Source organism: Lactuca virosa, chromosome 4 (assembly GCF_052849685.1).
Source record: "Lactuca virosa cultivar CGN04683 chromosome 4, Lactuca_virosa_CGN04683_v6, whole genome shotgun sequence".
NCBI lineage: Eukaryota > Viridiplantae > Streptophyta > Magnoliopsida > Asterales > Asteraceae > Lactuca > Lactuca virosa.
In genome coordinates, this window is record NC_136429.1 from 528999023 (window position 1) to 529071111 (window position 72089).

Here is a 72089-nt window from a genome sequence, read left to right on the forward strand (position 1 = left end):
TGGTTTCGGTCTATTTCGCTTCTCTCCCCCCCCCCCCCACATTCGGTCCTGACCTTACAAGCGAACCTCCCCTCGGACCGAACCTGCTCTCGGTTGTTCAGCCCCATGGACCGTGCCTCGCCTCCTGGCTTCGGCTGCTCGCAGTTTCTTCCCGGTTTTTGACCCAATCTTCGTTTTAAGCCCGTTTTTCGTGATTTTAACACGGGATTTTCACCCCAAACTCGTATTTTAACATAAGAAACCCTAAATAATCATATTTTAATTATATTTTGGGGAAAATCTTTGTCCAAGAATAAAATCTATTAAGTTAGATTTTGTGATAGAGTGTTGACTTTATCCAGAGTATGACACAAGCACCCCCCCCATACCTTCATAGGACAACCCTCAGTCACTATTCCTCCCTACCTAGTGTACTAATTGTCCTTTGACACTCCTCCTCCAGCTGCATAGCCTCATCAAAAGCTGGAAACACCCAAATCACTCACCACTTTACTCATTCACTCTCACCAAAAAAGTAAACACCTCCCTCACTCTCTCTCACTTTCCCTCTCTAGAACTCGAGATTTCAAGGTTTCCCTTGAGCTTTTCACTTCAGTATTGGTAAGTAAATTCATCCTACATTTGAATACTCTACATTATTTCACTCAAATCATGAATCTCTTATACAAATATCATCATATTTGTGCTTAGGATCTTCAAATCTTCAAGTGTCTCCCAAGTGTTCTTGACTTGGAAACTCCTTATTCTCATCATCCATCTTAAGAGATCACTCAAGGTGAGTTCATACCCCCACATTTTCATGTTTTTCTTCAAGTTTTAGGGGGAGAATACAAGTTAAAATGCCAAAAACTCAACTAAACTCAAACAACAGCTTTCATCAGAAAAGTTGAGTCCTATTCACAGACTGTTTTGACCATCTTAAACTTAATATCTTTCAAAACTGTTTAATATGCAAGTAGTTCAGGTTCATACCTTTAAAATGACTATTTGCACACATCCATACGATTTTTATACAATTTATTGTGATTTTTCCAAAACGGCCTATCATTTCATAAACGAATTCAGACCAGTCTGTGAATATGGACATTCTCACACAAGTTAAAGACTTCCAAAAATCATAATAAAATTTATGAACAAACTATACACGTTTTCTAAACTCTCAGAGTTTACGGATTTAGTTTTTGACTTCGTGTGATTTTTCTATGACTTTTCTAAAACAGTGTAGGAAAGTTAAAATCAAGTTAACAGTTTGCAATAGTCATAACACTTTGTAACATGTTGAGCAAAGTGTAACCTTTGATGACTTTGTATATTACATGTGTTTATCTGTTGTGATATGTTATATAGCATAAATTACTCTATAAATTATAAGGGTCCTTTGTAATTAGAATTAATGGAAGATGAAATATACAAGTATAATTATGCATTGGTTATAATATTACATACACAAGAAGGGTCTTACCATAATACAAACGAGTTTTCAACTACTACATGATAAACTATGATAAGTATAGTTTAATAACTTCATATCACTGTTTTGATACGCAAAAGGGAAATTCCACTTTCATCACAGAAAAAGGTTTTTACTCAAACACGACACGTAAACTCGTTAACGTAAGTTGTGAGACAATTCTTCATTGTACTCTTAGAGTGCGGGTTAAAAGTTCCTGTAAGTTATAACCAGAATCTCTTGTAGGGAGAGCGTGATAATTGTGTATAGATCTATATTGGGATTGACACCCCACACCTTGCTGCTAGCTACAGCGGGACCTGCAGGTCTACGGGTGACAAAAGTCATAACAAATTCTAACGCCTGAAAAACGTTGTAGCAGGGCATCCAGTTGTAGTATGGTTATAGCGACTCACATAGGGAGTTAACAACATTTAAAGTTTACGGGAAATTCTATTTTAAAATGGGTTTTATTCATTTAAAACTACATTCCTTGTTATAATTACAAAACACTCTCATTTCAATCGGTCTTGGGATTTAAGACTACATAACATTTTATAAGGTAAATATTGGATTTTTCTTGCATATACAATACATATTTAAGTAAGGATTTCTCAATCACAAAAATCAAAACTTATGAACTCACCAACTTAATTGTTGACACTCTTTCAAAACTACTTGTATTCTCAGGGAACCAGTGAAACAGGTAACCAACTGCTTTTGAGGATGGGACGCAAGACGTCTATTTAAACATTTTTGTCATCATGATGTAATTGATTTAGAAACATGTAACTCATACTATGGTGTAACTTTTTCAATTATATTTATGATGGATGTATTTACTATGAGCACTATTACACTCGTTGTTGTGATACTATACATGAAGTCCGCCACCCCCGGACGTTTCCGCCATCCTTGGTTTGGGGGTGTGACATGTGTATTGTTTGATTAAATAAGAAACCTATGTTAGCATGAAAAACCTTGATTATCACTAGTATGTATAGTACGTTCGGAAAGTTCTGAAAATTGTAATATGTATAGTAGTTCTATTACTTTATAATAAAACTAATTAAAGTTATTATCATTCATACATTAATCATTCTTAGTACCAAATTTATGAGTTGTTATAACCATACTTGACCATTGAATTGCCTGAACGACGTTCTTCAGGCGTCAGAATCGAAATGACTTTGTCACCCAGGCCTGCCGGCCTAATTGTAGCTAGCAGTTATGGTGCGGGGTTGTCAACCTCGTATAGATCTATACACAAACTCATGTTCTCCCTCCAGCAGACTCTGGTTATAATCTCAGGGCTTTTGTTAGTACTTAAATAAGTACGCGAAGAATGCTCACTCATAAAATGCTATACTAACGATTACATGTATAATAAAATGAATCCATTGAATTTAACTTGTTGTCTACATATCTCATAAACTACACATTATATAGTTATGATGTCTCGTTGCATTGAATCTATGTTTTGTGCATTGATATGTTAATCGTTCCATAAACTATACCTATTATAGTTTATATGTTCATTCATGCATTCAATTCATGTTTTACATTGTAAGTTCTGTGATTATGTTGAAAACTCCCCTTATGCTCAGCATAGTACAAAAGGGATAAAATATCTATATGTTTTCTGAAAGTATAGAAAACTGTATGATTGTATCAATTGCATCCGTTTAAAGTTTATTGAAATCCTTTTGTATAAGTTTCACAAAATCAATTATGTTTGGCTTGTATTCCCCCCTGAAAACGTTAAAAAATAGTAAAGACATAGGGGGTGAACTCACCTTAGGTGGGTAATTCGATTGAAGGTTCGCGTAAGGATGAGAAGTTCCACGAATGACTTCCCGAGACACAAACGAGTCCTAACGAAATATAATGGCATATATATAGGCATGTAATTAGTGTTTTAAATAACTAACATGCAAGGAAACACCCTTAGGGACTAGGAAACACTTGCTAGGAAGTGTTACAATCACATGTGATTGACTGAAAGGGGTTCACGGCCATACAAGAGAGTGTACGGCCAGGGTTCATGGCTAATGTGTGTGTATGGCCCATGAGTGTACGACCAATGAGTGTACGGCCGTACACCCATGGAAGAAACATGCAAAAATGGTGATTTGATCCATGGGGAAGCTAGTGGGTCTAATGTTCAACATGAAGGTGGGCAAAATACTTGATTTAGACCCTTTTTGGGTGTGTACGGCCAACCTATGAAGGGTTTACGGTCGTACACCCTTCAAGATCATGAAGGTGATGCCAAAATGTGAAGAATCGAGGCTTATATCCAAGGGTCTTTCAAGTATAACAAGTTTAAGGTTGGAATACTTACGTTTTTTGAACCTTGGGGTGTTCACGGTCGATGATAGTTGAGAGAGAATGGGAGTGATCACGGTTGGGAGGGGGAGAAAATGAGAAAGGAATGAGCACCATATATATATATATATATATATATATATATATATATATATATATATATATATATATATATATATATATATATATATATAAGGTGGTGTATGGCCGTAGACCCTGTGTACGACCGTACACACCTTGTGAGTGGTTTTCCGTACTTAGCCAATCTTTCCATCCTCGAGTAAACACATTCTAACGCCCATTCGTACATTACACTAAGGTTATAAGCTCTTAAAAGGGTCCTTTAATATGGCTAAAAGGTGGTCGCAACAAGTTGGACCTTGGATTAAATTGATTAACTTTACAATGCTAAATTTTTGGGTTGTCACATATTCTCAGGGAACCAGTAGACAGGTACATCCCCGAGATTTTGAGAAAACGGAGCAGTATAGAGTCATGTCTTCTATCTTTTGTTATATAACTTTTGATGTCATATATACAATGACTGAATACATATTTAAAACTCATACTTTATTAATGCAATGGTTGTTGTACTTTGATTACTATAATGCATGTTTTGTGATACTTAACATGAATTCATCCACCCACGGACGTTTCCGCCGCTCCGGTTTGGGGGTGTGACATCGTAGCATTCACCAAATTGAGGTAGACCATCATTGGGGTTGTCGTGAGTATAAAGGAGGATCAACTCGTGTCGTGGGCAAGGCGGACAGTGGGGTCGGAGAGCATATCTCTGTTATAGGAATAATACCATTGGGGACCGAGACGGGTTGGGCTTGTATAAATCTCGTTGGGTGAGACCTGTGGGCCAGGCCCGTATGATTATGGCAATGCAGGTGAGACCTGGTAGAGACCGGTTATGTCAAAGAATTAGATTATGGTTTTGGTAGGATAATTATTTGGCCAGGGAGTGGCATAGAGTGGTGCATGAATAGCCGTATATGTTGGACTCTCAGGAACCTGGTGGTTGGACCATGTGCGAGACTGGTAGTCTCAACGGTGGTTTAGGGATTTTATATCCCAGTTTAGGGAATGGTTGTCGTGAATCAGAAGAGTTTGGGTGAAACACAAGTGTAAATCCTTGGATCTCGGGTTATGGGTTATGTACCGAGTTTGCTCTTGGTTGAGATTCACGTTGGGAATCGTTAATGTATAAGTGCAAAATCTGAAGTTATGGATTTAGGAATCTGTATGTCGGGTTATCAGTTGGAAGGTTCAGGGTCAAAAGGATGTTTCAGTTCTGATGGTAGAGGAGACCCTTGTGATTGTGTTTCAGAATGGTTCTACCAGTGCGAAGGTCAGTCAAGTTATGGGGCTTCAGAATTATAGAAATAGTGTTTTGGATTAACAATCATGGGTTCAGTGATTTGTTCAACACTAGAAGGTTTTGTTCGAAACGTTGGTTCTCAGGAGGGTGGTAAGAAGTGATTTTGAGGGCGAAATCTAATTTAAGTGGGGGGAAGTTGTAACCCCCTGTTCCGAATCTTTCCTATGTAGGGGTGGTGACCCGAAGACCGAGTATCATCAGGCTTAGGGCTTTTAAGGAAAAGAGATTTAGACCCATTTGGGTGTGGTCAACACAAATGGAAGTACGCCCAGCGTACTAGAGGAGTACGCCCCGCGTACGCCCTCTGTTGGGCTTTTGACATTTTGGGCTTCGGAGTTGGGACACTCTTGGGCCAATTTGGCATGAGCCTTGCTGGACTTTCTGAACAATAATGTTTTGGGCCAGTTTTGGTAATGGATTTTAGATTAAGGCCCAATTAGGTAGTGGGGCCCAATTTGGAAAATTGGGCCATTAATGGGCTTATGTATATGGACTTTTAGATAGTGATTTTGATATTGGACCTTGGCCCAAATTAGGGAAAAAGGCGAAATGGACTATGTGGATTCTTAGTCAAGATTAGTATTCCCATTTATTGACTTAATATTCATAATTGGATAGTTTGGGATTTTTTGGGAGTCAGCGATTCGGGAGTTCGGTTCATCAGTTGAGATCGTCATTTGCGAAGTGAGTTTTCCTCACTATACTCAAGGGTCTAAGGCACCAAGGCCGACCCTTTTGGACTGCTATCCTGATATGTTACATGCTCAAGTATTGTTATGATCCGTTAGATCAATATCCTGGTAGATATGATGTTATATGTCGTTATGATTCGTTAGATCAGTATCTTGGTAGATAGGATGTTATATGTTGCTATGATCTGTTAGATCGGTTTGTATGCCTATGGACTGTTATGTGTTTAGTTGATATATGTGCACATGTTTGATTGGTGGTTGAGGCTTATCTGCTTTGTGCGAAAGCCAATAGACCTGGGCATTCCAACCTGATGGTTGTGGGTCGTGAGTATTCCATCCCGATGATGATTGGACTCGTAGTATGTGGGCATTCCAACCTGTTGGTTGTGGGCCTGGGGTATTCTATCCAGAGGATGATTGGACCCATAATATGTTGGCATTCCAACCGGATGGTTGAGGGCCTAGGGTATTCCAACCCGATGGTTGACTGGACCAATAGTATGCTGTTTGTGATTATATGAGTATTGTTGTGTGCATGGGTATTTTGGGGGAACTCACTAAGCTTTGGGCTTACAGTTTCAGTTTTGGTTTCAGGTACATCAGATGATCGCGGAAAGGCAAATGCATGATTGTACAGCTCCTCATATGTGTGTTATGTTTCTGGGATACTATGATATTATACCATTTTGAAAACAAACTTTGTAATGTTTAATGGTTTGAAATGTTTTTAAAAAGTTTAAATTTGGCATGATTTTTATGGGTGTTACAGTGTTTGGGCCTTATTTGAAGAGCTTGGACTTAGGGATTCTAGGCCCATGATTGGGTTTGTGTCATAATTCTAATTAGGGTAATTTGTATATTATAGTGTGAGATTCCGGATTGGTAGCCGAGCAGTTATTATTTATCAGCAGACTGAGGTGAGTCTCTTCCTGGTATTATGGGTCGAAGGCACCAAGTCCGGCCCATTATCTGACTATGTAGTATGCTAGTTGATGTGTGATACATGTTGTGTTCGGGTTGAAACATACCCTACGGCGGGGCCCAATATGACATGACGGGTTGAAATATACCCCAGTGCGGGGCCCACTGTGACATGTTCGGGTTGAATTACACCCTAGGACGAGGCCCCGGGGCGGGGCCCATACTTGCTTTTTGGGTTGGAATGAACCCCAGGGCTGGGGCCCATTTGTATGATTGGTATGTGGTAATTTGGGAAAACCCACTAAGCTTTTGCTTATAGTTTGTGTTGTGGTTTCAGGTACTTCCGATTCTAAAGGGAAGGGTCCGACTTGATGGCACAACATTCACTCTCCAACATTTTCCACATTTATTGATATTGATACTATGATATTTTGAAAAAATATGATGTAATGGATTTTTGGAAACAAATTATGATTGTAATTCCTATTTTTAGAAATGAGTTTTTTTTATCTAGTTTTAGGTTGTTACATAAACCAATTATAATTTAATCTTTATCTTTTAATTAACTATTAATTAAATTAATTTAAATCATATGATGATTAAATAATTATTTACTATTAAACTATTAATCAGATAATTCAAATTTAATCATAATTCAGTCCCTACTAGATTTTGAAAATTAAGGGTATTGGGTTATCCACTTTTTAATTATTTTCGAAATTAAGGGATGAGACTAGGGTTTCAAGAACCCTAGCCTAAGTCGAAAATTCCAATCCTTATGGTTTAAAATCTATAAACCCTAATTTTATCTATTCAACTATTATACATATGTCACACCCCCGGACCAGACGGCGGAAACGTCCGGAGGCGGGTGACTTCATTGTGCAGTATCATAACAATTGAATATAAATGAAACAGAGCAATCCAAACATCATACATTGAGATAACAAACTTACATTGTTTACATATTGTATTTGTTCTTCGAATTACACAAAAGAGACATAAGCAAAAAAATCCAAGCTACAACTAAAAGTCTTGCATCCGCGTCCCTTGTTACCTGCTTACTAGATCCCTGAGAATACAAGTCGTTTTGAAAAGCGTCAACTAAAAAGTTGGTGAGTTCATAAGCGGTTTTGTATATAAAATCGTTTACACTTGTTTATAATCGTTCTTATTGTACTTTCAGAAAATCCGATATTTTCTATGAAATCGTTTGAAGTCTTGCCTTGAAAATCATGGTTATATGTGTGCATGTCATTACTTTTATTCATCCTCATAAGGAGTGATTTGAAAATTAGTGGGATTTGTAAAAGCTAGTTGTGTCTGAGAATAGTTCGTTTGAATAGTAACAATCAACCGTTTCATGAAAAATCCCTTATTTTCAAAAAGGAACTATGGTTGAAAATCTTGTTCTTCTTATCGAGTAAAATTGAGTGTGTGCGTTCTAGTTTATCGTTATCGAAATCGTAGAAAAATTGTTTTCCCCAGAAAATCCTATATTTTCTGCTATAAAATATTCGTAAGTTCTAGTTTATCATTATCGAAATCGTAGAAAATCGTTTTCCCCAGAAAATCCTATATTTTCTGCTATAAAACAATCATAAGTTCTAGTTTCCAACTATGTATATGTGTGGGTTAGTTTATCGTTAGCAAAATCGTTTCAAACGTTTTCCATAGAGTCCTACGCTTTTTAATTTGTAAAAATAGCGGTATTACGACTCTATACTTGTAGGATAAAGAATCAACATGGCTATTGTGGACATTCTACGCGATGAAGAAGGACAATCAACACAACAAATGCGGACCATCACCTATCACGTGTAGGACAGTCAACACAATGTGCCAAAGTTTATTTATGAGGTTTTCCTTACATAAATTTCCAATTAATATAACATATTCTAGTGAGTCGTTATAACCATACTAATCTGACGAAGTGCCTGTTTTGGCGTTTCTCAGGCGCCCTCGGTTTGGATAAAGACATTTGTCACCCTAGACTGGCCTGTCTAGCTGTAGCGAACAACGAAGGTGCGGGGTGTCAACCCCGTATAGATCTATACACAAATTCCCGCTCTCCCTCTAGGAGACTCTGGCTATAACTGTTGGGTTTTGAGCAAACTAACACTCCTAAGGTGTTCATGCAACCCTAGAAACCTTGGATCTATGTTTGTCTAAAATACATGCAAAATAATTTTCCAAGGTTCATAACCTATCTAGCATACATGGGGTACTTTTAAACATAAAAGATACTAGAAGAATTACATACCTTTGTTAGTGAGTTGATTCCTTGGGAGTTTGAGAGCCAAGCACCAATAATGTGAATGCCTCAAATGGAAATCACAAATCACCACAAACTTGGAAAACTTATGAGAGAGCACTCTAATACTCTAGAAATCGGCCACACCTTATGCACACACATATATATTCTTCTCAAGCACCATAAGCCTCTTTATATAGTGTAGATGATTAGGGTTATGAACCATGCAAACCCTAATAACCCATGTTTTTTCCTATTCCAAGGATCCATGGGTTAAAAGCTCCGTGGATCATCCATGGACTCCCATTCAAGCTTAGCCCATTTCCTTATGAGTGTTAGCCCACACAATATAAGTACAATACCCATTATTTAATTAGTCACCTTATGATCACTAAATTAATTCATAATTAATTTAAGATCAATACTAATTAAATAATACAATTTCATATTAATATATTATAACTTATAATATATTAGTAGGCCGCAAATATACTCTTCTCATAATGTTATCCATATAAATAGTTCGGGTGAAGTGCAACCCAAATGGACCATGCCAGGTCGGGTCAAGTATATACCAAATAAGTTATGGACTTAGACACCTTATCCAACAGTCTCCCACTTGGATAAGTCTGATAACTGTATTTGCCTATATAGCTTCAGGAACCAACCGACAATCGTAGCTCTCGAAAACTCTGTTGAACTATGAAGCGCCATTTTAGATAATGATCACATAATCCTCTGCTCTCATGATATCAGCCGGACAAATACATGGAACAATGTCTTACTTATTGTCCATCAGTTTGTTTCCCGATTTCCGATTTGTTTGACAAAGAACTTAATTGAACACATCAATTTAGTTCTGACCAGGCCCAGTACATAGGTCAAAACAAAATCATCGAGGGGCCCAGATATCGCTTCTATTTCTAGAAGGAACAGATAAACTTCGACTCATATGCTTGTTCTACTACTTATTGAATTGCACACAAAGGCACGTTTTTTAACATCAAGTTACTGATGCGTTTACGTGCAATCAATGCACAACCAACTCATAGGTAACAACTCATATCTCTAGGTTTAAAGACTTACATGATATTACCGTCTCACGATCACTCGAGATAAATTCCATGAAGTGAAACAAGTGAGCGTGGGTTTATTCCAATACTCATAACTTATGAGTACTCATGAATGTTGTAGCAACCATTGCTATGGCTAAACACCTTTAGTCATCTACAATCCCAATTCATGACAGTCTTGATTCATACCTACTTCCGACATATGACCGACTGTGGAGAGTTTGAATAAACTTATTATTTTGGAAGTCAAAACATGCAAAGCTGAAACAATAGTAAATAATTGACAATGATAGCAACACCTTACTCATAAATAAATCACAACTTTTATTCATCATCAAACGTCGATTACATTTTACAAGTTTCAGTAATAACTATCTAATCTGTAAAACTAATATCGTCCCTCAGCCCGATGCGTCTCGCATGCTGCAAATGCTTCACCCTCGTCAGTCCCTTCGTAAGGGGATCCGCAGGGTTCTCATCTGACGATACCCTCTTTGCCACGAGGAGTCCCTCTTCTATCTTGTGTCTTATGAAGTGATATTTTCTTGTCAGTGTGTCGGGATCTGCCATGATCTCTTGGTTCCTTGGCTAAGGCAACCGCACTATTGCTGTCATAGAAAATCTCCATAGGCTCCTTAATAGCTGGTACAACTCCAAGGTCTCCGATGAAGTTCCTCAGCCATATCGCCTCCTTTGCCGCTTCACTCGCTGCTATGTACTCTGATTCACAAGTCGAATCAGCTACAGTCTCCTGTTTGGAACTCTTCCAAGTGATTGCCCCTCCATTTAAGGTAAAGACCCAGCCCGACTGAGAGCGGAAGTTATCCCTATCAGTCTGAAAGCTAGCATCACTATACCCTACTACTCTCAAGTCATCACTCCCACCAAGGGTAAGGATCCAATCCTTAGTCCTCCGCAGGTACTTGAGAATATTCTTTACCGCAGTCCAATGAGCCTTGCCTGGGTTCCCCTGATATCTGCTGACCATGATCAAAGCGAAGGCCACATCAGGACGGGTACAAGTCATAGCATACATGATCGAACCAACAGCGGAAGCATAAGGTAATCGACTCATCTCAGCTATCTCATCTTCTGTACTCGGGCTCTGAGCCTTGCTCAGTTTGGCATTGCTTTGGATCGGTAATTCTCCTTTCTTGGAATTCTGCATGTTGAACCTTTTCAACACCTTATCCAAGTAGATACTCTGACTAAGTCCAATTAGTCTTTTACTCCTTTCTCTTAATATCCTTATCCCTAGGATATAGGCAGCTTCTCTAAGGTCCTTCATAGCAAAGCACTTCCCAAGCCAGGACTTAACCTCCTGCAAGGTTGGGATGTCATTTCCTATGAGTAGTATGTCGTCCACATACAGTACCAAAAAGCTAACTATACTCCCACTAGCTCTGACATACACGCAGGACTCATCTTCACTTCTTGAGAAACCAAACTCTTTGACCTTCTCATCGAAACAAAGATTCCAACTTCGAGATGCTTGTTTCAATCCATAAATGGATTTCTCAAGCTTGCACACTCTATTGGGGTACTCTGCACTGACAAAACCCTCTGGCTGATTCATGTAAACATTCTCAGCCAACTTTCCGTTAAGGAAAGCGGTTTTGACATCCATTTGCCATATTTCATAATCATGAAATGCAGCAATGGCTAGCATAACCCTAATAGACTTAATCTTTGCTACTGGTGAAAAGGTTTCATCATAATCAATACCCTGAGTCTGAGTAAAACCCTTCGCAACCAGTCGAGCCTTATAAGTGTGCACCTTCCCATCCATGTCGGTCTTCTTCTTGAAGATCCATTTGCACCCGACTGTCTTACGGCCTGGTACATTGTCAACCAAGTTCCAAACTTGATTGTCATACATGGACCGTATCTCGCTGTCCATAGCCTCCTTCCATTTAGCAGACTCTGGGCCTGCCATGGCTTCCTTAACACTGTTAGGTTCATCCAGATTTACCAGTGTATTGTCACTGATAAATGTATCACCTTCCGTAGTAATATGAAATCCATAATAAAACTCAGGTGTGTTCCTAACCCTTGTGGAACGCCTCGGAAGTATAGACTCGTCAGCTGGATCAACAGGAATTTCCTCCTCAAGTTGATTGCTAGTGTCTGAGGTTCCTTCACCACTTGAGTCTTGAATTTCTTCAAGGTCAATTTTCCTCCCACTGTCTCCTTGGTTTATAAATTCTCTCTCTCAAAAGACCCCTATCCTAGCCACAAAGACCATATTCTCACTGGGTCTGTAGAAGAGGTAATCAAAGGATTTTTGTGGGTAGCCGATGAAAATACACCTTTCACTTCGAGGTTCGAGCTTGTCATGAGTCTCACGCCTCACGAAAGCCTCGCAACCCCAAATCTTGATATGGTCCAAATTGGGAACTTTCCGAGTCCACATTTCATGAGGTGTTTTGGCAACCTTCTTTGTAGGGACTAGATTAAGGATGTGGGCGGCAGTCTCTAAGGCATACCTCCAAAAAGAGATTGGTAGCAAAGCTCGACTCATCATAGAGCGAACCATGTCCAACAAAGTTCGATTACGCCTCTCAGCTACACCATTCAGTTGTGGTGTCCTGGGAGGTGTCAATTGTGAGACAATCCCACACTCCTTAAGATAGTCGAGGAACTCAGTACTAAGATACTCACCACCTCGATCAGATCGAAGCATCTTAATGTTCCTGCCCAATTGATTTTCTACTTCCTGTTTAAACTCTTTAAACCTTTCAAAAGTTTCTGACTTATGTTTGATTAAGTAGACATAACCATATCTACTAAAATCATCAATAAAAGTCACATAATAGCGATTGGCATCCCTTGTGGCGGTTTTGAATGGTCCATATACATCAGTATGTATAAGGTCCAACAAACCCTCACCCCTTGCACAAGTACCAGTGAAGGGTGATTTTGTCATTTTTCCAAGTAGGCAAGACTCACAACTATCATCCGACTTGAGGTCGAACGACTCCAAGACTCCATCCTTTTGGAGTTGGCTTATGCGTTTCTTGCTTACATGTCCAAGACGACAATGCCACAAGGATGCTTTATCCAAGCTAGTAGAAGAATCAATACATAATACATTATTTCCTAAATTATCTACAACCGATACAGCTTCATACACACCATCACAAGGTAATGCTTTAAAATAAAGAACATTATTAAAGAAAGCATTAATACTACCAACTTCATTATCAAAAGAAAAGGTAAAACCTTGTTTGTACAAAGCATGAAAGGAAATAATATTCCTCGCCATTTCAGACGAGTACACACATTTATTCAAATCTAACTTTAACCCACTATCTAGCAACAAAGTATAAACTCCACTTTTGGCAACAGGTGCAACCTTCTTGTTCCCCATGATTAAGTTTATATTTCCGTGCTCCACATCTTTACTTCTTCTTAGGCCCTGCAAGTCACAACAGATGTGAATACCACAACCTGTATCAAGAACCCAAGAATTAGAATATGGTGAGTTATTAGAAAATATAGTGTAAATACCTGCATGGGATGGTTTCACTTTCCCATCCTTGACATCCTGCAAGTACTTTGGGCAGTTTCGCTTCCAGTGCCCCTTATTTTGACAGTATAAGCATTCAGCATCCTTAGGGATGGCAGAAGGAGTGATAGAACCACCTTTGGTTCCAGATGAGGAGCCTTCAAGGGACTTTCCCTTGGTACCCTTCGAAGGGTGCTTCCTCTTCTTCCCTTTGCCTTGCCCGATAGCCAAAACAGGGGTAGTAGTAGGAGTAGGAGTAGTAACCGACTTACTCTTAAGACCACTTTCGGCAGTCTTCAGAAGTCCTTGAAGCTTACTGAGTGTGACTTCCTCTTGTTCATGTGGTATGTCATACGAAATTGATCATAACACGAGGGCAAGGAGTGCAAAATGATATCAATTGCCAACTCCTCACGGAAGTTCACATTCAGTTTCATTAGACGGTCCACATACCTTTGCATTTTCTGCATGTGGCTCGTGATTGGTTCGCTATCCTTCATACGGGTAGTGATCATGGAGGAGATTATTTCATACCGCTCTTGACGAGCACTCTGATGGTACCTTTCCATCAGATCCTGATGCATCTCAAAAGGGTAATAGTCCTCATAGGACTTTTGGATTTCAGCTGTCATGGTGGCCATCATGATGCATGCCACCTTGGTGGCATCTCTTTCATGTGCCTGATACTCAGCGACCTCCTCAGGAGTAGCAGTGGACTCATCAAGCTCCTTTAGCTCCTTATCGAGGACATATTCCTTGTCCTCGTAACGAGTGACCATCCTGATGTTCCGTACCATCAAAGATGACCCTCCCACAAAGGTTCATGAGGGAAAAGGAGCTAGTAGGGTTAGAGCCCGAAGCATTGTTGTTGGAAGACATCTGAAAAGAAGAAAACAAGTTTAGATTAGATATATCAAATCCTTAATAATACACCCAAATGTAATATTAAGGCTAGGACCCAACACAATATATTATAACTTAGAAGAGGGATGCCATAATCAAAGCTATAACATATTTGAAGGTAGGTGAATGACGATTCACCAATTTCCACCATGAAAACGAAATGAATTATCAGGTTTAATTGGTTTTGAAATTCCTAGATTCTTTTGAGATTCATTGAACTTTTCAATGGCATGTTTCAATCTCGATTGTGCCCTTCAAGTTTTGTGACTGGGATGCCGAGGATCACAAAACAAGGTGTGAATAACCATGCAAATTCACTTGGTACCCTTAATGTTATCACCTAATCAATGTGCCGGTTAACCACACACGCTCCACCGATCTATGATAAACATTAAGTCACCCTTCGTGATCCTTACTAGTCCAAGTTAGTGTGCCGGTTAACCACACACGCTCCACCAACGACTTGGTAAGGTACAAAGTGTGAATTTCATGGGTTAGCACCATATTCACATTTTCCTAAAGTAACTAAGATTGAGAATTTATTAAAGGTTAGTTACTTTATAATATTCATTATACTTTTAATGAGAATTTAAAGTCATTGTCCTACCCGTTCGGCTAACGACCCTCCACCGATCAAGGAAGCAGTGGGTGAGAATGGACACCCATTAAGTTGCCATTTTATAGGCAACAACCTTATACCCCCCTTATAGACCGGCTTCGTGAATGAGGCCTACTAACGGTAAAACGACTTAATCTTATACATATATATAATAATTAACCATTAATGTTATAAATAGTATAAGGGTTGAATTTTAACTTTTAAAACTCTAAAGGTTTGGAATTAAAGTATATTAAAGTGTGTGTAACTTTACAAATTCCAAAACTTGAGGACAAGTTTTGAAACTATTCAAAACTTTTCATTTCATAACTTATGAATTAAAGGTTCATAAAATGAAGACTCTTCATTTTCATGTAACTTATGTGTTTTAAGTGTGCATAAATGAAAGTGACCTTTGGAAATCCATAACTTGAGGACAAATTATGGACTCCATTAAAACACATAAATGATCAAGAATTATCAATAAACAATTTAGCAAATAATTCCTATGATCTAACAATAATTCATAAGAACATGAACATCATATAAAAAATTCCAAGAACATATGAACACATATCATCATGAAATTTTGATATAAGCCATTGTAAATGGATTAGCATAAACATTACACCATCTAAAACAGGTTTTATAACACCAAAACAGTTTAGGGTAATGTTTATAGTCCATTTCCAGCAGCAAAACTCGAAAATCTGCATTCTGAGGCTTCTACTCGTCGAGTACACGAACCTACTCGACGAGTAGGATGAATTTACTCATGGACTCGACGAGTCCCCCCATGGACTCGGTGAGTTCATGCTGCAGAATGCAGAAAACTTGAGTTTTTCAACAAGTTTGCATCAAGTATCAAACAAACAAGCCTAGTCTCTGATACCACTGTTGGGTTTTGAGCAAACTAACACTCCTAAGGTGTTCATGCAACCCTAGAAACCTTGGATCTATGTTTGTCTAAAATACATGCAAAATAATTTTCCAAGGTTCATAACCTATCTAGCATACATGGGGTACTTTTAAACATAAAAGATACTAGAAGAATTACATACCTTTGTTAGTGAGTTGATTCCTTGGGAGTTTGAGAGCCAAGCACCAATAATGTGAATGCCTCAAATGGAAATCACAAATCACCACAAACTTGGAAAACTTATGAGAGAGCACTCTAATACTCTAGAAATCGGCCACACCTTATGCACACACATATATATATTCTTCTCAAGCACCATAAGCCTCTTTATATAGTGTAGATGATTAGGGTTATGAACCATGCAAAGCCTAATAACCCATGTCTTTTCCTATTCCAAGGATCCATGGGTTAAAAACTCCATGGATCATCCATGGACTCCCATTCAAGCTTAGCCCATTTCCTTATGAGTGTTAGCCCACACTATATAAGTACAATAGCCCATTATTTAATTAGTCACCTTATGATCACTAAATTAATTCATAATTAATTTAAGATCAATACTAATTAAATAATACAATTTCATATTAATATATTATAACTTATAATATATTAGTAGGCCGCAAATATACTCTTCTCATAATGTTATCTATATAAATAGTTCGGGTGAAGTGCAACCCAAATGGACCATGCCGGGTCGGGTCAAGTATATACCAAATAAGTTATGGACTTAGACACCTTATCCAACAATAACTCCTTACAGGACTTAGACGTACACTAATATTTTTATATTTAGGTACTTTGAGATTTGTCTGACTAGAATATTAACAACCTTTTGAGCAATCGTTAGAGATCCATTATTTGTTAGATAAATAATGAAACTCGTACTCATTGAATAGAAGTATCGTTCTCGTTCCATATAGTTGATTGTGCTCGTTAACTAGGTGCTCGTGTTTGTTCTTTTCGTTTATTGAAAAATAAGTCATTTTAGTCAAGCGAGAAAAGTGTCAAGTTATAATTTGTATAAATTTATAACTGCCGGTTATGACACGCATTTTCTGTTTTATGACATATAGAACATTACTTATGTTCTTGGAGGTTTTATGACAACAGTTCATGACATGCGAATATTTCTGTCATAAAGGCTCTATTTGTGTATTTTCTTGACACAAACGTTTATATTGAATATTTATAAAATATCCCCTGACAGTTTGCAAAATAGTCATAAAGTTTCCATTTTCGAAAATTTACTAGAAATGGTGTCCACTTATCAAGATCCTTATTATAACTTTTATCTTTAGACATGAGAGCATAGATAAAGGGGTTAAGTTGGACACATCCAATAGTTGGGAGGCTCTTAGTACAAAGTATCCTCTGTTCTTTATGAAATTGAGAAATCCTATGTTCGTGAGTATATTACTAAAATATTAATTTAATAATATTTCACACACACCTACAATCATACGTATATAAGCAATTATTCAAGTATTTAGGCAAGATTTGACTTGTACTCTCCCCCAAAAACATTAAAATATTGAAAATGTGGGGTATGAAGCTCACCTTGAGTTGGTTGAGGAGCTGTTTGGAGTTATGGAGTGAAGATCTCAAGCTTAAACTTTTGCTGAGATGAGGAACTTCCCTGGGAGGGATGTTTTCCTAAGGATGATCATCACATATTATTACGAATAAAATAATATGGATTCATCTTCAAATATTATAAAATATTAGGTGGGTGGAGGAATTTACCTTACAACTCCAGGGAGAAGTTTAGAATTTTGTTTTCAGCAAGTTCTTGTTCTTGCTTGGAGATAAGTTTTGAGAGGAAATGAGAAAAGTGAGAGAAAATGTGGAGTCTAAACTCCCTCACTGTTGTTGCTTTGGAGTACAAGGAAAGGAAAGGGATCTTTGATGCATGGGGATCTGGTGGTCCATGCATGGATATTTGGTGGGTAACCCATGGAATACCGTGATTTGCATGGAAAATGAGGAATTTCATCAAATCACAAGGTCAATCCTTTTGTCCTTTTCTTGATTTAGGATAAGGTTTTCCTAAATCCTAACTTTTTATTTTATGTAAATATAATTTAAATAATTAAATTTGGCATAAAATAAAGGTTTTTAGGGGTCTTAGCTAAGAAAAAACACGAATTTGGGGGGATTCCCGACCTCAAAATACCCCAAAATGAAGAAAATGTCCGGAATAGTCCAAATTCCGGGGCTAAATAGTGAATTCCGGAACTCTAGGGCAATTTCCGAAGCTGTATTACAATTTCCGGAGGTGCTGGGCGAGTTCCGAAGCTCTTCTCCAAATTCCAGAGTCCACAGTAACTTCCGGAGCACTTCCTCGGATTTCCGAAGTCTTCTGATTCATTCCAGAGCGAAGCCAGCAGTCCGGACCGAGGGTTCCGAAGAGGCTAGCAATTCCGAAGCGGTCACGATGTCTTCCGGATCCAAACCTTCCGGAGCCATGGAGCTCTGAGGTGCGAGATTGTCCGGAGCCAGGAGTTCCGAGATTGAGAGATGGTCCGGATGAGAGGCTTCCGTGGTGAAATTCCTCTTGGCTCCTTAGAAGACATTCCAGACTAAGAGGTTCCGGACCAAGAGGGTTCCGGCCAAGAGGGTTCCGGACCAAGAGGAGTCCGGACCAAGAGGGTTCCGGCCCAAGAGGTTCCGGAGCAAAAAGGGTCCTTTTGGGGTTTCCTCTTCCGGTTTTGAGCTGTTTTCGACTAAGGAAGGTATTTAGGGAGATTTGAGAGAGATTTGAGATACGTGGAGAGATTTGGGAGAGATTTCGCATACTTGGAGAGATTTCGCATATGAGAGAGATTTGAGAGAGATTCACTATTCTTGGAGAGATTTCGCATTCTTGGAGAGATTTGGGAGAGATTCACTATTCTTGGAGAGATTTCGCATTCTTGGAGATATTTGGGAGAGATTCACTATTCTTGGAGAGATTTCGCATTATTGGAGAGATTTGGGAGAGATTCACTATTCTTGGAGAGATTTGGGAGAGATTTCACATACTTGGAGAGAATTGGGAGAGGTTTCACATACTTGGAGAGAATTGGGAGAGGTTTCACATACTTGGAGAGAATTGGGAGAGGTTTCACATACTTGGAGAGTTTTCATTCTAACACTTCATGGCTCATTAGGAACTCAAATTGTACTCTTAGAAGTGTTAGCACAAGTCTCACAATAGTACTTGCTTACTTGCGGACGGAATTTCCTAGCCAAAAATGCTAGTTGTGACAACATATTTAATTGAAAACATTGGGTTTTGATACCACTGATATGTTTTATAGGTTACAAAAATCATGTGGCGGAAAATAACTTAACTCTTAAGGAAGGTTCTAAATGACGTGAGGCGTGGCGTGGTGGAAAGGCCAAGCCTCAAGCGTAACGAGCCATGGCGAGCCACGACGTTTTTCAAGACGTGATGTAAGGCAAAGATTTTTTATTAATTTATATTTATATCACCATATAAATATAAATTTATATTAAATATAACTACTTTTTAGAAGTGTTATATCAATAACTAATAACAAAAAGTTAACAAAAAACACAATACTTGTATCCCCGATTAGAAAAGACATAAAAAAGAGCAAAAAATGTGTCTTAAACGAAAAAATACACGCCATAAGATGTCATAACGCGCCATGGCACACCATATCACGCCTTGCCACGTACTACGCCTAACAACAACGTTATGTGGCTTTTCGTAACGGCAAAACCATGCCTCACGCCATGACACGCCTTGGCGTGCCTTTTAGAACACTGCTCTTAAGTTCACATGCAACCTAATTGGATCTATGTTTTCACTATTGAATTCTATAATATATGAACATCAAAGAACCCTATAGAAACCCTAATTTAATCGAAATTCATAAGAAGGTTAGGATTTACATACCTTTTGATTATTCTTGTAAATAACTAATGAAATCCTTCTTAAAAAACAACTAACCTTGCAATCATTTGAAATGCATGATATTTTGCCTTTGCTTCTTTTTTTTCCTTGTTTAGCTTCCACCATATTATCTTCCCCTTCGAGGGACATTCTTTTGAAACGTGTCTATATTTGTTGCACTCAAAACACTTGCTTCCCTTAACACACATGTTAGTAATGTATTTGCTTCCATATTTGAAACATAATAAGGGCCCATTTGATAGTTTTTGTATGGGAAAGTGTATTATGGAAAAATACTGTATGGGAAAGTTTACTGACTGAGAAATAAACCATGTTGTTTGACTGTACATCTAGTTGATTGTGCCGAATGATGAAAAATGACCATATTATCATGTTGTTTTATATTGTGATTGATGAAATTGTTGAATAATTATAAAAACATACAAATTGTCACAAAAAATCAGAATTGCATAATAATCATTTAAAAATCTAAATAAAAAGTGTCATACGAAATCAAAATTACACAAAACGTATGTTAAAATCAGAATTTTTGATTGAAACTGTATATATGAAATGGTCCTCCTAAATCCTATGCTAGCAAATCAAAAGAAAGAAAATAAGATAAAACATATGAAGATTCGCATTTGGTACTCTGCAACCAAAAGAAACAAATCAGAAAAAAAAAGATGAGATGGTTACCTGTGGGACGGAGCTGGTGGCTGCAATGATGCTCCGACAGGAGGAGGTTGGACGATGACGAAGTAGGGAGCTTGGTGAGGAGGCGATAATGTCTGATGAAGAGCACCGAGTAAAAGAAAGAAATAGGTGAGGTTTGGGGCATAATTGTTTTTCCGGCCCATTCAGCCAGAAAGATATGGTTTCGAGGCTTTGTGGGAAAGACGTTGATAAACGCATTTTATGCACCTATTTTGCATGTTTATTTCCGTCCTTTCATAACATTATACTTCATAATTCTTGCATTTAGTTAATTATTTGGGCAATTGCATATTTTTATTAAGAATGCTTGGTACTTCAATATTTTTGATTTATTTTGTAGGCATTATGGAGCATGGAACTTGGAGCATAGAGCCTGGAGCATGGAACTTGGAGCATGGAGCATGGAACTTGGAACATGGAGGATGGAGCTTTGGAGCATGAAGAGAAGATGGACCCGTCATGCCATGGAAGAAAACATGAAGATTTAACCCGATTTCTTGTTGCATTATCATCATAGCAAAGGACTACGTTTGAAACACGGGTCGTGTTTGTCCTTTCTCATCTTATACGTGAGCAACATGACTCGTGGTGAAGCTATACTGAAAAATTGGCCAACAGTAAAGACTTTAGCAAAAATCATGGGCCATGCTAAAAACACATGGTCAAGACACATGGCCATGCCAAAAACACATAGGAAAAGGCATGGTCATGCAAAAAATGCACGGTCTTATGGCAAGCACATGAGCAGTTAATAAAAAAAGGGATGTTGCCACACTTTTTAGGGGGACGATTTTTGGAGCTTTCTCTGGCGATTTTGGGGGATTTTTGGGAATTCTTGAAGGCTACTAATCATTGCAAACACTTTTGATTTCATTTTGTAAGCATTAAACATTTCCAATTTCATATTTCTTATTGATTGATTTGTTCTTAGCCATGTGTGGCTAAGAAACCTTAATTTCTAGTTCTTGTTCAAAACATGTTGATTGCTTGACTTGAACCATATGATTTGATGTTTGATTTGTGATTCTATTCCAGTGATTATGTTTTTGTTTAAACTAGAATCCTTGAATTTGATTTGTGTTTGATTAGCCACTTTCATGAATTGAATTTTTGTGTAGTTAATTAACTTTTAGGGCACCTAATCGCTCTATTAAGTTAATAATTGGTAACAAACAATAAGTTTTCTTATTGTAAAACATATATCACATGTTTTCACACTTCCGAGCGTATGAGAAAAAATGAACATTGTTGGGAAGCTTGTACAAAACTTATCAACCTCCTTGTCCTCCTGAAACCCTAAATCGAGTTGTGGGCCTCTTGTTGGGAATCTTGCGGTTTTGAGTGGATTTTTGTGTGCTTTTGGTGCTTGGTGAGGGTTTGGAAGAGCTTGGAGTTGTTTAACTTGGAAGGAAGCTTTGGGATCCAAAATCTATCACACTTGTGGAAACCATTCGAGGTAAAAAGTCTGGAACTTGGTGATTAATAGTTTAGATCTTATCATTTGGGTTTTATTGTGATTTTGGCCTCCTTTTTGAGTTTATGGATAAGATAGGTGGTGTAAAGGTTCATCCCTTCAGATCTGAGTTTATTTTGCTACCCTTGAGCTTAAAGGTGCAAACTTTAAGAGGATCTTGATGTCATGCATGCATTAAGTCAAGTGTTAAGTTCATTGGAAGCTTAAGAGCTTCATCTAGACGTGCATGGACGTAAAGTTAGCAACTTTACGTGTTTTTCCAGCTCAAGGAAGTCAGATCTATGCTTTGTGGCCATGCCTTTATGGATTAGGTACTTAATGAATTAAGCTGCTGGACTTTGAGCGAACTCGGCGAGTTTATGGATAAACTCGACGAGTTGACTCAGTTTTCCCTGATATTTTCATATTAATAGAGGAACTCGACGAGTTGGTGAGTAAAATCGGCGAGTTGACTTGGGTTTTCTCGATCTGTGCAGATTGATGGAGAAACTCGACGAGTTGAAGGACAACTCGGCGAGTTGGGTCGACTTGGACCCTTGACTTTGACTTTTGACTTATGTCTTTGACCAAGTTTGTCCTAAGGGGTGTTTGTGGTAACCTGATTTGGATTTAAGGAAAAAATGGGCTTAGGATAAGACCCATATGAGGTTGGGCCCAATTTGGAAGATTGGGACATTAGTGGGCCTTTGTGGATCTTTTGGTTTGGGCCTCAGTTTTGGTGCATGTTGGGTCAGGGGTAAAATGACAATGGTCATTTTACCCCAACTATGGATTATGGATTATGGCATGGAACCCAACTGCTAATTGGGTGTGTTGATTGGTATTGATAGCTCGGGAAGCCGACATGGCAGCAGTTAGGGATTTCTTCCGAGGAGCTTCTGCATTCGAGGTGAGTTCTTCTCACTGTACTTTTGGGTTTAAGGCACCAAGGCCATCCTATTGGATTAGATATCATATTATATGGTAGTGTGTTATTGTTCAATAGTGATCTGTTAGATCGGTATCCTGGTCTATAGGATGATGCTATGAGTAATGATCTGTTGACCTGCCTGTCTGTCTGTAGATTGTCTACATGTTTATCTGTTATATGTCGGCATATTGTGCTGGATTGAGCTTGTATTGCTTCGTGTTGTAGCCAACAAACCCTGAAGCATTCCAGATATGAGCTGAAGACCGGGTAGGGCATGCCAGATTCATACTGAGGGCTCAATAGCATTCCAGATACGAGCTGAGGACCCGGTAGGTATGTCCGACTCGTACTTAGGGCTTGAGGGTATTGGAGCAATCCAGATATGAGCTGAGGGTCGGGTAGGGCATGCCAAACTCATACCGAGGGCTCAATAGCATTCCAGATACGAGCTGAGGACCCGGTAGGTATGTCAAACTCGTACTAAGGGCTTGTGGGTATTAGAGCAATCCAGATATGAGCTGAGGGTCGGGTAGGGCATGTCAGACTCATACTGTGGGCTCAGGGGTAATACAGTCTTTTAGCTGTGGACCCATTGCGTGCTGCTATTTGTATATGTTATATGTTTGGGTGTTGGTACTTTGGGGGAAACTCACTAAGCTTCGTGCTTACAGTTTTGGTTTATGGTTTCAGGTACTTCAGTGTATCGTGGCAAGGTGAAGGCGTGACCGTACACATCCTCGCGTTTTGAACTGATGATTTCTAGGAAACTCTGATAATGTGAATGTTTTGAAAACTATGTTGAAAGAGATTATGATTTTTAAATAATGTTTTGGGAACAAAGGTTTTTTTTGTAAACACTTCTATTTCAAAAGGGTTGTTTTGAAAAGTTTAAATTTTATGAAATTTTTATGGATGTTACACCTATTATCTGTTGGGTTTGACACGCCTAATAGACGCATCTTACCGAGAAAGACTCATTTCTTAATGCAAATCAAACAGTCTTTCCGACCCATTTAGCCAAAAAAATTTATTTGGACCTGGAAAGATGACAATCAAACGGGGCTTGAGTCTCCTTTATTCTTTGGTTGTCCATCCCAACTTTTGCTCTTTCACCATACTTAGTCTTCTTATGAGTGTCATTACTTTTACTTTGAGCCTCACTTTCACTTTTCTCTTACCACTTTGGTCACCCTCTTTTTCCTTATCGCTTTCACCTAAGGTCTTCTTAATCTCTCTTGCATTTCTCATTGCAGGATCCAAATTAGTCGGAATCCCAAAGTTTAACTTGAAATCCCATGTTAGTCCATGTTTGTAGCAATCAACTTTTGATTAATCATCGGATGCGAATCTTCTTGCAAAACTCGATTAGTTTTTAACTAAACACGTTTTCTAAATTTTCTATTTGAAATTAAAAATGATAACTAATCTTTTTTTTTTTTGAAAACTGAAAACGAAAAACAATCATCATAGCCATATCAATTTTCATAGATTGTTGAAGATGTAGTTGCTTCAAAACTTAATGAATTAATAAAATAATATGTCACTGAAACCGTGAAACATTAGATGTATATGTAAAAAATAAAATATGAGAAATGCTAATATAAGTGACACCGAGTTACCGAGAGAGATGTTGAAAACTTAAAGTGTTAAATAATAAAATTGAATCAAAAGACTTATAGTCTCGCAGTATCAAAAGTTGGAAAATAAGTTATTCCCCTAAGGGATTATAGGTTCAAATCTTGTTTGAAATACTGATGTAGTTTAGGATTATATAAGAATCCGTTAAAAAATTAAAAAAGGATGTGGACATCACATGGTTTTATTGCAACGAAGTGTAGGCAACATGAGTCAACATGTTGGGTTATTAACGACCAACCACAAATAAAAGGATGCAAAGCCGAATGGAAGAGACTGCGCACACCAACATTTATCCGCAAACATCTCAACCATTTTGAAAAAAATAGAGAAATGCACGTACGAGCATTTTCACAAACACCTCTCAGATATTTTGTCAAAGATAATGAATTGAAAGGATAACAATTCTTTTTATTTTTTACCCAGTTAGTCACAGTTTTTTTAATACATTGAATTAATAATCTTATAAATTTGTTAAAAAAATTACCATTTTAACGGACATTTGTGGGTTTACTCGATTACCACTTGACGTAACATGCCATGTTGCTGCTCACTTGGATTTTTGTTGACATGACTTGTAAACATTTAACGGCTGATTTTTTTGTTCTTACACGTTGACCAATAATCTTACAAATTAATGCAAAAGAATATCATTATACCAATATGTATTTATACGAGAAGATACGAAAATACATATTGGGAGTATACATTATATAAAAAAGTGGTGAAATGATATTTTTTGAAAAATAAAAATACGCCTTGGCTCGGTGGTGGAGGGGAAACAAAACAAATTTTAGAGGTATACGATTTTTTGGCGCTGAGATCGCGTTTCTTTGATTCTTAAAAGTCCACACCAGGTTCTCATACATAATTCTTGCGAAGTTGGTTTCTGATGTAGGGCTGTCGGTCGTATTGAATTCGGTAGACAGAAATCTGGCATTCCCCTACCAATCTCTCTGTAAGTTTCCCCTGTACCTTCCGATTAAATACAGTCATCTCCATGTTCTAATGTCGATCCACTACATACCTACATAACTACATTTGATGAATCGAAATATTCGCACCAGAGCTTATGTACATGTGGAGTCAATATCTTAATTATCACGATTGTGTGTTTCGTGTGTGAATCCTCAAATCCGAATAGGAAATGATCCGTGAAAGTTTGAAAGGATATGATTCGTTGAGTTTCAGTTGGTTTCTCTAAATAATCAGCACTAGTCACTGAAATTTTTGCAATAGCAGTGTTAGATCATCATTCTACTGTCTGTCTTCTATGTGCGTTATTATGTCTGTACTGAATTCCTGGTATAAAGTTTGAAAGGAATGTACGCTATTCAGCACGTTTGAAAGGGCATGGTGTACCCCTGACTGAATTCTTCTACCTCCATTGCACTTTTAGAGTCTGGTCTCGAGTCTCGACCTTAAGTTCCAAAAATACTTTGAAGTAGATTTAAATTATTTGGCTAGGGATAAAAATGTATGAGTATATTAATCTATACCCAATAGTAAGATGGAATACTTTTTGTGAAAGAGAGATAGACTGTCATCACATAAGTTTTAAGGAAAATTCGATTTACAAAACACTAGTTTCACACAGTTCACTCAAGCACACAATGTATATGCAAAATAATACTGCATTCATCTCACTCTTCTACCTATACTTAAAAAAAGGGACACGTCTAACAATTGCTTCCTCCTAGGCTTGATCCTTAATCGAAATCAAAGGCCTTTTCCCCACATTCATCAAGCATGTAATGCGGTGAGTTCCATTTGAACCATTTATCACAGTTGCTTTTTTTCTTTCTTGGAAAATTTACATACTGATATGTCTTGCTAAGTAATCACTTGATCTTTCTCTTTTGGTGATGGTGGTTTTGAAGGAGAAGACTTACCAGTTATTGCTTTCTTCACCTTGGCGATTGAATGCTTAACTTTTGACCCAACACCTGACAATATATTATGAGATTTCTTAGGAGTCTTGACTTCAATGTCTTTCGATGCTTCTACCATAACCGGAGCATCAATCATTTGGTTATCTTCTTCATCCTCTTCTTCATTCTCTTCATCTGTTTTTGTTCCCTTCTCACCAGTTTCTTCTTTGTCTACTTGCTGATCTTTTGTCAGAGCTGTCTCTCTTTCTTCAATCAAGTTTTCAGCCACTGCTGTTTGAGACTTTTCTTTTTCATCACCCATTTTCTTCTCTTCTCCGAAAGCTTCACTGCTGCATTGTGATTCGGTTCCTGAAGATTTAGTGGCTTTTAAATCATCTGCCTCAGCAATCAATGGCTTTGTAGTTGGCCCCCCTTGCTCATTTGCCACATCTTTGTTTCCAGTTAAGAGCTTTCTCTCTATACTCTCATCTAGATGTGGTTTATTTGAGGACTGGTTATCCACAGTGCAAGCTGAACCTTCAGATGTTTGTATTTCCGGCTGAATTTTACTTATTTTTATAAGGTCATCTGTTACATGTTTCGGTGAAATCTCCAAGTCCTCTGTAGCTGTAGTACCAGGAGTCACAGGTGCATCAAGTTCCAAGGGTTCCTGCAAAATGATTACCAGTATATTAGTTGTGGGAATGGAAATATAGGAACAAAGGTTAACTGGGTTACAAAAGTGAATAAGGTGCATGAGAAGATTTTTAATTCTATCAAACCTTTTCAGTTGGAATTTCTCTCTCTATGTTTTCATCTACTTCTTTTTTCTGCACACTTTGAATATCAGAGCATTTTGCATTGTGCACGGCATCAACATTTATTGCTTCTGGTGTATAATCAAAGTCCTTCTCACGCTTTTGAACATCTATTACAGCAACTTCAGGTGTAATTTTCTCAATGGTAGTAGTAGTTTCTGGGTCATTTTTCTCTAGAAGCATCATGTGGGAAGCTTCCTGAACATTTCCTGGTAAATTTTCAGAAACTTTGCTACCCTCAGGGACTATTTCAGCAACCTCAGATGCAATTTCAAAAACTTCAGTTGGCTTTTCTTCAAGTTTGTGTATATCATCATAGCCTCTGCTCTCCTCATATCTAACTTCTATACCTTGCTCTGCAGGACTCGATATCGAATCAGAAGTGGTTTTCGTGAGGTCATCTGCTTGTGATTCGCTTAGTGTTTCTTTCTCCCTGCTTGCATCTTCTTCCAATGTCTTTTCTTCTGTCACCAAAATCTTTGGAAACTCTTCCTCTGTGAATTCTAGATTCTGATCCTTGTTGCTTATGCTGCTGTGCTCAACCTTTGTCTTATCTGTTTCCAGTACTAGTTCATTTGTTTGGTCTTCAACGGTTGAAGATGCAAGTTCTTCAGGTGGTACAATGGACACAAGTTTCTGTTACATGAAAAACAATCACAAAAATCTACATGATCAGTAGGTGAAGGTTAAATTTCCATTTGCATGTAATAATCTAAATGCCATTTATAATGATAAAACAACATGAAATCAGGCCATGTTAACAATGTCTTGTTAGCATAGGATCAGTATAGGGAGGCTTTAACCATGGGATAATCACGGTAATATTTTGTCATGGCCTAGTTTCTTTCAGGCTGGTTGTCATCCAGTGGTCTCAAATCGAATTAATAGAAGATGAAGTTAGGGTTATTTTTTTTACCATCAGGGCTTAATCTTTTTACCTTCTCACTTAATGACCCATCCACAAGTGTTTGACACGTGTCATTTGTTACTTCAGGATGTTCTTCCTCCATCTCCATCTTGAGAGTTGTTTCAGAAGTTTGTATTTCAGATATCAGTTCATCATCCTTTTCTTTCTTCTCAAACTCAAGATCAGGGGCTTCTGCAGACTGTATATTTTCTAGTTCTGTTGGGCTTTCTGCTTTCACTTCTTTGACTTCATTGTTTCCAGCTGGTATCGGCTTTGAGTATTCTATCTGTTAAAAGATATTTATCATTTTAATATCTGAATAAATGAAATCAATCTGATATTTTAGTATCCTTCTTGCTGTCTTTACTGACCTCATCAGCTAGGTCCTTTTGATTTAATGTCGATGTCTTATCGAGTTCTGGAGGACATATATCTTCCTCAGAAACATGTTCATCGACTTCATTTTTTTCCTCTTCTTTTTCAGTCTCCACTGCAACCTGCTCAATACATACAATGTTGTTATGTAAGCAGACGTTTTGGAGTACCTGGTGAACAGTGAACAAAAAAAAAGACATAATCGAGTGCTACTTTTGACTTACCTCGTCAGTCAAGATGATATTCTTGATTGTCTCATTTTGATTTTCTGTGTTGTAAATCTGATTTTCAGGTGCAAGTGTAACATCCTCTTCCATATCTCTTTTCTCATCTGCTAATTCCTTTTCACTTGTATGCTTAATGATGTTTTCAGAGGTGATGTCTGATTGTTCTGGTTCAGGTTTTGTTTCCTTAACCTCATCTTCTTCTATCACTGATTCAGATGTGGGTTTGATTACTTCAAGATCCTATTTTGCAACAAAAGAAGAAAAAAGAAAATTTAGATAGTATGATTGATAAGGCTTCTGTCTTAGGATAACAGCTGCATAAAAGGAATGGTGATAGTTCTTTATTTGTGGACGAACCTCTTTAATGAAAACTGCATCACGAGATGATATTGAAAGGTATTCTGCAACTTGCTTACTTTCTGATGTCTGTTTTCAGTAGCGTAAAGTATATTAAGTTTATTATGAGAGAAATATAAGAAAAAGAAGATGTATTATTCAAAACTCTTGAAAACTTTCTAACCTCTTCAGTTGAAATTTCATCGGTTCTAACCTCAGAGACCCCAACAGGTATTGGATCTGAATATGGTATCTACGTGAAAAAATGTCATGTTAAAACGTATACTCATACAGATATGAACAGAATACTAATCTCATCTTTCTGTTAATAGACTCACCACATGTGCCATTTCCTTTTGATCTTCTGTTGATTTCTCCTGAAGTTCTGTGGAATGACTATCTTCCTCAACAATCTGTTTCTTGAGGTCGTCTGTTTCCTTTTCCTTTGGTATATTTAAAGGCACCTGTTCAATTTATATAACATTCCTGTAAGCAGATCCCTTTGATGACTTGATAGATAAGAAAGTCTGGTGGTATTATTTCTTGCTCACCTCTTCATTCAAGATAACATCCTTTGACATCTCACCACAGTCTTCTGTGCTATTAAGCTGATTTTCTTGTGTAACATCCTCTTTCATATCTTCTTTTTCATACAATGAATCATCTGCACCAATTTCTGTTGTCTGTTCTGTTTTCTGCATCCATTAGTGTCAAAAGTATGTTAAGAAAACACAAAAAGAAATGCAATAAAAGGATGTGTGAACTGTAAAGACATTGTAATTCTATCTGACCTCATCACTTGAAGTTTCTTTTGTTACAGTTTCTTTCTCTTCATCCGCATATGTTGCTGTTGCTGATGTAAGACAGTCTTCTTTAAGGTTTGAATCTTCTGCCTTGGGCACTGATGAAGTTACTAATGAACTTGAGGGTACAATATCTTCTTGAGGTTCGACTTCTGTTGTTTCATTTGAATCCGTAGATTTTTCATTTGATACTTCATCCAGACCATCATTCTGTTGCTCAACAGGTTCAATCTCCCTTGTTCTTGCATCTTGAAAGCACTTTTCTTCTTTAGTTGTAGTGTCATTTGGATTCTCTATACTTTCATGGGATAAATATTCATCCTTTTTTGTGATTTCCTCTTCTATAGTTTCACTTATGGTTTCAGTTGGACCTGCCTGTATCTCCTCAACAATTTGTCCTTTAGGTTGATAAAGCTCTGACGACACCTGTTTAAAATATATTTTTTTAAACAATTTAATATAACAAACAACTGAATATCCAAGAAGGTTGAGCTATATCTGTTATAAAAGGAAGTCTTTTGAATATTCAATCTGTTAAAGATGATTTCCAACTTTGAATGAACAAATGAAAACATTTTGATGTTATAGTTCCCTTCTTCCCATGTCCACTGACCTCATCGATTAATTTCTTTTCATCTGATGTTGTTGTCTTTTCATCTGCTAAATCCTTTTCAGGCAAGATGACATTCTCCATGATGTTTTCAGGGGTGATGTCTGATTGTTCTGGTTGAGGCTTTGTTTCCTTAACCTGGTATTCTTCTATCACCATCTCAGACGTGGGTTTGAGTTCTCCATGTAGTTCTAGATTCTATTTTGCAAAAAATAAACCAAAAGAATTCAGATAGTTTTACTTTCCATATGACAACATAAGTGTTCATAATAGAGTGATTATATGTCAAGATGCATTAACATCAAAACTCTTGAAAATTTTCTAACCTCTGTACTTGAAGTTTCATTAGCTCTAACTTCATGTTCTTTCTCTCCATTGTTTTCATCTGTATACTCGGTTGTTGCTGAGACAATGCTCTCTTCTTTCACTTTTGAGTCTTCTGAATCAGCAACTACTTCAGGGGTTTGTACATCACAAACAGATTCAAGAGCCTGTTTGGGTGACTCATCGATTTCTGATGGATCTGAATATGATATCTGCTTAAAAAAAAATTCATGTTAACACATATTCATACAGCATGAACAAAATACTATTCTCATCTTTCTGTTAATAGACTAACCACAGGTGCCTTTTGATCTTCTGTTGATTTCTCGTGTAGCTCTGTGGAATTACTATATTCCTCAACAATCTGTTCTTCGAGGTCATCTGTTCCCTTTTCCTTTTGTGTCTCTAAAGGTACCTGTTCAATCTATATAACATTTATGTAAGCAGACCCCTTTGATGACTTGATAGATAAGTAAGTGGTTATATATTTATCGTATTCACCTCTTTAGTCAAGATGACATCCTTTGATATCTCACTGCAGTCTTCGGTGCTATTAAGTTGATTTTCTTGTGTAACATCCTCTTTTTCATACAGTGATTTGTTTTCACCAATTTCTGTTGTCTGCATCCATTAGTGTCAAAGTATGTCAATAAAGCACAAAAGAAATGCAAGAAAAAGATGTTGTGAACTGTAGGAACGTTTTTCTGTCTGACCTCTGCACTTGAAACTTCTTTTGTTTCTGTTTCTTTTTCTTCATCCACATGCGTTGCTGTTGTAAGACACTCTTCTTTCATGTTTGAATCTTCTGACTCGGGCCCCACTCCAGGGATTTGTACCTCAGAAACAGTTTCAAGATCTTCAAGGAAGATCTCTTTAGTCATTTCTGTCTGCTCCTGCCTCTCCTCAGTATTGGCCACTGTGGTAGCATGTTGTCCAATCGTTGTTTCTTTTATATCCTCACTGGATGCATTCTGTGAGCTTGTAACATCATCTCCACCATCTTGGACTTCTTCTGACATTTTGAGGTCTTTTTCTTTTTCTTGATTTTCCTCTTTGCTCACTGTTTCATCCTCATTCAATTCAGATTCAGCCTTTTCTAATCCTGTCACTTCATGGACTTCCTTAACCAGGGAGCTTTCAGACTTTTCTGTTTGACCATCATCATTGACTACATCCTCCTTTTTTTCTATGGTTTCAATACTAGATTTGATTTCTTCAGTGTCTTCCTCTATACTTTCTCTAGTTTCAAAAAATTCAGGTTCTTTACCTTCTTCTTGGTAGTTCTTTTTTTGCAAGTCTTCTTCTAATGCTGCAACCTGTGAGGTTGTTACATTATCCTCACCTTGACCTTCTGCCGACATGTTGACCTGATCCTTTTCTTGATCTTCATCTTTAAAAGTTTCTATTGCTTTTATCCCTTCTTCAGATTCAACCTTTTCCAAACTAGTCTCATCACATACCTCTTTGACAGAGTGGATGGGAGGCGTTTCCATCTGACCATCATCATGATCAATAGGCTCTTTGTTCTTTTCTTCGGTTTCTGTTGTCTCTTCTTGAGATTCCACTTGTGCTGATGTGAAAACATCAGTTGTGATGGCATGTGGCAACTCTTCTTTCTCTACTTTTTCCTCTGTTTCAACATTTGTGCTTATAAGTTCATTATCTTCCTCCATACTTTCTCTAGTTTCAAAAAATACGTCCTCAGAGGCTGCAACTGTATCCTGTGAGCATATAACTTCATCCTCACCTTGGTCTTTTTCTGGAATGTTGAGCTCTTGTTCCTTTTCTTGATATTCATCTTTGCTTAAAATTTCTATTTCTTTCTCATTCTGATACATATCAGAATTTATCCCTTCTTCAGATACAGTCTTCTTTAAGTCAGTCTCTTCACATACTTCCTGTTGCTCCTTTTCATCTGTTTCAACACTTGGTTTGATTTCTTCAGTATACTTCTCTTGCTCAAAAATTATGTTGGCACTTTCTTCGGGATTTTCTTCTATTTTATCTTTTGCTCCATTATCATCATCCTGCTCGCTTGCCTATATGAAGAGTATATTTTGAGTACATGGGGAGAATGGACGAAACAGAACTTGGTAAGTCTAATGTATAGTCAAAGTTTGTAAAACAATCTTTGTGACAGCTTAGTTTATTGGTCCCTTTTTCAAAAGAAAATTATGAGCAGCATTTGCTCTAAACTACTTTATAAAATGAGTTTCCCTAAGAATTTATCATTTTCATAAATATCCACAACTTGCTTTTCTTCTAGTTCTATACCCCCCTTCCAAACTGCATTGTTCAATTGAATAAACCAAGTTGTCTATTTGAAGTTACTCTTAATATGCTCTATAAAATATGTATTTTATCTTGTTTAGGGCCCTTAAAATGGTCTAATATATATATATATATATATATATATATATATATATATATATATTTGTAAGAGATACTTGAACTACCGAGTTGAACAACTTATGCATTTGTTACTTTCTCAAACACATGAGATGAGAGATTTTGTAGCAGACAACATAATGTCTTGATAATTTTAGCATTGCAAGTTTAGTTGGAATGATGTACAAGTAAAACCTTTTGGAATAATTAGAGATTACTTAAGATGAACATAAATTACCTCTCGAGCATGAATTGATTTGTCTTCTGTTTCTTCCTTGAGGATCTCTTTGGTCAATGCACTATCATCTTTGCTCTCCTCAAAATCAACCACTGTGGTAACATGTTGACCAATTGTTGACTCTTGTATATCCTCACACGTTGCATCTTCTGAACTTGTAACAGCATCCCCACCACCTTGGACCTCTTCTGGCATTTTGAGTTCATGTTCCTTTTCTTCATTTTCCTCTTTGCTCACTATCTCATTCTCATTCAATTCAGATTCAGCCTTCTCTGATCCTGTCACTTCACACACCTCCTTAACCAATGGGCTTTCAGACTTATCTGTTTGACCATCATTATTGACTATAGCATCTTCCTCAATCTTTTCTTCATTTTCCATAGTTTCTTCTTTAGGTTCTATTTCTGATGAGCTGCAAACATCAGTAGTAATGACATGCAGCAACCCTTGTTGCTCCATATTTTCTTTTGTTTCGATACTTGATTCGATTTCTTCAGTTTTTTCCTCTACACTTTCTCTCGTTTCAACAAATTCAGGTTCTTTACCTTCTTGGTAGTTCTTTTCTTGCAAGTCTTCTTCTAAGGCTGCAACCTGTGAGCTTGTTACATTATCCTCACCTTGACCTTCTGTTGATATGTCAACCTGATCCTTTTCTTGTTCTTCATCCTTGAAAGTTCCTATAGCTTTTACCTCTTCTTCAGATTCAACCTTTTTTGAGCTAGTCTCATCGGATACCTCCGTGGTAGTCTCCTCATAAACCTCCTTAATAGACTCTTTATTATTTTCTTCAGTTTCCATGGTCTCTTCTTGAGCATCACTTGATTTTTCCTCTGTTTCTTCCATAAGGATCTCTTTAGGCATTAAACTTATCGCCTGTCCCTCCTCTAAATAGGCCACTGTGGTCTCATGTTGACCAACTGTTGTTTCTTTTATATCCTCACACATTGCATCTTTTGAACTTGTAACATCATCCCCAAAACCTTTTCCTGACACATAAACCTCTTGTTCCTTTTCTTCATCTTCAACTGTGCTCGCTATTTCTTTCTCATTTGTTGTTTCTTTTACCTCTTCGCTATATTCAACTTTCTCTGTAGCGGACTCGTTGTATACTTCATTGACTGGGGAGCTGTCAACATTTTCCTTTTGACCATCATCACTCTGAATAGGCTCGTCACTTTTTACTTCATGTTCTTCACTTTCTACCTGAGATTCTGTTTGTGATGTGATGCAATCATCATGCAACAATTCTTTTTGCTCGGTTTCAACACTTGGTTTGATTTCTTCAGTATCTTCCTCTTGCTCAATTTCTGAACAAGTCTGTACAATTTTGCTGTCACTTTCCTCAGACTTTTGTTCCCTTTTGTCCTATTAGAGAAGAAATATTCAGTATATTGTATGAATGAAAGAAAAGAAATGATGATTTATATAAATTGGCTCAAAGCTTTTGAAAACAATCTTTGTGGTAGGTTTTTTTCATTGTTATTTTTTAAAATAAATGTGAGTGACAGTTGTCCTTAATAACATGATTCTGCATTGCTTAGTGATAAAACATTGCAAGTTTTAGTTGCAATGATGTACAACTAAAACCTTTTGGATTGTTTAGAGTTAACATTGGATGAACACAAATTACCTCATGAGCATCAATTATTGTTTCTTTTATATCCTTGCTGGATGCATTCTGCGAGTTTGTAACATCATCTCCACCACCTTGGATTTCTTCTGACATTTTAAGCTCTTGTTCCTTTTCTTGAATCTCCTCTTTGCTCACTATTTCATTCTCATTCAATTCAGATTCAGCCTTCTCAGATCCTGTTACTTCAGACACTTCCTTGACCAATGGGCTTTCAGACTTATCTGTTTGACCATCATCATTCACTGATGCCTCTTCATCAATCTTTATATCATCTTTTGTATCAACACTAGATTCGATTTCTTCAGTATCTTCCTCTATATACTCTCTAGGTTTGACAAATTCGGGTTCCTTACCTTCATCATCATATTTTGTTTCTGGTAAGTCCTCTATAGAGGAGGTTGCATCTTGTGAGAAAGTGACATCATCTTTTCCTTGGTCTTCTTCTGAAATGATGGACTCTTGTTCTTTTTCTTTTTCTTGATCTTCATCTTTGTCAGAAGGTTCTACCCCTTCAAATTTACCCTTCTCTAAGTGAGTTTCTTCACATACTTCAGTCACATCTTCTTCATCGTCTGTAATCTTCACTTGCTCCTTTTCATCTGTTTCCACACTTGGCTTGATTTCTTTGGTATCTTCAATTTTGTTGACAATTTCCTTGGGATTTTGTTCTATTTTTTCGTTTGCTCCACTCTCATACTGCTCGCTTGCCTACATGAAAACAAGTATTTTGAGTACATGTGGAAAATGAAAGTAACACATCATGATAAGTCTATGCATACTCAAAGTTTTAAAACAATCTTTGTGGCAGCTTCAAAAAAAATTTGTGAGCCAAAGTTGCTATAAACTACTTTATAGAATGGTTTTCTCTAAACATTTGGAGGAGACAAGCATTTGACATTAAAACTTTGTATGAAAATCATAATATTGTCTTATACTTTTATAGATTAAACATAGAACTAGTAAGAATTAGTCTTAAAATTTAACAATACATTAGTATAATATGTACTTTTGTTTCTCTTACACATGATATAAGAGATTATGTAGCAGACAACAACATTTCCATATTTCATAATGACTATAGCATTCAAGTTCTAGTTAGATTGATCCACAAGTAAAACTATAAAACGTTTTAGGAATAGGTAGGGTTTACTTAGAATGAACATGAATTACCTCTTGCACATCACTTGATTTGTCCTCTGCTTCTTCCTTAAGGATCTCCTTAGGCGTTGAGTTTAGAGCCTGTTCCTCCTCTAAATAGGCCACTGTAGTAACATGCTCACCAGTTGTTGTTTCTTTTATATCCTCAAATATTGCATCTTGTGAACTCGTAACATCATCCCCTAAACCTTTTCCTGACACATAAACCTCTTGTTCCTTTTCTTCCTCTTCAACTTTGCTTGCTATTTTGTTTTCATTCAGATCGATATTTACACTGTCAGAAAGTTTTAACCCTTCTTCAGATTCAATCTTCTCCGAGACAGTCTCTTCACATACTTCCTTCACCATGGTCTCTGTATTAGAACTATCAGAGTAGTTCACCTCTTCTTTATATTCAATTTTCTCTGAACTAGCCTCTTCACATACTTGTTGCTCGGTTTCAACACTTGGTTTGGTTTCTTCAGTATCTTTCTCTTGCTCAATTTCTGAACCAGACTGTACAATTTTGTTGTCACTTTCCTCAGACTTTTGTTCTTTTTTGTCCTATTAGAGAAGAAATATTCAGTATATTATACGACTGAAAGAAAAGAAATGATGATTTATATAAATAGGCTCAATGTTTTTAAAAACAATCTTTGTGGTAAGTTTTTTTCATTGTTATTCTATCAAATAAATGTGAGCGACAGTTGTACTTTATAACATGATTCTACATTGGTTAGTGATAAAAAAACATTTCAAGTTTTAGTTGGAATGATGTACAAGTAAAACCTTTTGGATTGTTTAAGAGTTAACATGGGATGAACACGATTTACCTCTTGAGCATCAATCACACTCTGATTTTGCTCCTCGAACTCGATATTAGCCACTGGGGTAGCCTGTTGACCAATTATTGCTTCTTTTATATCCTCACTGGATGCATTCTGTGAGCTTGTAACATCATCTCCACCACCTTGGACTTCTTCTGACATTTTAACCTCTTGTTCCTTTTCTTGATTTTCCTCTTTGCTCACTATTTCGTTCTCATTCAATTCAGATTCAGCCTTCTCTGAGCTTGTCGCTTCAGATACTTCCTTCACCAAGGGGCTTTCAGACTTCTTTGTTTGATCATCATCATTCACTAATGCCTCTTCATCAATCTTTATATCATCTTTTGTATCAGCACTAGATTTGATTTCTTCAGTATCTTCCTCTATATTCTCTCTAGGTTTGACAAATATGGGTAAGTCCTCTATAGAGGTTGCATCTTGTGAGCATGTGACAGCATCTTTTCCTTGGTTTTCTTCTGAAATGATGGACTCTTCTTCTTTTTCTTTTTCTTGATCTTTATCATTGTCAGAAGGTTCTACCCCTTCAAATTTACCCTTCTCTAAGTGACTTTCTGCACATACTTCAATCACATCTTCTTCATAGTCTGTAATCTTCACTTGCTCCTTTTCATCTATTTCCACACTTGGCTTGATTTCTTCAGTATCTTCAATTTTGTTGACAATTTCCTCAGGATTTTGTTCTATTTTTTCGTTTGCTCCACTCTCATACAGCTCGCTTGCCTACATGAAAACAAGTATTTTGAGTACATGTGGAGAATGAAAGTAACACATCATGATAAGTCTAATGCATAGTCAAACTTTTAAAACAATCTTTGTGGCAGCTTCAAAAAAAATTGTGAGCCAAAGTTGCTATAAATTACTTTATAGAATGGTTTTCTCTAAACATTTATCATTTTATGAAGTCTAACTCTTCTCAACAAATGAAAGTAAACCTTTGGAGGAGACAAGCATTTGACATTAAAATTATGTATGAAAATCATAATATTGTCTTATACTTTTATAAATTAAACATAGAAATAGTAAGAACTCTAACTCTTCACTTACTTGTTGCTCCGTTTCAACACTTGGTTTGATATCTTCAGTATCTTCCCCTTGCTCTGTTTCTGAAGAAGACTTTACACTTTTGTTTACAATTTCCTCAGGCTTTTGCTCACTTTTGTCCTCTGCCTCATTATCGCACTTCTCGCTTGCCTATTCGAGAAAATATTTTCAGCATACAGGAAGAATGAAAGAAAAGAAATGATGTTCTATACGAATAGGCTCAAAGTTTTTGAAAACAATCTGTGTGATGTTTCATTGTTCTTTCTTTAAACAAATTGTTAATGGAAGTTCTTCTTTATAACATGGTTTTTTTTAGGCATTTATCATTTTCTGGAACATCATGTTAGATTGGTATGACATGCGCTTCAGGCTCAACAATGGTGGAGGAGAAGAATATTTGACATTAAAACAGTGCACGAGGTTCATAAGATGAGTCTTATGGTTCAAGCATAGAGTTAGTAAGAAAAAGCAACAACATTTCCATATTCGTACATACTCTACAACTTAATATAAACTATGTCCAGAATTTGTGTATGTTATCTTGTTTAGGGCCTTTATAGGTATAATGTCTGCTTCTTAGTTTTTCTTTTTCATACACATGAGATAAGAAATTATGTAACAGACAACAACATTTCCATATTCCTTAAGAATAAGGCATTTCAAGTTCTAGTTGGATTGATCTACAAGTAAAACCTTTTTGGAATAGTTAGGGTTTACTTATAACGACTAATGAACATGAATTACCTCTTGAGCATCACTTGGTTTGTCCTCTGCTTCTTCCTTGAGGATCTCTTTAGGCATTGGACTTAGACTCTGTGCCTCCTCAAAATAAGCCACTTCGGTAGCGTGCTCATCAATCGTTGTTTCTTTTATATCCTCACATGTTGCATCTTGTGAACTTGTAACATCATCCCCATCACCTTGTCCTTTTCCTGAAACGTAAACCTCTTGTTCCTTTTCTTCATATGCTATTTCATTCTCATTCAAAGCGATATTGGAACTGTCATAAAATTGTAACCCTTCTTCAGATTCAACCTTCTCTAAGATAGTCTCTTCACTAGTTCTGATTTCTTCAATATCTTCCCCTATACTTTCTTTAGTTTTAACAACTTCAGGTTCATTACCTTCACTGTGGTGTTCTCTTTCTTTTAAGTCTCCTTCATAAGTTGCATCATGTGAGCTTGTAACAGTATCCTCACCTTGGTCTTTTTCTAATGTGTTGCCCTCTTGTTTCCTTTCTAGATCTTCATCTTTGCTTAAAATCGGTAGTGTTTTCTCGTTGATCTCTACATTAGAACTATCAGAATGTTTGACCTCTTCTTCATATTCAACTTTCTCTAAACTGGTCTCTTCATGTACAAATTTGTTGACATTTTCCTCAGACTTTTGTTCTCTTTCTTCCTTCGCTCCATTCTCACACTCCTCGCTTGCCTATTCGGTAAGTTTTTTTTTTTTTTTTTCAGTATACAGGAATTATGAAAAAAAATGATGATTTATACGAATAGGCTCAAAGTTTATGAAATTAAACCTTTTGGAATAGTTAGAGATTACTTAAAATGAACATAAATTACCTCTTGAGCATCACTTGTTTTATGCTCCGCTTCTTCCCTGATTATCTCTTTAGTAATTGCACTCTGATCCTGCTCCTCAAACTCAATATTAGCCACTGGGGTAGTTTGTTGACCAATTATTGTTTCTTTTATATCCTCACTGGATGCATTCTGTGAGCTTATAACATCATCTCCACTACCTTGGACTTCTTCTGACATTTTGAGCTCTTGTTCCTTTTCTTGATTCTCCTCTTTGCTCACTATTTTATTCTTACTGAAACTTTCAAATTCTTTTTGTACTTCTTCAGGTTCACATACTTCATCAGCCTTTTCTTCATTTTCTTTTGTTTCGACACTAGATGAAATTGCTTCATTCTCATACTGCTCGCTTGCCTATATAAAGAAGTATCTTTAGTGAGTATGGAAGTAACAGAACTTGATAAGTCAATGTATAGTCAAATTACTTGGATTGAATTTGAACTACTTTATAAGACCTTATTCTCTAAGCATTTATCATTTTCTGAAGTATAGAATAGTTAAGAGATTACTTAGATTGACTTTGAACAGTTGAACTACCTCTTGAGCATCACTTGATTTGTCCTCTTGTTCCTTTTCTTCATCTTCAACTTTGCTTCCTATTTCATTCTCTTTCAGGGCAATATTGGAACTGTCCGAAAGCTGTAACCCTTCTTCATATCCAGTCTTCTCTGAAACAGTCTCTTCACTTACTTCTTTTACAATGGGGCTTTCAGACTTGATCTCTGTTAAAGAACTATCAGAATGTTTTACCTCTTCTTTATATTCAGCTTTTTGTAAACCGGTTTCTTCACTCTGAATTGCTTCATCATTTTTCATTTCATGTTCTGCACTTACTACATGAGGCTCTGGTTGTGATGTGATGCAATCATCAGGTATGAGTTCTGTTTTCTCCTCTGTTTCAACACTTGGTTTGATTTCTTCAGTATCTTCCTTTTGCTCAATCTCTGAAGAAGACTGTACAAATTTATCGACACTTTCTTCATGCTCTTGTTCTCTTTCTTCCTTTGCTCCATTCTCACACTTCTCACTTGCCTATTCAGGAAAAAACTATTTTCAGTATACGGGAATGATGAAAGAAAAAGAAATGATTACATATGTGAATAGTATTTGATTATCATTTTAGATTCAAGGAGAAGAGTATTTGATTATATGTTTACATGAGAATCATAGTATGGTCTTATGGGATTAAGCATACAAGTAAAAATTCACAGCTTCGTAGATCTCTACATGTTCAATGTCAAAAAATCGAGTTGTATCTCTTCTTGTAGATGCTTTTGTTATGCCTAGATTTTCCAACTATCATGGAGTTCAACAACTTATACACTTACTAATTTCTCATACACATACACATTATGATGTACAATTAAAACCTTTTGGAATGGTTAGAGATTACTTAGATTGGAGATGAATTACCTCTTGAGGATCAATTCTTATGTCCTCTACTTCTTCTTCCTTGGGGATATCTTTAGGTGCTGCATTCAAAGTCTGCCCCTCTTCGACATAAGCCACTGTGGTAGCATGTTGAAAGGTCGTTCCTTCAACATCATCTTCTATATGTTCTTTAGTTTTAACAGCATTACCTTCACTGTGGTAGCTTTTTTCTTGTAAGCCTCCTTCAAATGTTGCGTCCTTTATACCATCATCACTTTCTATCTGAGGTTCTGTTTTCACTGCGATGCTATCCTTTTTCTCATCTGGTTCAACATTTGGTTTGATTTCTTCAGTATCTTCCTCTTGCTTAATTTCTGAACAAGACTCTACACTTCCCTCAGTTTTTTGCTCTCTTTGGTCCTATTCAAGAAAAACGTTTTCAGTATACGGGAAGAATGAAAGAAAAGAAATGATAAAGTTGTTTGCATAAGTTGGGAAATTGTTGCATAATAATAAGCATTTATGAAATGAAACATGGTTTGAAACCAAATTTGTTGCATATATGCACAATTAACCCTAGTTAGAAATTTACTTAGGTAGAAGTAGAACATTAATTACTAACCTCTTGTGAATTAATAGACTTGTCCTCCTCTGTTTCTTCTTTAGAGGCAACAATCTGGACACTATGATCATGAAATGGTTTGGCTTCTTGAATCTCTGTAGACTTTCTTTCTTCCTGATCTTCTGTAGTGGCAGCCTTGCAACTTTCTGTTGTGCCTTCATCAGCACTGACAATGGGTACTGAGTGTGCTTGGAAAAAAGTTTCACTCTCAGTTTCCAGTTGTTCTGTATTTACAGTATCTGCCACTTCAAGTTGCTTCACTTTGTTACCAGAAAATTCTGCAATTTTTTCTTCCAAAATTTCACTTGACAAACCGTAATCTTCCCTTTCATCTTTCTGCAGGAAAATCAGTCATTAAATATAGAGGTGTGCCTAATGGACTGAATCCGATGGAATTGGAATTCTAAATTCCATTCCATGGCATGTTGGACTGAATTCAGTTCCATCATCCTTCAAATTTCATGTTTGACGGATTTTTACCGTCTTTTAGAGGAGGGTGGAAGGAATTCAATTTCGTTTTTCATTTTTATAATAAAAGACCAAAATACCCTTGTATAATATGTTGTAATAATTAAAAGTAAGAAATCCAATTATATATTTTCACAATAAACAAAAAAGATTTAAAATTACTTAATATTTATGATCGAATTACATTTCATTTCCTGCCAACCAAAAACGTGATTGATTATGATTCCTATTCCTTTGATAGATTTCAATTCCTTCGACTGATTCCATTCCTTCAAAAAACATTCTCGGAACCAATATTGTTGTTTTCGAAAACTTAGTTCTAATTTGTTAATCCAACTTTTCAGTTTTCTTTTCTTTAATCTTTTTCTTTTTTAACTGGATTGCTTTATGAAATGCATACATGGCGATCTTACAATTGAAGCAATCGACACTTATGTACTTTGGTATCAGTCTTATGATGCCAAAAATAATTAAAACTTTAAAGTTTATTACTAAACAAATCTCTGATCTTTCTATGCAACTGATTCATACTCCTGCATACTTTTCAACTATGATCAGACTTACTCCAACAGCATCAGGTAAATCAAATCCACAGATTATACCTCATAATACTAAAACTAAATCACAAATATTACTAGTGATTCACACATCATATAAAGCAAAAAGAAATAAGATATAAAGTTATGATCACTAACCTTTGAGGATAAAAAATCTGGAATATCAATTTCGGTTGCTGCCATTGATCATATACAGTCAAAGCAAAATCTCACAGTTTAATTCTGTGAGATAATGACTGAAATGTTTTGGTATGTTTTTATTTTGAGATATGCCTACAGCTTTCAAAACTTCATGCTATATATATCTAAAACATATGGTCCCTTGATTAAACCTCTTGAGAAAGTGGGTAGTAAATGACAAAAATGCCACTTGGACATTGCTTTTAGTACATTTTGTAGTAGGCCAGGTATCCCATGGTACTGAATGATATATCATAATATATATATCACATGCTCATCCAGCCTAATACACAGATTTTAATCCAAGCTGTTATATGCTTCTTGGAAATAATCACTAGTAGTACAAGGGTATTTTTGTCAATCTACACACTATATAAGTTAATGAAACGTAGACGTAGAAATAGAGTCGCTTTAGTGGTCCATGGTTGTTATCTTATCGGCTAGAAAGAATATTCATAGAATTATTGCGGGTGGAATTGGTATTATTGATCAGCTTCCTCATTGGTCAAAACAACATTTATGATAATATTTACGACTTTATTAACAACAAAAACAGTCATTACATTATATTTTTCTACCGCTGTGAAAAACTTAAGAAAAGCGGTAGGGTGATGATGATTATGGTAGACATGAGTAAGGTGTGGTAATGGCCTTTAAAAAAAAGTCCATTTTCATGCTTTTTTTTTAATTATTTTTTTCATTTTTATGTTGGTATGTGGTATCATGAATTTGAAGAATACACAGGTGGAAGGTAATTGATTGGCATTTGATATTCATTATCAGACGTGGCAGATGCTTTTTCTGAGTCACGAAATTGAGATATGAATTGGAAAATTAATTCGCTTTTAATAATTTTTTAACACAAAAGTACAACAATTTATTTTAATGTAATAAAAACAGTTAAATATCAATTAATATTTTATTCTTTCTCTTCTCACGTGCACATTTTTATCTTCAAAATCCTATTAGAAATCATGTAGATGAAACTAAAAACGTCATTGTGGCTGATTCAAGGTTTTTTCATACTGAGTATATATTACCGATTTACCATAACAAAAAGTCAAGTTATAATAATGTTTTTTTATTTTATCCCAAAACTGGATTCAGTTAACATCCTCATTAGGCTTATATAAAAATCTACATAGAATTTCAAGGTATGAACTAGGAAATCCCAAAATTATTCTCTTGAAAGAGGACGACTAAATCAAATAAATGATAAAACCCGTCATGTCTATATAATATTTTAAGCCAAGTTGTTACCTGTAAATGTTTTAGATGAGTGAATTTTTGAAATGGAAAAGAAAGTGACAATGGCCACTTGCAGTTTTGATCAAAATGAGAATAATGAGACCATAAGACTCAATAATGTAAGGCATGTAGCAACACATGGTTGCATACGTAGACATGCTAGGGCCTAAAGTTGAATTGTCTTTATTCGCCGCCCCTTATGTGAGTTGGACGGTCCACATGGCCCCACACATCGATGACATGTCCGCCACCATATCCTTTCAACCATAACAGTGTCAAACATTCTATTGTGCCATGTTATCCCATTAAAATATAGATTTAAATGGGTAAAAGTTAAATTTTTTAACAGCAAATATATGCTTCCTTTGAATGTGAATTGTTAACAAGTCTTACGTGTCTTGCCCATAGTAGGAGGATAAATGTTTAGACTTTAGAGTAGGTTAAGAGCATTCATAACGTTAAGCTTTTTGGTTACAACTTACAACTTTTTTTTCCTTGTTATCATCTGAACAGTCAACACTGACTTGACAATCTAAAACTTTACAATAAATTTTCATTACGCCAAGTGGTATACCGAGCATGAGAACGTTCGTGGTTGAGCTGGCCACGAACAACGGACGTGCACACTACCTCGTTGTTTCGTGGTGGCTTGTTGTCGTTGTCTCTCGTGCTCGGCACAATGGAAACGCACGCCCAATCAACTCGAAGCATTCCATTTGAATGTTGCTATAGCCGTTGAACGGCTAGTTTCTTTAAAAAAAAAAAAAAACTAAACAATTTATTTACCTATAAATACAACATTTTTACTCCTTATTTTTTACACCATTCTTTTCTTTCTCTATACACAAACTACACACTACATCTTCACAACCAAAAATTATGGATCCCAACCAAAATACCCCTCCAAGCTACAGAAATCGCAAACCCGATAACGCTTTTGCGTTAGATACAACACCTCGCCAATTCCCGACTATGGAGTCACCTCAAGGCGGTTTTATCAATCTACTTCAAACCGGTTCTCCTATCCAACAAACACCACTTTTCCAACAACAATATCAACCTTTTCCGACTTTCCAACAACTACAACAACTCCAACAACAATCGTCACAACAACAACAACCACCAAGTTCACAACCATCACTTTCGCCGGATTTTGTTGCTGAAACGCAACCTTCACCACCACCTCAACCAAAAAAGAAAAAAGGAAAAAAAAACCGGTCCGACCCACCACCGCCCAAGAAAGGGTCCCATGGACAAAAGAAGAAGAAGAAAAGTTAGCGAAGGCATGGGTGGCGGCTTCCAAAGATCCAATTGTAGGAGATAGTCAGCCTTACGGAAGTTTTTGGGAGAAAGTCCGAGCCATTTTCTACGAGTTAATGGAAAGTGAAACTCGAAACGCCAATCAAATTACGTCGAAATGGCGAGATATTTGACTAAAATGCACCGAGTTTGGAGGAATCTACAACAACCTCTTAAACATACGCAAAAGCGGCTCGAACGATATAGATTTATATATTCTCTTCTATAGATTTATATTCTTCTTATAGGAACTTCATGGTTTTAATTTATCTTGTTTAGAATTATATTAAATAAGTTAAATTTCACATCAATTGAAAACTGTGTTAGTTTTTGATGACGTGGTGCTGGCATCGTATGATGACGTGATATTTTTTGGTGACATCACTTTATTGGTGTTAAAATTGAAAAATAAAATAAAATGTAATGACTTAGTTGAAAAAAAACACAGTTTCAAAATCAAAAAATTCTAAAAAAACTTAGTGTCTTGTGCAATTTGTCTTTGTTATAACATAATAATCATGACTTGTTGGAGGTTTGATATCCTATGTGGACAAAACAACATAACAAAATTTGTGTCTACACATGTGGTGTCATAATTAGTATACATTTCAATCTCCCACATCGTTGATGCTAAGACCATCTGTTATACCCACCACATACCACATATGTGGTGGATGCCACATCAGCACCACATTCTCCTACCACTAGCATGAGATACCTACCACTAACACATCACTCCACCTCATTTTTTTTATTTAAATTTAATTCAAAAATACATTAAAATCATTTTTTAATACTAGTTTTCCATTAAATTAAAAAGACAAAATTACATTAAATAAAATATCATTAATTGAAAAAAAAATAAAATAAAACTAACAATAAAAATAAAAATTACATTACTTAAAATAAAAAAAAATTCCAACCATAAATAAAATAAACTACCCCATACGCCTACGTCGGGCTCGAACCGACTCTTTCATTGCTTGGAAAAGTTCCAAGTCTTCGCCCTCGAGGTCATCCGCTTTCATTTTCAAGATTTCCATATCGGTTTTTGTTTGGATCGTCGCTTGTGCCTCTTGAAATGATGTTTGTGCTTCGATCATTTTTTGCTCCATCCGAGTCATCACCTCGGCCTTCGTTTCTTGAAGTTGCACATATCGATCAAATTTATCGCCAAACATATCCATAACACTAGAATTCAAAGATGTTGAAGCCGCTTTTTTGCTTTATTTTTTCCAACGGGCCGACGAAGAGGTTGGTCGTTTTAAAGATCTAGCGGATCGTCGTTGATGTCGATGTGTGTTCGGCCGTCCGATTGTTGGGAAGTTGCATCGGGGTTTCTCGAACGCTTTGAACCGGAAGATTGCGAAGTTCCTTCCGTTTGCTCTTTCCATTTTGGGGCGTCTTTCAATTTTAGCCACGGTTTCATATACGGAAAAGCTTTGCGTGTTGGCGTTGTTTTTTCAAATTGCTCCATTGCCGCCTTGAAAACATCAAAATCGTTCGAGCCGCTTTTGCGTATGTTTAGGAGGTTGTTGTAGATTCCTCCAAACTCGGTGCATTTTAGTCGAATATCTCGCCATTTCAACGTAATTTGATCGGCATTTCGAGTTTCACTTTCCATTAACTCGTAGAAAATGGCTCGGACTTTCTCCCAAAAACTTCCGTAAGGCTGACTATCTCCTACAATTGGATCTTCGGAAGCCGCCACCCATGCCTTCGCTAACTTTTCTTCTTCTTCTTTTGTCCATAGGACCCTTTCTTGGGCGGTAGTGGGTCGGGCCGGTTTTTTTTTCCCTTTTTCTTTTTTGGTTGAGGTGGTGGTGAAGGTTGCGTTTCAGCAACAAAATCCGGCGAGAGTGGTGGTTGTTGTTGTTGTGACGATTGTTGTTGAAGTTGTTGTAGTTGTTGGAATTGTTGAAATTGTTGGTATTGTTGTGAAATTTGTTGTTGTTGGAAAGTCGGAAAAGGTTGATATTGTTGTTGGAAAAGTGGTGTTTGTTGGATAGGAGAACCGGTTTGAAGTAGATTGATAAAACCGCCTTGAGGTGACTCCATAGTCGGGAATTGGCGAGGTGTTGTATCTAACGCAAAAACGTTATCGGGTTTGCGATTTCTGTAGTTTGGAGGGGTATTTTGGTTGGGATCCATAATTTTTGGTTGTGAAGATGTAGTGTGTAGTTTCTGTATAGAGAAAGAAAAGAATGGTGTAAAAAATAAGGAGTAAAAATGTTGTATTTATAGGTAAATAAATTGTTTAATTTTTTTTTAAAAGAAACTAGCCGTTCAACGGCTATAGCAACGTTCAAATGGAATGCTTCGAGTTGATTGGGCGTGCGTTTCCGTTGTGCCGAGCACGAGAGAGAACGACAACGAGCCACCACGAAACAACGGGGTAGTGTGCAAGCCCGTTGTTCGTGGCCAGCTCAACCACGGACGTCTTCGTGCTCGGTATACCACTTGGCCTAATGTGGGATGCCCTAAAGTTAGTGGACAAAATGAATTCAATGCATTATAAAAATATTTTTGTGTCAACCATTAAACTTTTAAAAACTCAATGCATTGTGGATGCCCTAAACTTAGTGGATGAAATGAAAGATTATATGAAAATAAGTGTTGTTTTGAGCTGTGGATTTCATAAGAAGTCGGATACTAAGACAAGAAGTTCTAGTGACCACAATTTAAGGCTACAAAATCTAGGCATTAGTTATCATTATTTTGTAATGAACAAATGATCAGAATTTTTTATTTTGAAAAGAATTTAATTACCAAACCCTGACAATCGATGGACAACAAACTAGAAGAACTCGTTTATAACTATAAGTGCGTCCATGGAGAAAGTCACTCCAACATTCCGTACACAACGATGAAAATTTAAAATAAAACACCATCAACATCAAATAGAACCATTTTGACAAATTAAATGTTGTAGCATCATTAATGCGACACATCTTTAACTTGAATATCAAACCCCGACAAAGAGGGATATGGAAACATAAAACTGGGTGAATAGCACATAAGCAATGACATAGTCAGGCTTTGTGATTGGAGCAATCTGACTAGAGGCTTGACAATTGCATCAGCAAACATAGATGGAATAAGGTAGATAAAGTATTTACAGGCTTCACAAGAGATCAAAGGGTTGTGGCCAATTAAAATCAGGAATTTAATGAAAAAAATCCAGGAGATGTAGACTGGAATGCATACTAATAACAACAAGATTATGGTACTGTGTATATATGCCGATTTTGTTATGTTATCTTGCTCCAAAAGCTTGCCAACAGAGAGTCTTCAACCCTTCAACAAGTCTTTGATTATTATGTTATAATAAATGCAAATTGCACAAAAGACATTAAGTTTTTACTTCAATATTGACAATGTTTTTTTTTTCAATTAAGTCGCTACATTTTACTTTATTTTCAATGTTTGACACCCAGAAAATGATGTCACCAAAGACCGACATGTCACTATGTCATGTTAGTTGGCAGTTGTGTTGACCGGTCAAATGGTCAACATTGAAAAAAACTGGAAAATGTAGTGTTAAAATTATTCTTTTGTAAAAACTTAATGTGATAATTGTAAAAATAAATAATCATAACACATTGTTAAATTCGAAATTTTGTGTAAATTTGGTGTCTTTTATGCATTTTTCTATTATTGTAGTGATTTTAGTGTTATCGACCATTTAGTGTAATTGAAATTAACATGAGTGTCAAATTAATGATGATTTAATACAAATTAGGAGGTGTATAATACATACTTTTATATAAGTAGAGTTTGATCACAAACACAATTAAAAATAGGAGTCAAGGGGCAACGCTCATTGCGGGTTCAAAGGGACAGACAGAGCACCCATCGGGTATCCTGATAGCTCAACTCAAGCTGCCTAACAACTTTAACAACTTAGATTGGAGTTTAGTTGAAGAAACATACAACTTTGTTCAAGTCCTAGTGTGGGCAAAGACGTAGATTTATGAATAAGATTAGAAAGTGTGTCTGATAGTTCATAAGAAAAAAGGTTATATATGATAGGGTTGCTCATAATTAAGATATAACCGAATTGTCAAATTGGACAATCTGGTTTGGATATTCGGATTGGTTTTCAACAAAATCGAATTATTATTTTGGATTTCAAATTGGTTATGGTTTATAAAATAAGAACTGAATAGTCCAAAAAAACCGAATAACAATTTGTTATTTCTTTATTTTTAATATATTTTTATAATTATTTATTAATTTCGTAATTTATTTTTTCAAAGAGTCAAAAAGGTCCACCTAATAAAAACCTTATTATGCATTTTTTCTCAAAAAAATTATCTATAAAATATTAAACTATAATATACTTTTTAATAGTTGTTTATAAATTTTAAACCATAACTAAATAATTAAATAATTTGTTTTAGTTTCTTCTATAATGTTTTCTAATATTCTAATTATATGTGGTTTTAAAATGTTCTGGTTTTTAAAAACCAAATTATAAAAACTGATCAAACTGAATTTTAATTTGATTGGATCGGATCGGATTTGAATTTAGTTTGGACTATTCGAATCCATGTTTTAAAAACCGTAATTAATTTGGATTCACTTGATTGGATCCGGTCTAACCAATCCATCAAAACGAACAACCCTAATATGATGCTTCTTAAATATAGCTTTAATTAATCTATTTTTGAAGTGAAGTGAAGTGATCATGAATCACTTTGGTTTGGATTTGGTCTAAAACCGAAACCAGACCACAATAATTATTTTTAGCCCTAAAAGACCATTTCAGTTTGTATTCTTTGGTTTTTGGATATAAACAAATCAGTTTTGGGTTTTTGGTTTTATCGGTAACTAAGTAACAAGTAACAACTATTAACAATATATCCAAAGGATGCGTTTAATAACAAATGGTTTGGTTCTGTCTTTTTGTTTCATAGTGAACCAAAGTGAAATTTTCGATTTAAGGAAAAAAATAAAATCTTAGCTATTGGTTTTTAAAAAATAATTCAGTTTTTTGTTTATTTTTGAATTTTCAGTTTTAACATACCTGAGTTAAATTATCACGTGCGATGAAAAAGGTTTTAGCATATATGCACCTTTGTACATCCTGAAAGGTTTTATAACTTTAGGATTGATTATTTTATTAGTAGATTTGGATTTGGATTTAAGTTAGATTAGATATATAGAAATCCAAGTAATAGACACGTCCATTTTGTTTTATTGAGAAAATACAAATCAAAAGCACAATTGGGTGGACATTGGGCGGTTCATCTAGGTCCCATCTCATCAAGATTGTAGTTTGGATCTCATTGTCTCAATAAGTAATTTATATGTTAAAAGAATATTTATCTTTTAGGTAGGGGCTACTCTAATATGTATGTGCTGAAAAGAAATTTATAGACTATATAACATACAAAAGAAATCATCAATACTGTAATGAATCTTTTAGGGAAAAGTTATTATAATAGTGGTGCATAGCGTGATCATAAATGTGGCAAAAAAAAAAGACAGAAAAAAGTATAATATTTAAAGGCATGTAGAAAGGGTAATATCCTCATATTGGTTGAAACATGAAAGGGGGATATCCAAGACGTTTTTTTTTGAAAATTTTTATTAGACAAAACTACAAAAATGGTTCTGTGGTATGCATTTTTTTGGGGTTTTGGTTCAAACCCCGACTTTTTTGGATTGACGGTCCTTTTGAGCTACTTTGTTTGTGGTTTTGGTCCCTCGTAAAATTAAAAAGACAAAAATACCCTTCTGATACATTTTCTATATTTTTTTCTATTTAATATAAAGTTTTATTAATAAAAATTATGGGACCCACCTACCTCCCTCTCTCTCTCTCTCTCTCTCTCTCTCTCTCTCTCGTATCTCACCAGTCGAAGGAAAGAAAGCACTGGTGATTGTAACACCGGTCTAGGCTGCTCACCACCACGACTGCCGCCATAGACCACCACAACCCCACCGAAAACCATCCTCGTTTGTCTTGGTCGAGCCCCACCACCATTCCCTTACTGTTTCTGTCGAGCAAGCTGCCAGGCACCACCCTACACCGTCGTGTTCTTCCCCCTCTTGCTACTGATCGGAGCAAACTACCACCACCATTTTAACCCACCTAATTTTTCGAACACCTCCTCCACCTCCCCATGTCGTGACCCACCACCAGCAAACACCCTTCCCAAACACCTCCGGACCATAGCCTTGCTCCTCCATGCCCTCTCTCTCGTCGAGCTCACCTGAAAAGAAAGGAAACAAAGGCAGTGAAGCTGCCACCACAGCTCAGTCACCACCCACCGTTGGCAAAACCTACTTCACCACCCACCACCGTTGTGACTGTTGGCAAAACCCACTTCACCACCCACCAAACGCCTCCATCCTGTCGTAACCCACTACCACCAAACGCCATCGTCGTTGCTGCTTCGTCTTGGTCCCTCGTCGAGCATCCACCAACAGAAATGAAGCAGTAGGGCCGTCCACAGCCACCAACCGCAGCCACCCATCGATGCCCTTCCACCGTCGTTGCAGATCAGGTAGAAGAAGAAGAGAGGGTAGGGTTAGGATCGTTTTTTCTCATCCTGACTCAGACTAAGTCGGAGGAGGAGAGGTCATCGTCTGAAATCTTCGAGCTTCCTTTTGATGCGTTGTTGAACGCAATCGATGGTGGGAGGATCGAGCGGAGTCATTGAAGGCTAACCAGTGGCGACTGTTTGTATATGTGGAGTGTGTGTAGGTTCTTTATGGTGATCAGGGGGAGGACGAAGAGAGAGAGAGAGAGAGAGAGAGAGAGAGAGAGAGAGAGAGAGAAAGAAAGAGAGAGAGAGAGAGAGAGAGAGAGGTGGGCCTGGTTTTATATTTAATAATAATAATAATTTTAAAAAGTGAAAGAAAATGAAAATTAAATTCATTAAGGGTATAATAGTCTTTTTAGTTTGGACAGGGACCAAAACTGCATGTAAACTAGCTCAAAAGGACCACCAATCCAAAAAAGTCGGGGTTTGGACCAACACCCCAAAAAAATACATACCATAGGGATCATTTTTGCAATTTTGTCTTTTTATTATTAATCTTTTACTATGATTAAAAAATCATATTATTTATATAATAATCCACTATTTTTATATGAACTGATTTATAAGATTTCTGAGTATAGCAAGAAACTTTATATGTCTTTTGGATCAATTTCGTTTGTAGTTAAGTTTTAAATATGCTAATTTAACTTGGGGAAAATGACTTATATGGATAACTATGTTTCAAAATCGTTCAAAAAATATCATTCAAGTTTGGTGTGTCCAAAAAACACCATCCAAGTAAAGCATTTGTATAAAAAACACCAACGAAGTACATTCTTTGTTCAAATTTGACCTTTGGTAACCGGCAATTACCGGTAAAAAATAAGTAAATGAAAAAAAACAATAGGAAATGACTCAAAGAGGTAACTATGTTTCAAAATCGTTCAAAAAACACCATCCACGTTTGGTATGTTCAAAAAACACCATCCAAGTAAACTTTTTGTACAAAAAACACCAACAAACTATATGTTTTGTTCAAATATTACCCACCGGTAATTGGTTCTTACAGGTTAAATGATAACTTGGCTTAACTATTATGACATGGCATAATAATGATTGACAAAACAATAAATGATATATTCCTCCTTTAAAAACCGATTTAGGGTTTCTTCATGAACGAATGACTTTTTCTTCTCTTATGATTGCTCTTCTTCTTCTAAAGTGATGATATCGAATTCAAGTCCAAAACCCTAACTCTTAACTTAAGGCAAAAAGGGCTCCTTTACCCCTGCCTCAATGGGCCTCCCTCCCCCTAAGGCCCAAATCCATAAAAAGCCTAAAAAGGCATCCAAGCCCAACTACAAGGCATCTAAGGCCTAATATGGCCCAAGAACCCCCAACATGGCCTTAAGCCCAAAAAATGACCTGCTACAATCAGGTGGGCCCGATGCCTAACGTAAAAATGCATCGGGCCCACCTGATTGTAGCAGGTCATTTTTTGGCTAAGGCCATGTTGGGGGTTCTTGGGCCATATTAGGCCTTAGATGCCTTGTAGTTGGGCTTGGATGCCTTTTTGGGCTTTTTATGGATTTGGGCCTTAGGGGGAGGGAGGTCCATTGAGGAAGGGGTAAAGGAGCCCTTTTTGCCTTAAGTTAAGAATTAGGGTTTTGGACTTGAGTTCGAGATCATCACTTTGGAAGAAGACGAGCAATCATAGGAGAAAAATAAGTCATTCGTTCATGAAGAAACCCTAAATCGGTTTTTAAAGGAGGAACATATCATTTATTGTTTTATCAATCATTATTATGTCATGTCATAATAGTTAAGTCAAGTTATCATTTAACCTATAAGAACCAGTTACCGGTAGGTAATATTTGAACAAAACATATAGTTTGTTGGTGTTTTTTGTACAAAAAGTTTACTTGGATGGTGTTTTTTGAACATACCAAACTTGGATGGTGTTTTTTTAACGATTTTGAAACATAGTTACCTCTTTGAGTCATTTTCCTATTGTTTTTTTTCATTTACTTATTTTTTACCGGTAATTGCCGGTTACCAAATGTCAGATTTGAACAAAGAATGTATTTTGTTGGTGTTTTTTGTACAAATGCTTTACTTGGATGGTGTTTTTTGGACACACCTAACTTGAATGGTATTTTTTGAACGATTTTGAAACATAGTTACCCATATAAGTCATTTTCCCATTTAACTTGTTGGAGATAAACTATGAGATGTATCAATGTATGTTTAGATGAATTACTAGAAACTAACACATCTAATTTGTCTAAAATCACTAATTAACAAGTGTTGTAAGTATATTTTTTTTGGCATATCCAATAAATGATGAGATTTTTTTTATAGGTGTTCAACTTTTATTTTTGGCTCCGTAGGTGCATAAATGGGCAAGTGCTTTGAATACAATTTTTTTAGTCTTTTATGGTTTGGTAATCTTGTAAAACGAAGCTGGTTTTTTTAGTTATTGATATTGTAGCAGATTTTGACAACTTAAATTGTTGGATCGGATTGAGAATGATATATATATATATATATATATATATATATATATATATATATATATATATATATATATATATATATATATATATATATATATATATATATATGACATTTTTTATCTAACTCGTCCCTGACATTTGAGGATCATTTGAATTTTCAGGATCGACCCTGATGAGTTATTTGTCTTTTCTCCCTTATAAGTCAATTCCAATGATTACATGTACAACCATTAATACAATAAGATAATCACAACTTATGACTTTAAATCCCAACTTGACGAGTTGATGTTGTTAGGCCGGACGGAGTGAAGCGGGAACAGTGTGCGGAACCCATTTCCGCTCGGAGGAACACCGCACCGGCGGTGCGGGATAGGAGGTGGGGGGAGGGGTTGCCGCACTCTCTCTCTTCTTGTGAGTGGTTGGATTTTTTTTTTTTTGAGTTTGCAGGTTTTAACGAGGAAGAAGGAAGAAGATGAGAAGTTTCTGGAAATGACATATTTGGCCCCTATATTTTGGTCTTATGGCAGAATACACCCAGCTCTGAATTCTCTTCACAAAAATAGTTTTCGAAAATTACAAAATAGACACTATACTTTTAATTTTCTACTTATTTAAATATTAGGTTTAATGTAATTTTTATTTTAATTAATGAAATGCTTTTTATTTTTAATTAAATTTTATGTTTATTATTAATTTAAAAATTATAAATCATAAAAAAGAATTAATTTTATTTAAAATAATAAAAAAACAAAATAGTGAGGGAAGCTTCCCACCCATTCATTGGGTTTAAGTGAGGGAGAGGAAGTGAGGGAAAGGATGTTGTGGCCTACAAAAAGTGAGGGAAGTTTTCCACCCACACCCTTCGGTCTTACTGTTATCCTTACTAAATTATGATTGAACGTGTGACATTTGGATTTTACAATGGAGAATCAGTAACATATATGTTATTAGGCCGGACGGAATGGAAGCGGGAAAGGGGAGAGGGAAGCTTCCCTCTCACTGGAACACCATCCCTTGGGTGAGGGGAGTAACCCACGGGAAAGAGGTGGGGGGAGGGGGTGCCGCACTCTCTCTCCTCATGCTATTGGACATTTTTTTTTATCTTTTTTAATATTTATAAAATTATATACCTACTAAAAAATATAAAAAATATATCAAAATTCATGGTTTTTAATTCCCTACAAAATGAGTATAATATATGTATGAAATATATTTTTAAAAAAAATAAACAAATAGTGAGGGGAGCTTCCCACCCATTTCTTGGGTTTTAGGTGAGAGAAAAGAAAATGTGCCCACAAAAAGTGAAGGAAACATCTATCTCATACCCTCCAGTCTTATGTTCATTTGGTGTTTTAGTTATTTATCCGATTGAAAAATAATATATTTAGAATTTGATAATTTTTGTTATTTTCCTGAAATATCTGAAATCTTGATTTTAAATAGCAAACGAGGTTAAGAAATTATATTTTAGTTTTTTGGTTAATGTTATATTTGTCAACGACTTTTTGAAAATAGAGGTGTCCGAAATAATTACATTGTATTTAACTATTTTTAACTATGGAAATTAATATTAAACTTAAAGTAACTATTGTGTAATATATGTTTTGTATTTTATAATTAGTGTAATATGTGTAAGGTTAAACGAAATAAATGAGTAAAAATAAGGTAAAAAAAAGTTAAATGGATAAACGGAGGATTTCAAGCCAAAAAGGTTAATCGGGGATTTGAGGAAAACGGATGAGGGAAAGGTGGCAGGGGCTAGGAAAGGATGAAATTTTGGTCACATGGGAATTTGTATTTAATATTTACTTTATAATGTTGTCAACGAGATGATATTAATTTTTTTTATTTGTTATAACGTTGATCACAAAATAAACATTTATTTGGCAAGAGAAATGTTGTCTACTCGTTACTTTTTCCAACATCATGTTTCATAGATGTATGCATGGGTCGGTTTGTGCCGGTTTTGACCTAAAACCGAAACTGAAACAGATATAATCGGTTTTTAAAGAATTGGAACAAAACCCAAACCCACAGGTTCGGTTTCTCGGTTTTTTTTTCTTCCGGGTTTGCCCGATCGGTTTAGGTTTGTTGATATCAAGCACCTTAACCAAACTCTTGAGATGAGAAATAGTTATATAATGGATTAAAAGTCCGGATGTTTCTTGTAAACTATTGAGATGAGAAATAGTTATGTTGCACGTTTCGAAGTTGTGCTTCTGATGCTCAAAGTTAATTTATAATATATGTATAAAAGTATGGTCTGGTTCGGCTTTTATCAGTTTTAATAATTTCTAAAACCGATACTGACCCACTATTTCGGTTTTTAAAAAATTCGAACACATACCATCGGTTTGTGTTTTGATTTCGGTTTTTCAGTTTCTGGGTTCGGTTTAAATCACCCCTTAAATTATTTAATAAAAGCAATTTATAACTCTTTTGCAAAAATACATTTTCTTCTCATGAAAATAATGTATTTTTATGAAATAAAATAATCATGGAATTGGGTTATTTAATTGTCTCTTTGAAACCACTTGGGTTGTGGTGACTTGGTAAGACATGTGGAAGATATGATGGATAACCTATTGACCCATGTTCAAATCCTGACACCACTCAACCCTTGTGGCCATGGAGGTTCGTCTGCAGTGACTTCAGGGCATGAGGCAAAACCTCATGTTTGCAGCAAAGATTAGTCGGTGCGTGAAAGTTGGCCCGAAAACCCTCGTTAGGGAAGTTCTCTTTCCAAAAAGTAAGTGTCTCTTTGAAATATAAATAAAAGTAGATAATAAAATTTATTAAAATTTTTGGTTTCTCAAGCAAAACATATGGGTTTGGAATCTTGACTATATCCAATTTTCTAAAACAAGCGTCATGGCTTGCGTCAAGGCGTGACGGCGCAACTCCGCCTTTTTTAAAAGCCTCATGCAGTGTTCTTAAGCATGGTGTGTGACAAGGCATGCCATGATGCGATCGAGACACGTTTTTTTATGCATTTTCTGTCGGGCATACAATCATCAGTTTTTTGTTAACTATTTGCTACTAGTTATTGATATAACATTTATAAAAACTTGATATATTTGATATAAATCTATATTTATGTGATCATATAATTATAAAATAATACAAGATTATATAAAATCATGCCTTGAAAACGACATGATCTCGCAATTGCTTGTAAAGTTTGTTGTATGCCCTTAAGGTCACGCTAGGCCTCATGTTTTTTAAAACCTTGACTATACCACACCTCTAGTTAAGTTTGGAAAAAAAAAATGGACCTCATGATAGCCCAAACACTTTAGTTAACTCTAGTTAAGTTTGGAAAAAAAATGGACCTCTTGAGAGCCAAAACACTTTAATTAATTTTGCTTAATCTAGTTTATTTATATTTGAAAGAAATATCTGTGTAGTCAATTTTACTTTTTTATTGTTTTCAATAATAATTTTTTGAGGCAAAATACTAATTTCAAGAAAAAAAAATCACAAACTAAGGTGGTGGTGGCCAATGAAAAAACGATTTAAAAAAAATATATTTTATGATATTTTTTCAAAATATATGAATATTCTGTGATAAGCGTAAAAATTTTAAAGGGTGGTATTTTTTGTGATATGACTCCTAATTTTGATATTTTTGTGATTAACTCTAATAAAATCCTCGATAAACCAATGACAATAATTCCATATCTAATTTACCGGATTGCTATATACTAAATGACAAAACAATGCATGTGATAGGCACATTCAAGTACAGGCTAAATACATGTTTTTGACCCACGAGGTATCATGCATTTTGGTTTAAGCAATTGAACCAATTCACATGTTATATGTCCCTAGATTGGGAACCAAATCCAATTTTACTTGAAATATAGACACCAAGATTCTTCATCAAGGTACATACATTTAAGAATTTAAGATATGTGAAATATGATTAGACTTTTCAGTTCAAAATTTTGCAACATTCATGAAATATAAGAGACCATTGGAAATATTATAGGACAATTCTTTCAAAATTAGCCACTGATAATCTAGATAAGGAAATAATCAACTCTTCCTCTTTGGGGAGAGCCTAACGTATAGTCAAAACCAAAAAAAGGAAAAAAAAGTATTTGAAGTATATTCTATTTTTTCTAAAGTTTTAAAATTTTCAAAAAACAACCTTGTATTTATTAACATTTTACAAAATTGACTTATATTTTTATTACAATATTTTTATAATAAAATTATTAAAAAGTGAAATTTTAGCTGTATGTTTTTAACATACGTTATGTGTCTTATTTAAATATATATTATTTTTATAATATGTGTCAATTATATGTTTTATTTAGGCCATTAAGTATACTATGCATTCCTCTAGTGTAGGTTTTCTTCAAGATAAGCAAGAGGGAAGCACTACACCAATTTTGGCTTACTCACAATGCATTTGTAACTCGTTGAAGAGATACGATGAGAGATGAAATGAGTGAGAATCAAGAGAGAGAGATATAGAGTGAACGGTCGTTGCCTCATGTGATGCAGACCACAACCCACAACGGTTGTGGTGCCATGTAAGCACAACGCCACCTCCAAGGCAGTGTGCATGATCATAGGTTGGATGCCACCTGACCACGACAAGCTCACATGCTCGGTATACCCAAAGACCTTATATGTTAATTGGAATATTGGATGTGGAGACACATGATCAGAATAATATAGTAGAATAGGAATAGTCATTTAAGATTAACGTTTATGTGTACTTGTAGTATTTTTCAGGTGGGCTTTTGTTTGTGTTGGATAAGTATGCCATTTGTTCCTCTTTATTATATACTTGTATTTTCTAGTATTTGCTCCAGCTTTGTGGCTAGTATATGTTCCAAACTTTATGCTTCAAGGTGGGATAGTATTTGTTCCACACTTTATGTTTCATGGTGGACTGACATTTAATATACATAAGATCTTATTCGACGAACATATATTTTGTCCTTTGCTTTGTTCTTTAATGTTTGCCAGGGGTCTTATTTGTAAACAATTTCAGCTGCTGACCATCTTATCTCCCTTTTACCTTATTCTTATAATACTTAGGGTTTTATTATTGTTGTTGTTTTATATTATTAAAAAAAATAAAAAATAAACCAAGAATACATATGCATTTGAGTTGTAGAATAATTTTATAATTGTAAAACTTTAGTAGCTTATATGGTGTTAATAAATAATATAACACTATTAGGGTTGGGAGGAAAATGCGGTTTCTAAAATCAATAATGTAACGTCCCAAATTTTAAACCAATTTTTTCATTTTTGGAAAGAAAAATAATATCAAACTTCGTTCCCAAAGGTAATATAAAAACCAATTTGTTCAACATTGTAAAAACATAGTTTACAATTCCAGTGCATGCAGATAGGGTTTGTTGGCCCATGGCCTCAAACCAACCATCCCAAGTTTGTTGACATAAAGTCTCAACCCAACCATCTGGGTTTGTTGACATACAGTCTCAACCCAACCATTCAGATTTGTTGGTCCACCGCACAGAGCAGTACATCAACCCAACCATCTGGGTTTGTTGGCTTCTCGCCTTAACCCAACCCCCAATTATGTCGACATATACAAATAACAATTAATCATATAATGATCCTACATCAAGTACATAACACAACGAATGGGACGAACTTGGTGCCTTCGACCCATAGGCATAGTGAGAAAACTCACCTCAAAACCAAGAAGATAGATGAAAAGAATACAACTATGAATACCGACTCTACAGATCACCTACACAATAAACAGGAATCCAATATCAATCTATAATTCAAATTACCCCAAATGACCTAAAGTCAGACTTAATCAATGTCAACGGTCAACGGTCAAAAGTCAAATGTCCACATCAGACTGAGTACGTCGTACGTACTCCATCTCTACGCATGGTATAGAGTCTCATCCCTAAATTACGGGGCTTAAACAGGTTACGCGTTGCGCACCCTTAGATACGCCCTGCGTACTCAAGCCAAATTCAAACTCTTCATTAAGCACTTATCCCCTTAAGACCTTTCACCCAATACTCGTATCTAACCCCAAAAAACATCCTAGATTATAAAGTTTCCAACTTTATGATTTTACTTGTCTAGAAAGTGTCCAAATCCAAAACCCTAACTTATCACAAGATCCTAAGCTCCATAACTCATGCATGGATTGAAAGAAAGGACCAATATAGCATTTTTATGACTCCATGCACTCAAAAACGCCAGAAAAGGCTACTCATAAAGTATGGAGTATCTCATACTCAACTAGAATAATATTATGGGACCAAAATGAACATAAATCCTAGAACAAACAAAATCTAGCAAAGTATACATCAATGGAGGATGCTAAGGAGATGTAAGGTCCAGATCCACAAGGCTTGAAGCTTCCCAAGTGCTTTCCAAGAGCTTCCTTCCTTCAAAGATGAACACAATACATTTAGAAAGTCTCAAAACTTCACAAATGGAGATTAGGGTTTGCAATGGGTCGTTTGGAGAAATAGAGGCTAAGAATGGAAGAGGTTTATGAAGGTTAAGGTGTTTAAATAGAGCTCAAAACCCCGAATTTATGGTTTGGACCCTGACCGAGTACACCCTGCGTACTTCTTAGCTACGCCTCGCGTAGTTCATTAAGGCCTCGTCATGAATTTGCCTTCTATGCAGCGCACAGAGGCTATCTAAGCCATGCGTAGACTTAAATACCACACTCAACTTACTAATTAAAGAAAAACAATTTATACCTAAAATGACCAGGTGTTACACAACCTGAAAAACATTTGTAAACTACGGGTAAGCATAAAGCCTAATGAGTTCCCAAGATACCATATACAACAATACACATACAATGCATACAAACAAATGGCTCACAGCTTATCGTTGTTCTGTCAACAACTCTAGGCATCTAGACTCGCAACCTATCATCATTCTGTCAACAACTCTAGGTATCTAGACTCGTAACATATCGCCGTAACATCGTCAACCCCTCGAACATGACACAACATTTAACTCGCAACCTATCGTCATTCCGTCAACAACTTTATGTATCTAGACTTGCAACCTATCGTCGTTTTGTCGTTAACCACTCAAACACGACACAAAAGTTGACTCGTTGCCTATCGTCATTTTGGCAATGACTCTGTGTATCTAGACTCGCAGCCTATCCTCGTTTCATCGTCAACCATTCGAACATGACACAATAGTTGACTCGTAGCCTAGCGTCATTCCGGTAACGACGTTGGGTATCTAGACTCGCAGTTTGTCATCGGTTCACCATAAACCCCTCGAACATGATAAATACAAGCGCCATACAATCAAGCAATCAATATAAAAATAGCGACTCGGACATATCTTCCTACCCTAGAACAATAAACCAGAAAAGCACCATGCAATAAGGCTAGATCAAGATTTCTCAGTCTATCTAATTTTAGCTATGTACAACCCATACAATATTCACTTAACGATCCACCAATATTAACATAAACCTCAACTAAACAAACATGTAGATATACTCACACCAGAATATCATAACCTATCAAATAATTGTGTACTAACAGAACATAGGAGTCCTACCACACATTGGACATATAATGTCACACATAGTATAATGAGAAAACTCATATGGGTCTGGAAGCAGAATCTAAACATTAGACACTGTAAACGAACCAGCTAGTGCAAACCACCTAACACCAAACCGAGACCAAATCTTCATTCAGTCACTCAAATCCAACAAAGTTTCACCAAATGTCAAACTAGTTAGAAAGTCAACGGTCGACAGACAGGCGCGTCGCGCCCAACTCTTGGTCGCGTTGCGGTTACATATGCAAACTCGTATCGCAACCCTTTCATGGTCGCGTTGCGCTTTCGTGGCAAATTCTATTTCTTATTAAGCACTTAATCCCTTAATACCAAGGCTCATCTTTTCTTGAATACCTCAAAATATGGACGATGGATAAGGTTTTCAATTTTATCCATTTGCATGCCTCAAATACCACTAATTCTAAATCTAGGTAAAAACTATGTCCAAAGATGCTCAAATTCTTACTTGGTCCAAAATGAAAGGCAACACTCACATCCTTTCACAACCAAAGGACTAGAAAGCAACACAGGTTGACCTTTGAGGGCAGAGTTGTCCAAACTCCATAAAAACTATAAATCATGACAAAAGGGACCAATTATGCTCAAATCCTAGATCTAGCAACCAACAAACATAAAGTTCATAACTTAAATACTTAGAGAGCACAAGGGTGAGGTCAAGAAGCTTGTATTTTTTGGATCTAGCCTTTAGTGTACCAAAACTTGCTTGCTTTTACTTCAAGCTTCGTCAACATGAACCAAGAGCACCAAATGAGATTTGAGATGCTAGGGTTTCTAGGTTTTGGTCTAATGGTGATCGAGGCTGATGAAGATTTCGAACCCTAGAAGTTAGTGTCCTTATATAGGGATCAAGGCCCGAGATTAGAGTTTAGGTTCTTTGCGGCTTCGCGTCGCGACCCACACCTGGTTGCGTCGTTGCTTAAGACGTGGCACACGCCATACTTATCCATTAAGTGCGCCGCGAACAAGGGTTTTTTCCAAAACCTCAAAACTCATTTCCTCAATATCCCTAATTGAGCACATATGAAAAAAAAGCATTACGGATAAGTAACTTGGATCTTCTTGAAAGATCGTGTGAACACTTTCCGAATCTGATATATCGATCATATGCCAGTGTTACACGAAATCTAGATTACGGGATACTCCTTCAAAGAACAATCTCAAAAATCAATAAAGAAATATATAAAGGTAATATAGTCTTTTCATGTTTGTCAGGGACGAAAAATGCAACAAAAATCATACAATAAGGACGGTCTGATTGCAAAATAAAAGTTAGAAAACAAACATGTAAGTTTGACTAAATCATATGGACGATTTAAATAATTTACTCAATTAATATATAAATTGTCTCTATTCAAAAAATAAACACAAAGTATTGTTGGTAATACCAATCGGACCATGTATGTTTTAACCTATTATCATATTCGGGTGACCTCCTTGTTTGACGCATGTAGAGTACGGGGTTCAAAGTCGTTTACCAATTATATTTCTTGACATGGTAAATGACAATATTACAAGTTAGTTATAGGTTAGTAAAACTGTTTCTTTCTCTTTTATGAAGTTATATAACATACTTTTTTCATTTATCTTATTTTGTATACATAAATTACATCAAAATAGTACATAGTCAATTAATGAAAATTAATGAAATGACGGTATTTATCCTTCATATTGTGCATCATGGATCTCTCATTGTAACATCCCAACCGTCAGGTATTATTAATTTTTCCATTTAGACTTCATGTTTAAGGTCTACTCGACGAGTTGGCACTATGACTCGTCGAGTAGCAGCGGGCGAGGACACGTCAATTAATGAGTGACTCGTCGAGTCGGCATGGGGGACTCGACGAGTAGGAGCTGGCAGTGGAAACCCTAATTTTCAGGGTTTTGCACCCTATATATTGGACCATTAGCGCCTCCCACTGTCCTTTATCACCCTCTTGAGACCCAGAAACCCTAATTTCTGTGAGTGAGAGCTTGGAGAGTGTTTTGGAGCTTTGGGAAGTTACTTTTGTGAAGGAAATTTGTTGATCAAGAGGCTAGCATCAATATTTCTGTGTGGATCCAGAGTCTACTTCAGTTTGGGCACGTTTTGGAGGTAACCAGCTGTTACCTTAACCTCTTTTTCTTCTAGAATCATTCATATGTGAAAACTAGGACTTTCTTTAGTTATTCATGAAGGGATGTTGGTATGAGAGTTAGATCTAAAGTTGAAACTTCATATCTGAACCTCTTTTGAGTCTTAAGTCCATAAAGTTTCCAGCTTTTGCAAGGATGAGACTCTCCTATGGTATAAAGCTCCATTAGAAGCTTAGATTGGTGATTTAGAGCCTTTAGGGCCTTGCATGTGTGTAAAGTTTGCAACTTTACATGTTAAACATGCCTTAGAAGCTTGGATCTGTAATCTGGAACCTTGGTATGGCTTAAAAAGTGTCTGCATGGATGAAGGTCTGCAAGGACTCGGCGAGTCATATGAAGATGGTCGTGAACTCGTCGAGTTGATGAACAAACTCGGCGAGTCCGTTAAAGATTGCCTTGAACTCGGCGAGTCGTTCGAAGACTCGGCGAGTCGGCTAGGGTTTCTCCCAATTCTTGGACACGTATGAACTCGGCGAGCTAAAGAGGAACTCGACGAGCTAATCAAGGATTTCACGACTTCTCGAGTTCAGGAAGGACTCGACGAGTCGGTGGTCTGCACTCGATGAGTCGAGTCAACATGGACTGTTGACTATGACTGGGGACTTTGACTTTGACCAAGAGTTGACCAGTTGACTTTTGAGAGTATCCTGGTAATTTGGAAATTTACGAAAAAGGGTTTTATGGTAACGATAGGTGGTGGAGTTCGTGTTGGTGATCCGGGAGTTGAGCTTCTAGTTTCAGACGACAGTTGCGAGGTGAGTTTTCCTCACTATACTCAAGGGTCTAAGGCACCAAGGCCGTCCCTTTGGATTATTATATGGTTATGTTATGCTAGTATGATCTGTTAGATCGGTATCCTAGAGGGTAGGATAATATTATATGGTATGTGGTATGATCTGTTAGATTTGCATCCTGGTAGATAGGATGGTGTTATGTGCTATGTTGTAAAATTCGTTAGATCGAGTATTGTCTATAGACTGTTATGTGATTATCTATTATATGTACACATGTTTGTTTGGCGGTTGAGGCTTATCTGCTTGGTGCGAAGGCCAATAGACCTGGGCATTCCAACCTGTAGGTTGTGGGCCGTGAGTATTCCATCCCGAGGATGATTGGACTCAGAGTATGTGGGCATTCCAACCTGTTGGTTGTGGGCCTGGGGTATTCCAACCTGATGGTTGATTGGACTCATATTGTGTTGGCAATCCAACCTGTTGGTTGTGGGCCTGGGGTATTCCAACCCGATGGTTGATTGGACCCATAGTATGCTGTTATGATTATATGTGTATTGTTGCGGGTATGGGTATTTTGGGGGAACTCACTAAGCTCTCGGGCTTACAGTTTCAGTTATTGTTTCAGGTACATCAAGGGATCGCAGCAAGGCGAAGGCGTGATCGTACAGCTGATGGGTTTTATGCATAAGAACAATCCTATGTGTCCATACAAACTCTAATGCTTGGATCTAGGTTTCTCTATTGTACATGCTTTGAATCCAAGACTTGCAAACCCTAATCTAGCATACATAATATCAAAATAACAAATAACAACAGATCTAGATGTTTACCTCTTCAATAGTAGCTTGAATCTTCTTTTCTTGAGCTTAGAATCATAATTGTAATTCCTCTAATGGATCACAAACACCACACAAGCAAGAAGGCAATTATGTGAGAGGAGAGATGATGCTAAAATCGGCCCTAGGGTTTCTCTTGGGAACAAGTGGCCGAAAATTGAAGCCTTTGGGTCTTATTTATACTGTAGGGTGCTAGGGTTTCAGTCTAAACCCTAATGGATAGCTTAGACACCAAGCAGCCCAAGGAACCTTCTGGAATGAGGCCTTGGGCGAAAATATGATGATCCTTCATCATAATTTCGTTCCCCCTTAGTCCATTAGGTTTCCCAGCCCAAAACTCAACTATCACACATTTGACAGTTTATGCCCCTTTATTTAATTAATCTCTTTTAGTCACCAAATTAATTCCTAATTAATTTATGACTAATACTAATTAAATGAATATGATTTCTCCTTTGATATATTATTCTTATAATATATTAATAAACCATAATATCTGTAGAGACCCATTTTTATAACGAACGGTGAGTGCGGAAGAAGGATATCTCGAGATTAATCGTGTTTTTGGAAGTATGAACACGAAGAACATATTATGAGTTCATAAAAAGAGACCAAGAACAAGAGAGAATAAAATATATCAATGAAGAACATGGTGGGAGAGAAACTCTCCCTGGATGGGAGAACCCACCAACTTTCTCTCTCTAGAGATTACATTATGAGAAAAGTGTAACTCTAACTAAGGAAAAGATAAGCTAGCTAAAAAGGAATAAATGACCAACTCTCCCTTTATATAGGAGGGAGAGTATTTACACCATAAATACAATAAAGAGAAAATACAACCTAATAAACACTCATTATTTGTGGAGCATTTCCATGCACCAACAATATCCTCTCTCTCATATCAAATTACCTTGTCAAGTCGCTTTGGTGAAGGCAACCCAAAAGGACCATTCACAACCGGGTCAAGTACATACCAAATATAATTACGGGCTTAGACACTAATCCAACAGTCTCCCACTTGGATAAGTCTAGTAACTATATTTCACATACGACTTCAGGATCCGGCTAACAATCGTAGCTCTTTTACGCTTCTGTCAACTCTGATCAAAATCTTGTCCTTCAGATAAGGGATCGTATAATCCTCTGTTCTAGATATCATGCTGACAATACTTATTGTCCAGCATTTTGTTTCTCGATCTCTGATTTGTTCGACATAGAATTCAGTTGAACACATCAACCTCATCCTGACCGGGCCCGACACATAAGTCAAACCAAATCATCGAGTGGCCAAGATATCGCTTTTATCCTCTTAGAATAAAAGGAACAGATAAACTTCGACTTATATGCTTTTATTATCTACTAGCTAAGTTACACACAATAATACGTTTTATAACATCAAGTTACTGATGCGTTTTCGTATTATCAATATATAATCAACTAGCAAACAATAACCATATCTCTAGGTTTTAAGATTATATGATATTACCATCTTGCGATCACTTATGATAACATTCAAGAAGTGATACTAGCAAGTGTGGGTTTATTCCAATGCTCAAAACATATTTCATAAGCACTCATAAATTTCGTAGCAAACCTTTGCTATGTCTAAAACCTTTCAGACAATCTACAAACAAATTTATGACAATCTTTTTTCATATCTACTTCCAACATATGAGCGATTGTGGGCTGTTCGAACAATCTTATTATTCAGGAAGTCAAAACATGCAAAATTTGGAAATAACAGATAAATTATCAACACAAGATAGTAACTTTCTTATAAATAACACACCTTTATTTAATCATCAAAATGTTGAATACAAAATTATCCATTACAAATTTCCTACCTATCTAATCTAAACTAATATCGTTCTTTAGCCCAACGCTCCTAGCGTGCTTCAAATGCTTTACCCTACTCAGTCCCTTCGTAAGGGGATCTGCTGGGTTATCTTCTGACGATACCCTCTTCACAACGAGGAGTCCCTCTTCTACCCGATGTCTAATAAAATGGTATTTCCTGTCGATAGGTCGAGATCTACCATGATCCCTTGGTTCCTTGGTCAAGGCAACCGCTCCTTCATTATCACAGAAAATTTCCATGGGCTCCTTTATGGATGGCATAACTCCAAGGTCTCCTGTGAAGTTCTTCAACCATATAGCCTCCTTTGATGCTTCGCTTGCCGCAATGTACTCTGATTCGCACGTTGAATCAGCTACGGTCTCTTGCTTGGAACTTTTCCAAGTCACTGCTCCTCCATTCAGGGTAAAGACCCAGCCTGACTGCGATCGGTAATTATCCCGATCCGTCTGAAAACTAGCGTCACTGTACCCTCGCACCCTTAAGTCATCACTCCCACCGAGGACTAGAAACCATTCCTTGGTCCTTCGTAGGTACTTAAGAATATTCTTGACAGCAAACCAATGCGCCCTACCAGGGTTCCCTTGATATCTGTTGACCATGCTCAAAGCGAAGGCCACATCAGGGCGAGTACAGGTCATAGCGTACATAATCGAGCCAACTGCGGAAGTGTAAGGTACTCGGCTCATATAAGCTATCTCTGCCTCTGTACTTGGGCTCTGAGTCTTACTCAGTTTGGTATTGCATTGGATTGGTAACTCCCCTTTCTTGGAAATTTCCATACTAAAACGTTTTAGTACTTTTTCCTAGTATGTATCCTGACTGAGTCCTATCAGTCTCTTACTTCTGTCTCTCACTATCCTTATTCCCAGAATATACGAAGCCTCTCCGAGGTCCTTCATAGCGAAACACTTCCCAAGCCAGGACTTGACCTCCTGCAAGGTTGGGATGTCGTTTCCTATGAGCAGTGTGTCATCGATATACAATACGAGGAAGCTCACTATACTCCCAATGGCCTTGACATACACACATGACTCATCTTCGCTTCGCAGAAAGCCAAACACTTTGACCTTCTCGTCAAAACAAAGATTCCATCTGCGAGACGCTTGCTTTAATCCATAAATGGATTTCTCAAGCTTGCACACTCTATTTGGGTGCTTCGCATTGACAAAACCCTCTGGCTGATTCATGTAAACATCTTCAGCCAACTTCCCATTTAGGAAAGCGGTTTTTACGTCCATCTGCCAAATTTCATAATCATGAAACGCAGATATTGCGAGCATTACCCTAATAGACTTTATTTTAGCAACTGGTGAGAAGGTCTCATCATAGTCAACTCCAGGAGTTTGAGTAAAGCCCTTCGCGACCAATCGCGCTTTATAAGTGTGCACTTTCCCATCCATGTCTGTCTTCTTCTTGAAGATCCACTTGCACCCGACTGTCTTACGACCTGGTACATTATCAACCAAATTCCAAACTTGGTTGTCATACATGGACTGAATCTCGCTGTCCATCGCCTCTTTCCATTTAGCAGACTCTGGGCCTGCCATGGCTTCCTTATAGCTATTAGGTTCGTCCAGATTCATTAGTGTACTATCACTAATAAACGTATCCCCGTCAGTAGTAATATGGAAACCATAAAACTAGGGTGGAACACTAACTCTATTCGAACGTCTAAGAGGTAAGGACTGGTCAATTGGTTCAACAGGAGTTTCCTCCTCAGGTTGCATGCCAGTGTCAGAGGTTCCTTCATCTCCTGACTCTTGAAGCTCTTCAAGGTCAATCTGACTCCCACTGTCTCCTTGACTTATGAGTTCTCTCTCTCTCTGAAAACCCCTCTCCTAGCAACAAAGACAACATTGTCACTTGGTCTATAGAAGAGATAGCCAAAAGACTTATGTGGATAGCCGATGAAATAACACTTCTCACTACGAGGTTCTAGCTTGTCGTGAGTCTCTCGTCTTACGAAAGCTTCACAACGCCAAACCTTGATATGTGCTAACGAGGGAGCTTTCCCTGTCCACATATCGTGAGGTGTTTTGGCAACCTTCTTGGTGGGAACTAAGTTAAGGATATGGGCGGCAGTCTCTAAGGCATACCCCCAGAATGAGATTGGTAACGAAGCACGACTCATCATAGAACGAACCATGTCCAAAAAGGTTCGATTACGCCTCTCAGCCACACCATTCAATTGTGGCGTTCTAGGAGGCGTCAATTGCGAAACTATTCCGCATTCTTTTAAATGTCGTGAAACTCAAGACTTAGGTACTCTCCTCCTCGATCAGATCGAAGCATCTTGATTTTCCTGCCCAACTGATTCTCCACTTCATTCTTGAACTCTTTGAACTTTTCAAAGGTTTCTGACTTCTGCTTGATTAAGTAGATATATCCATATCTGCTATAATCATCTGTAAAAGTCACGTAGAAGCGACAAGCGTCCCTTGTGGTGGATCTAAAGGGTCCACATACATCTGTATGTATGAGATCCAATACACCTTCACCCCTTTCACATGAGCCAGTAAAGGGTGACTTGGTCATCTTCCCAAGTAAACAAGACTCACACACGTCATCGTCCCTTAGGTCGAATGACTCCAAGACTCCATCCTTTTGGAGTTGGGCTATGTGTTTCTTGTTAACATGGCCAAGGCGACAATGCCACAAGCATGCTTTGTCCAAACTTGTGGACGAATCAATATTCAAAACATCATTTCCTAAATTATCTATAATTAACATAGATTCATAAATCCCATTACAAGGTAATGCATTGAAATAAAAGACACCATTCAAATAAGCATTAATAGAACCATTACTATTATCAAACGAATATCTGAAACCTTGTCTAAACAATCTATGAAAAGAAATGATGTTTCTTGCCATATCTGGCGAATAGCAACAATTATTTAAATCTAGCCCTAACCCATTACTCAACACTAAGGAATAAACTCCGATCTTGGTCACTGGTGAAGACTTCTTGTTTCCCGTGATCAAGTTTATCCTTCCATGCTCCACTTCCATACTTTTTCTTAGCCCCTGCAAATCATAACAAATGTGGTAACCACATCCAGTATCAAGGACCCATGAAGTAGCAAGTGATGAGTTATTAGATTTAATTAAATACATACCTGCAAAGGTGGGCTTTATCTTCCCATCCTTAATATCCTGCAGATATTTAGGGCAGCTTCGTTTCCAGTGGCCCTTCTGGTGGCAATAGAAGCACTCTGCTTCCTTGGGGTCAGAAGAGGGCTTAACAAAACCTGCTTTGGTCCCACTAGAAGAGGAACCATCTTGGGTCTTACCCTTATGCTGGCTCTTGGAAGGAGCCTTCCTCTTCTTTCCCTTTCCTTGACCAATTGCCAACACAGGAGCAGCTACAGTAGAGGATGATGCAATAGATTTGTCCTTGAGGTTGCTCTCAGCTGTCCTCAGGAGCCCTTGAAGTTTACTCAGGGTGACCTCTTCTTTGTTCATATGGTAGGTCATTCTGAACTGGTTGTAGCAGGAAGGCAAGGAGTGGAGGATGATGTTGATAGCCAAATCCTCATCAAACTTGACATTAAGTTTGAGAAGACGATCAACATACCTTTGTATTCTTTGCAAATGAGCAGTTAGGGATTCTCCACTCCCCATCCTAGCGGTGATCATGTTAGTGATGATCTCATAGCGCTCTTGCCTCACGCTCTGGTGGTACCTGTCCAGCAAATCTTGATGCATCTCATATGGATACATGTCCTCATAGGACTTTTGGAGTTTGAGGTTCATGGTGGCCAACATGATGCAATGAACTTTCGTTGCATCACGCTCATGGGCCTCAAAGGCGGCCATCTCTTCAGGAGTAGCTTCTTCTGGGTTGATCTTTTCTAGCTTCTCGTCGAGGACATATTCTTTGTCCTCGTCACGAGTTATCATGCGAATGTATCTCATCCACTCGTTGAAGTTCGAGCCATCAAATGTCACCTTTTGACACAGGTTCATCAACGAGAATGACCCAGAAGTGTTGTTGTTTGCGTTTGCGTTAGACATCTGAAATAGAAAGAAACAAAGTTTGATTAGAAATGAATCCCTAATTAAACACCCAAATGAGAAATTAGGGCTAGGATCCAACAACATTATTTACAACTTAGAAAAGGGATGCCGTAATCTAAAAGTAAATAATTTGAAGGTAAGTGAATGACGATTCACTAATTTTCACCATGAAAAACGAAAAGAGATTAAGTTTTAAATGTATTTGAAAATTCCTAGATATCTTTTGAGATTCATTGAACATTTCAATGGCATGTTTAAATCTCGATATGCACTTCATATTTGCGACTGGGATGCCGAGAATCGCAAACAAGTTATGAATAACCATGCGAATCAACATGGTGCACCCAATGTCTC

At 36.8% G+C, this 72089-nt stretch overlaps 1 protein-coding gene across 2 annotated transcripts; it reads right to left on the reverse strand.

The window, feature by feature from the left end:
- Nucleotides 1-26189: 26189 nt before the first annotated feature.
- LOC145109520 (A-kinase anchor-like protein) lies at nt 26190-43121 on the reverse strand. 2 transcript variants are annotated; one of them, XM_079046697.1, is made up of 26 exons: nt 42972-43121; nt 41809-42144; nt 41229-41606; nt 40353-40847; nt 39798-40169; nt 38971-39657; nt 38230-38376; nt 37171-37905; nt 36371-36901; nt 35198-35908; nt 33568-34932; nt 31655-32980; nt 31443-31562; nt 31237-31365; nt 30944-31153; nt 30621-30815; nt 29996-30433; nt 29756-29899; nt 29543-29668; nt 29389-29457; nt 29226-29294; nt 28866-29108; nt 28638-28763; nt 28298-28552; nt 27324-27995; nt 26190-27211 (listed from the first exon to the last, which is right to left on the reverse strand). In XM_079046697.1, the coding sequence occupies exons 1-26, from the start codon at nt 43014-43016 to the stop codon at nt 26504-26506; spliced, it is 10632 nt and encodes a 3543-aa protein (XP_078902823.1). In that variant the 5' UTR covers nt 43017-43121; the 3' UTR covers nt 26190-26503. The 2 variants fall into 2 exon arrangements, with proteins under 2 accessions (XP_078902823.1, XP_078902824.1); XM_079046698.1 differs by lacking the exons at nt 36371-36901; nt 37171-37905.
- Between the last annotated feature and the right edge of the window lie 28968 nt (nt 43122-72089).

Excerpts from the sequence above, each read along its gene's own strand:
- LOC145109520 (XM_079046697.1), bottom strand. The coding sequence starts at position 43,016 with ATGGCAGCAACCGAAATTGATATTCCAGATTTTTTATCCTCAAAG. Across the intron at positions 35,909-36,370 it reads AATCAAGTGATGTGCAAGAG|GCAAGCGAGCAGTATGAGAG; the intron begins GTAATTCATGTT and ends GTTTTCATGTAG. Across the intron at positions 29,295-29,388 it reads ATGAAATTTCAACTGAAGAG|ACATCAGAAAGTAAGCAAGT; the intron begins GTTAGAAAGTTT and ends TACTGAAAACAG.